This window comes from Cryptomeria japonica, chromosome 4 (genome assembly GCF_030272615.1).
Source record: "Cryptomeria japonica chromosome 4, Sugi_1.0, whole genome shotgun sequence".
Classification (NCBI taxonomy): Eukaryota; Viridiplantae; Streptophyta; class Pinopsida; order Cupressales; family Cupressaceae; genus Cryptomeria; species Cryptomeria japonica.
The window spans coordinates 256,034,925-256,107,013 of NC_081408.1; positions in this window are offsets into that span (position 1 = coordinate 256,034,925).

Below are 72,089 nucleotides of genomic sequence, written 5' to 3' on the forward strand. Positions count from 1 at the left end.
TTGGTGATGTTGTTGAGATTAGGGGCTCATGGTTTAGATGACCATTTTTAGGGTATTACATTTGCCTCTCTTTGAATTAATGTGTGAGCAACGCATTGGTTCAAAGAATAGTTGATGTCTAGGAGATGCCAGTTCTAAACTTGATTGATCACGAACTAGATGAAAAGCGAGGTGTTTAGCTTGATTCGAAGTGACGAAGCTGAATGAAGTCTGATTAAAGTGATACCGATCCCAAACTTGATTGAACTAGGAATGATAGAAAACAAAGATACCGAACTTGAACTTGATTGATCAAGAAGTAGATCTTACTAATCTAGAACTTGATTGATCTAGACATAGTGAGTGATGATAAAAATCGATCTTGAACTTGATTGATCAAGATAAGATGAAGATAAACTATCCAGCTTGATCCAAAGCAATGAATACTAAACACTTGCTTAGATTGAGTGGGATCAAAGAAACTCTTTAAACCCTTGCTTGAGTTTAAACGAATAATCAACTTGATGAAAAGCGATGAAACTGATTAATGTTAAGAGATTGATTCAGATAAAAGACAAATATCAGCTTGATATGAAGCGATGAAACTGATATGCCCCTAGAGATTGATTTGATTTAGATGATCGAGAGATCTCAACTTGATATAAAGCGACGAAGTTGAGATGCCCCTAGCGATGAGGATTTGATTGATTTTCTTTAGTTGAAAAAGATTTTTTGCTCATCTTTTGATGAAGATTTGAAAATTTTCCTCGACATTTGAATATGTGAGGTCATAAGGTCACAAGTATATCCTCTCGGGAACAAAATCAAAATATAGCGAGGGTTGTGCAGTGATTGTAGGCAATTTTTGAGCGATGATAAGTTGTTTTGAGCACAAATTAATTCTGAGGAATATTTGAAAAATTTGGCGTTGATTGATGAAATTGAGTGTAGAGTTGATCATAATGTGGATGTGTAAAATTGAAATTGAATTAGGATTTAGCATTGAAATTTGAGCGCAAGTAGAAAAAAGAATGAGCATTTGATGAAAAGAGCGCTAAGTGGTCCAAATTGTGAAATTGACTAGTAAAATGATCTCAAATTTCAATTTCAATCCCAAAAATGGAATCAGAACAGTCAAATTAGCTAAGGGTACAATTTTCATGTCCATTGGAGCAAGTTGAAAAATTAGGTTTTTGGCTATATATGGGACGAAAGTGTCATTGTCAAATCATTTTAACCCTCCAAGTTTGAAAATTCAAAAGGCCTTCTACAAAGAAAATGGTGGTCCCTATTCGTCAGCATCAATTCGAGCCTCAGAGAAGACATAATCAACCCTAAAACTATGAGCCAGTGGTAAGTGATTGATCTTAAGCCTCTTTATGTTTTCAAATTTAAATTTTTTTGTTCATTTTTTAAGTTTTTCGCATGTGTGGGGTCGGGTTTCACTTTTTATCATGCGAGACAGGTCTTATCTTGTAAGAGTAACTATTAAAATTTCTTTCATCATTTAGGGTCATTAGAATTATCGTTCAGGATGCACCCTCATATTGTACGACAGGTCTGTTAAAAGACCATTTTGTCGTGCAGGAGCTAATAGTATTTTGTTTGGGGTTGTTTTGTCATGCAAGAGCTAATCCTAGCTCATATGAGGTTCTGCTTCTCTGTGTTTTGTCATTCGAGAGACAGTGAGCATTTTTGAAGGTGTAAATGTGAAATTTTGATTTTGCATTTGACTTAGTTGGATTTGCGTGATGTTTTACTTCTCTTGTAGGCTCACTTGGAATGTTTTCTGATGCTTCGTTGTTGGGTTTTTTGTAGGTTTGATTACCTCTTGTGCTTTTTAGATGCATTTATCCTCCTATTATGGCATTAGTTCAACATTTATCTGAGGTTGAACAAGCTCATATTGACTTGTGCGGATTGACTCATCTATTGAGATTACCTGATACCTGTATGAACCATGGAATGCTCACGACATTGGTTGAGAGTTTTCATTCAAAGCAGAACACATTTCATCTGCCAGTGGGGGAGTTGACTATCACTCTTAAGGATGTATATAGGATCCTCTATATCCCTTTTGCAGGGGATAAGGTGGATTATGATTCAGGGCACCTTCCAGGATTATAGGCAGTGAGGCATGTCTTTAGTAATCCTGACATTTTGACTCATTCCATTAGTTGGGACATACTGATGAGTAGGTACGGTGAGGAGTATCCTCTGGCATGTGTTCTAGTAGGGTTCATAGGTTGTTTTCTGATGCCAGACAGAGGGTAGCAGGGTTTCCAGTACGGATGGGGTTGTATGCTAGAGAGATTGATAGAGACCCCTCAGAGACTTGGATGGGGTTCGTGTTTATTGGCCCACATGTATCGAGAGATGCATGAGATCATGTATAGAGATGGACAGAGCATGGCTGCTGGTGTATATTTTTTGTAGGTGTGGGCTTGGGAGCACCTTCTCATTTTTCGGCCCATAGTAGATGACAGTAGAGAGCTCGGGTAGCCGATTATATATAGGTATAATGGATACATTACGCAGCACCATCTGGGCAAGATAGAATTTTGGAGATGGCAGTTAGATGACCTGATAGCCATTGTATGGAGACTGTATAGAGGCTTGGAGCCATGGGATGACTAGCGGATGGTTCGCAGGGACCTTTTTATTATACGCCCACTGATCGAGAGATCACAGACTATTGTGGAGCAATTCATCATTTCTCGAGTGATGAGGCAGTATGGCCAGTCTCAAGGGATCTCATAGGAGTACACAACTTATGCATGTTATGCAGATGAGGAGAGATAGGGATGATCTCCGTGGTTGTCCTATGCTTTGGCGATGCAAGAGCTGACTAGTTTACATCACCTAAGGTGGGATTATATGGATGATGTAGCGAATGCAGGGGTATTGCCCTAGTATAGAGATTATTTGCAGCAACATCTGTTCCCTTGATTCATAGATCCGAGTGAGCAAGCTCCTCATATTGAGGATGTTGAGGATGATGTCCCCACACCAGCATAGGGATAGGGTCATAGGTAGGGACAGGCATAGAGAGCTGAGGCTCCACGACGGAGTGGTGGTGATCCTGGTGCTAGCAGCAGCAGGGTGGCAGCTGATGGTGGACAACAAAGGGGTGAGGGCGGATCCCTAGGGAAAGTAGGAGTGAGATTGGGCAAGACTGAGGAGGAACGAGCAGCTCTGAGACAGGTCCGGCAGTGGCGGGATGAGCAGGGTGGAGCTACAGGTGGAGATGGGGGTGGGGAGCCTGCGAGAGGGTAGGGGACTGACGCAGGGCGGTCAATGAGAGCACGTCTTGTAGTGCTGCAGTCACATTTGATAGTGGCTCAGACTCAGCTGGTGGAGCGAGACTGACAACTTGGCGAGGTGAGGGTCGAGAGTGATCGCTAGATCACATCATTGAGAGCAGAGTCGACAACAGAGATAGAGGCTTTATGATAGGAGGTCCTTCTCCAGAATAGTAGGGCAGCCTACTATGTGGCAGTATATAGTGTCCTAGTTCCTGTTGTGCAGCAGGTGATACCCTACTCACAGTATATGGCACGATCAAAGGGAGATCGGGTACCTTGTTAGGATCTCAGGCATCAAGCTCCTCCTCCTCCACCAGGCGATGAGGGAGAGGGTGCTAGCTACATTATTTCTTTTTGTAGCTCAAATATTTTTTGTAGACACACCCATTTTTTTGTAGCCTATACGATTCTTGCTCTGATGGGAGTTTGTATATGTCATTTGACAGCATTTTGTACTCTTATACTTGACATGATATATATACGAGATCCGATTTGACTTCATCATACTTGTGTTGATTCGCTTATGAGATGTCTTTTATATGCTTTATTCTATATGTATGTATTTCTCTTTAGCATGAATGTATGCAATGTAAATGGAATATGGATGTCTATTTTTCTTTCTTTTCATATGCAAATAAATGAATGTGAATGAGTAATGAGTAACACAAATTTTTCATGTTTTTTTTTTAATGCAATGAGATGAATGCAAATGAGTAATAATGAAATGTATGAATCTATATAAGATGTTTATGTATGCAGCTAACATCTCAAAACACAAGTACCCGATCAGAGAAATGATGAAAAGAGACCACTTAGTGAAGAAATGATGAAGCTTCCAGTGCTCATTCAAAATATAGGGAGATCATTGTTACCATACCGACATCACTCTAAATTCACAAGATGCAGAATGAAATGCAAGATGAGATGCAAAACAAGATGCAACCTAAACCTAGTCACTATATTTTGAAACTCTTAATTGTCATCATTGAGCATTTTACAATTATAGCAGGCAGAGTAGAGTTCCTTTCTTTTCATGTGCAATATTAATGATCTTGTCCGCAATGACCTTTTTTTCATTCAATTCCTTGGACACATTTCGTAGGGACTCGGATTGCATGATAAAGAAATTCCCTCAAAACGAACAAAGGAATGATGGGAACCTCCCTATAGCATTCAAATAAGCAGAGTCAACATATGTGAGGTGATTCCACCTTGATGTGAAGGCTCTTATCATAGACACCTAGCTAATTTAGATGTTTCCAGATCATTAGGATCATTCCTACAAGCAGAAAATAAGAAAATATTATGCCCCCAATCCTTGCTCCTCTTAGTCACAATAGACTTCCTCGAGTTACTCAGAGGGATAATAATTGAAAACCAATATAAAAGACAACTCGCAAAGAAATTTTTCATTCATAGCTCAAATTGTTTAGTGATTGTTTTCCGTTATGTTGTTTTGCTTGTTAACTCAGTGATAAAACTCTTCAGTAGTCAGGAGACAGGTGATTGACTCGGAGTGGATGACCAGGTTTCACTGATGTAAGATTGACTTGGTTGACACTACTTAGGACATGTAATGTGTTCTTATCGATTAACCTAAGACTATGACAATGATCGGTTTCAAGCCATGAGGGTTCCAATGAACCAGGATGTCACAAAAGTGACTGAAATATGTACAAGCGAAAGCAAAGATGCATGAAAGTGGGAATGCCAACATTGCATTGATAGATGGAGTGCTTGAGTACAAGAGGTTCCTGTTTTCCAGGTTTTCACCTACTTGGCAAAGATGCATATATTTTTTTACCAAGGTGCATGTTTACTAGGTTTTCACCAGGGCATTTTTTCTCTTTTTTCCTTTTTTTTTTTTTTTTTTTCTTTCCTTTTCTCTTTTTTTTGAATTTCTTCAGGACGTTTTTTTATTTTTAGGATTTTTTTTCAGGACTTTTTTAGATTTTTAGGATTTTTTCAGGACTTTTCCTAATTTTTATGATTTTTTTAAGGACTTTTCACTATATAAGCTGCGGGAGAAAAGAATATTTAGGTGAAGAATTTCTTCGGATGGATGGTGTTGATCGATTCGTGGAGTTGTTCTCCTTCCGATGTTAAGAGTTGATAAGCACTAGAGCTGAAAGCTACAGTAATGCTATAGGGACCCAGCTAGTTGCGTTCAAAATTCCCTTTGTTGTCTCGAAATTGTTGATTTTTAGGATTTTCTGTTAGAACTAAGTCACCAACCTAAAATTCTCAATGTCTAACTTTTTTGTTATATCCTCTTGACATTCTCTTTTGATACACTCTGAAATGATCAAACACCACTTGTCAATGCTCATCTAGCAATTCGAGCTCTTGCAATCTAGATATTCTATAGTCTTCAACAATAACAAGACCTTGCAAGGAAACTCTTAGAGCTGTTATTTCTACTTCAATAGGTAATACTGCTTTGGACCCATACACCAAAGAGAAAGGTGTAGCCTCGGTAGGTGTTTTGATACTTGTTCTATAAGGCCATAATACAGGATTGAGCTATAGATGCCAATCCTTCTCAGATTTGTTCATTGTTCTGTGCAAGATAGTCAGTAGGTTTTTGTTAGATGCCTCTGCTTATCCATTACCTTGAGGGTAATATATTGAGGACCAGTGTTGTTTGATTTTAAATTTCTCACAGAGTTCATCTAGATCTTTGTTCTTGAATTGTCCTCCATTGTCAGTTATAATGGATGAAGGTATACCATACCTACAGATGATATAATTAAGAATAAAGAGAGCTACTTGTTTTCTAGTTGCTTTGATGAGCAGAACCGCTTCTACCCACTTAGTAAAGTACTCAGTGGTAGTTATAATAAATTTGTGTCCATTAGATGATGCAGGATATATTTGGCCAATCAGATCAAACACCCATTGTTGAAATGGCCAGTGTGTCACAAAGGGTAGGAGATCTCTTGCAGGAGCATGGATAAGGTGCCCATGTAGTTGACACTTTTCATAGGTTTTAGAAAATTTTATAGCTTCTTTCTCCATGTCTGGCCAGTAGTAGCCAACCCTTAGTAGTTTTTTTGCTAAAGTTAGACCATTTGAATGGGATCCACAAACACCTTCATGAACCTCGGATAATGTGCGTTGCGACTCTTCGGTTTCTAGACATCCAAGCAAAGTATTATCTAAACCTCGCTTAAATAGGTCGTTAGCAATGATCTTCTCATTTCGGGAAAGATTAGTAGGGACAACTTGGTCACACAAGTAAGAGTAAATGTGGCTATAACGAGATGAGTCATGTCCAATAATAGAACATACAATCTGGGACTCAAGAGAATCATAGGCAGGGTAATGTAACTCTTCCACCAGGAATTCAAAGCAAAAATTAGACTCCTGTAGCTGTGGTATAGATGCCAAATTGGCCATTGCATCCGCTGCTCTATTTGCTATTCTAGGGATCTACTGAAATGATACGAAGGTAAAGTATTTCTTGAGATCATCCACCATTCTCTTATAAGGCATCATTTTCTCATCTCTTGTCTAATATAAGTCATTGATTTGGTTGATGATGAGTTGCGAATCTCCATAGATGTGTAATTCAACAATCTTCCATTTGACGGCTAGCTTGATCCCATTTACCAAAGCTTCATTTTTTGCAATGTTGTTCGTGTAAGGGAAGAGAATATTGTAAGCTTTTGGAATTGAGTATTTTTGGGGAGTAATAAAAAGTATCCCGGCACCAGAACCATGTTGAGTGAAAGACCCATCAAAGAACATCTTCCATGATTGTTCAGTAAGGTGCATGATTGAGTCATCTGGGAATTCTATAAGCAGAGGTTGACTATCTTTAAGTGGAGCCTCAACAAGTTGGTCTGCAATAACCTATCCTTTGATTGCTTTACATTCCACATATTCAATATCAAATTTTGTAAGGACCATGACCCATTTGGCCAGTCTTCCTGTAAGCATTGCTTTACTGAGAAGATATTTGAGTGGATCAATCTTAGCTACTAGCTTAATAGAGTGTGCCAGCATATAGTGCCTTAATTTTTATGATGCAAAGACCAATGCTAAGCATGCTTTCTCTATTATAGTGTAGTTCATTTCATACGACACTAATGTTCTGCTGATGTAATAGATAGCTCATTCCTTTTTATTGTCATCCTGTTGTGCCAGAAGCTCCCCTAGTGAAGTATCTATAGCTGATATGTACAGGATCAGTGGCTTACCTTGAATTGGTGGCATTAATATGGGTGGATTAGAAAAATATTCTTTGATTTTTTGTAAATGTTGTTCACAATCTTTATCCCAGTTGTATTGAATCCCTTTCCTTAATATATTCATGAAGGGTTGAGCTTTGTCTGCTAGCTGAGATATAAAATGCCTTATTGACTGAAGACGGCCTTGTAAACTTCTCATCTGACTGATATTCTTGGGTGGAGGCATTTCCATTATAGCTTGGACCTTTTCAGGGTCAACCTCAATTCCTTTTTTTAAAATTATGTAACCAAGCAATTTTCCTGATGTTACTCCAAATGCACTTTTTAGGATTTAATCGGAGCTTGAATCTTTCCATTCTATCTAGTATGAGGCCTAGCTCTTGAATATGCGTAGATCTCGTAATAGTCTTTACTAGGGTGTCATCAACATAATCTTCCATGTTTTTATGCATCATATCATGGAAGATAGTGGTTACTGCTCTTTGGTAAGTTTCTCCCACGTTCTTTAGACCAAACGACATAACATTCCAGCAGAAGGTTCCCCATGCACATGTGAAAGATGTCTTTTCTTGATCTTCAGGTGCTATCTTGATCTGATTGTAACCAAAGAATCTATCCATTAATGAATACATCTCATATCCAATAGTCATATCTACTATCATGCCAATGTTGGGCAATGGAAAATCGTCTTTCGGACATGCTTTGTTGAGATCCCTAAAGTCTGTGCAAACTCTAATAGATTTGTCCACTTTTCATACAGGTACTATATTTGATATCCATTTTGTGTAGTCTATAGCTTTGATAAATCTAGCTTTTAGTAACTTCTCTAGTTCAACCTTGACGAGCAGTGCCACATGGGGATGCATCTTACGGAGTTTTTGCTTGACTGGTTTAAATCCTGGTGTAATAGAAAGGTGATGCATGATGAGATCAGGATCTAGTCCTGGCATATCTGAGTATGTCCATGCAAAGTTGATCTTCTTTTCTAAAAAAAGGTTGCTGAAATCTTTTAACTCTTCTGCTGATAGTGATTGAGCTAAATGAATGATGTCTGGCATTTCTTGACTCCCAATGTTCATTGGCTGAGTTGGCTTGATCAATATGGAAGATCTCTCCTAGAAGTGACTTTGTAGTATATCAAGTATCTCACCTTCAGGTGCCTCAGAGAGGTTTTCACCCTTAGGTACGTCCTTTATTTTTTCTCTTTTAGATTCTAACACCGCTACAATGTGGTTTTCACCATCAGATCTTTTATTTTTATTTTTCTTGTTTTTGCGACTAAGATACTTGATATCCGCTTCAGTCATGTTTTCATTATGTTCGTTGGTGGAAGAGTACATGGGTTCAACTGCATTGAGATAATAGGCTAATGTATAGTCATTGGCAAAAGTAGGTAGATTCAAGGGTTGGTTATAAAGATTACAATCAATCAGTTCCATATGTATTAAGGATAAGATTGGAATAGGCTCAAGGGAGTTCACCGTACTATCATCATGGCTTCGAACTGACCATTCGAGTTCTAGAAGACTACCTTGCGTATGTGTCTCAAGACCAAGAAGAGTTACGACATGATTATCAAAATTCATGTTAGTATTAATTGGACCTAACCCAACCGACCTACTTCTAGCATTGTCACCTACTTCAGAATGGACTACATACCATGGTGTAATAGTAGACAGTATCTCATCATTCATGACAGAGTAGTCATAATGCATTGTTGAATAGTTGTTGTTATAAATAGAGCTCCTGTCTAAGTCATCAGAGTCATAGGATGAAGTTGTTGACTCATCTTCAAGTGGCTTAGTAAAGGTATATATAGTATCAACACCCACATCTTTGATGCTGCAAGTTTCTTCATGATTTGGTTCATTGATTACTTGTATTTGACACAATTGTGGACATAACTTTGATGGTTCTGTTAATCCTTGTCGTCTATTGCATTTAGATTCTTCTGGATTGATGATTGGTTCTGTTTCTGTAGCTTCTAATTCTTCTTTTGTAGTTTTGTACTTGATTTGTCCTATCTCATTAGGAGGGTTGGTAGGTGAAGGAATTTCTTGTGTCCGATCTTTCTCCAACTATCATTCATAGTCTTCTTGTCTTTTTAGTCTGATTTATTCTATTTCCTTTTGCATTCTTAGGTGGATCAGCTCTTGTGCATCATCTGTGATATCACTAGATTCTTCAAGGGTTTCTGTAGTAGATGTATCTGAGATGTGGTTTGGACCCCATTCATACTCATTTGAATCAGTTTCTAAATCATCTACTTGTTGTTTGCCAGTATATGTGACTGGAACTTTTAGTGGTGCAAACAAATCTCTGATCCTGTATACTTCGTCTCTCATATCCTTTGGGACTTCTACTTCCTATGGTATTATAGCTGATATAACTGGAACTTGATTACCATTTGTTTCCTCTCTCTGGGTGGGCAATTCTTTTTGTTCATCATCACACTCTTCCTAAGTTTGGTGAGTATTAATTTCTTGTGTTGTTAAAGGTGGTACCTTTTTCTTCCACTTACATTGATGGTGAGACGTGTGCTTATGTTTTGATTGATTTCTTGGATCATATCCCAACCTAGCTTTATCATTGACAGACTTAGTTTGTAATTGAATGGGTTCAATAATACCTTGTTGATGCTTGACTAGAGGACTAGCACCGGAATATCCCATGTGTTGAAGCATCTTATATCCTGGACCATATTTTGTCAAGGAAATCTCACAATGTCGTATTTCTTTGTTTGCACTATCTTCTTTGAAAAGTGATTTAAGGACATCATCCTCTTCTATTTCACTTGCAAGTAGAGGACTGTATAAAGAGACCATCATAAATGACTTTTGGAGTTGAAATTTGTGGCTTCATAACCTCTGATGGTTTTCCCGACTGTCTTGGTGATGGAGGAAGAGATGTTAGTGAGAGTATAGGCTCTATCTTGTAGCCATCCATGCCAGTGTTTATGATTTTCAATTTCTTTTGTAAATATTTTAGCAAAGATTCTGAACTTTCAGCTATGGAGGATGCTCTATTATGAGGAACAAAAGCATCAGCACTCTGTGTTAATGTATTGCAGGTATAGCTAGTATCGGCAAGAATATTGACTTCAACTCCATTATAAGGAAAATTCAGGCATTGATGATACGTAGATGGTACTACTTTCATTTCATGAATCCATGGCATACCCAGTAAGATTTTGTATGAAAGATGAAGATCCAGGACTTGAAAAATGACATCTCTTTCCACAGGTCCTACTCTGATTGGTAATAGTACCAGACCCTTAAAAGTTCTTTCTTCTTCATCATAAGCCTTGATTGTTATCTTCTTTGTTGGATCAATAACATTTTTAGAAAATCTCAGCTGTGTCAGTAGATTGTAGGTACAAATATTCAACCCAGTGCCTCCATCTATCAAAACATGTTTAATGCAGTGTTTATGGATCATGGCTTCAATGTGTAATGGCTGGTTATGCGGGTGACTCAGTGAGTTATCATATTCTTTAGAGAAAGTGAGGTAATGAGGTGAAGTCAAGTGACCTACTGTAGATTGAAACTGATCTATGTCTAAATCTTTAGGGACACTGGTAGTAAGTAAAGCTTTGTCCAGGACCTCTTTATGAGAAGAAGAGATCTTAAGCAGTTCTAAGATGGAGATTTGAGCATTGGTTCTCTTCAATTGTTCGACAATACTATAACCAGGAGAAGATGATGAAGCTGGTTGTTTTGATTTAGCCATGATTGTGTCTATTTGTCTATTTGGTAGATTTGATGTTGTTTAGTCAAAAGTTGAGGAACTAGCTCTTGGGAGAGTAATCTTCCTTTGAGCGTGAGTGACAACATTAGTAGTTTGTGTTTGATCTTGGTGATCTGGGACTATGATCACATTGCAATATTCAATTTGAGTAGATTCAATCATGTTGATCACATTATCGTTGTTAGTGTAGGTATAATTGACCCTAGCTCCTCCCTTGGATTTTGAGGAATCTTTTTGCTCATAAGTGGGTAAGGTATCTTTAAAGGCCTTATGATCAACATTAGTCGCGTGATTTCCAACAATGATCTTGCCTACGTCAATGAGATCTTGGATTTCATGTCAGAGTTTCATGCAGTTGTTTATGTTATGTCCCTTGTTTCGATGGTAGTCATGGTATTCATTTTCTCTCCACCATTTGGGTCTAATTTTTGGGTCATATGGTCTAAAATTGTCTGGCAATGTTATCAAATTATTTGCCAATAAAGTTTTAAAAGCCGATTCATATGATTCATCCAGAGTAGTAAAGTCACGCTTAGGCTTTGAAAGCCAAGGTTTTTCTTTAAATCATTCTCTTGTTTTCTTTGGGGGATTCTTTGTTGTAGTTTCAGCTACCTTGAGTGCTTGCATGCCACAGGCCAAGTTAAATATTGTGGATTTTTTTTTTGCTTGGATAGTATCTACCACTTCATCATTAATGACGTTCTTGTTGCTATCTTTTCCATATTTCCAATATTTACTCTTTTCTTTAGAGCTAGAACCTTGTTGTGTTTCCTTCCAAAGTGAGATATCCCCTTTCTTTATGAGCACATCTTCCATCCGAATAGCATTAGCTACCATTTTGTTAAATGATGGGTGTACTTGCATTTGTATACTATATTTCAGTTCTGGGACCAGGTTATTGACAAATATATCCATTTTCTTAGAGTTTGGGATAGGTCGTGGATATCTAGAGAACATCTTTCTCCAATGTTGGAGGAAAGTGAGAAAAGGCTCCCCTATTTTTTGTTTAGTATTGCAAAGATCTATCATAGTCACAGGATGTCGAATGTTGTATGAGTATTGTTGGAAAAATAGTTGGATTAGTTCTTCAAATTTTTTTATCCCTTTGGGTAGACTTGAGAACCATTCCATGGCTTGATCCCCTAAAATCCTTGGGAAAAGGCGCATGAGGTACGTTTGATCATGCATGAACTCCATACAAGCGGCACAAAACTCTCTGACATGATCTTGAGGATCTGAGGTACCATCATATTTGTAAAATTTTGGGATCTCAACTCGTGAAGGAAATGGAGACATGTAAAGGTTTTTGTCAAATGGGAATGGGCATATTGTGTCCAGAGAATATTGTTTTGGCGTTTTATCTTTGTCTTCTATTCTTGTGACCGCAGTTTGTAATTCTTGCATTTGTTTGCTTATTTTTCCCCATGGCATCTCTTCCTCTTTAGCGACGAGGACCTCCACATTATAACTAGTAGGGAGTTTGGTACCTTGCTTTGCTAATTCTAGGAAATAGTCTTCTTTTTCCCTAGCCATGATGACCTTCATCATTTTCTGGAACTCTTTATCATTCTGACATCTATGTACTTCAGCTTCAGGAGGTTCACCAAGCTCATATTCAGTTGATGAGGAATTGCTATCAGTGGCATGATTGCTGAAATCATCGTGAGTATCTCATTTACTAACTTCTCTTTCTTGCCTTTCTCCATACATGGTGGGAGATAGGGGCTGACCAAAGATTGGTAAATCGTAAACTGGTATTTGTGACGAGGACTGTTTACTTTGATAGGGGTTTTCTTTGAAGAATGGATTGTCATTTGATGAAAAGGGTGTTTCTTTTTCTTCTTCTATTTGCTTCGAGATCTTTTGGTTTGAACGGGTATTTGTAACCAACAAGACTGAGAGCGAGATGTGTTGCAGAAGTCAAGATCAAATTATAGCTAGTAGTTTGTTTAACGTAGTGATTGAGAGAAGTAACTAAGATCTGGTCTAGTTTCAAGAATGATCTATCCTGTGTAAGATGTTATCTAAGTTAACTTAGGTTTGATAAGATGTTTGTTTGAACTAGCTTAAAGATGATCAACAAAATCATGCAATGAAATGACAGAGGTACACTATCAAGGTTGTTTATGCTCAGGAGGATGATAACCAGTTTTAGGCTCATTGTAGACTATTTTGGATAGGTTTGATTGTTCTAGACTGGCAAAATTAGAGACTCGTATGATAGAATTTCTAAGATCGTATGATAGTATAACAACTTCAGGATGACAACAGTTTTGTTTTGTACGAGTTGTTGCCTAGCATCGTACGACAAATGGGTAGGTCCTGAATGACAAAGTATTCAGTGCAGTTTTGTCTCATGCAACATAGGATTTAGCTTTAAATGACAAACTGTTGGGTTTCGTACAATAGAGGATTGAGCTTAGGATGACAAATTAGTAGACTCGTACGACATAGGATATGGTGCAGGATGACAAATGATCAGGATCGTATGACTGTTAACAAGACAGAGACAAAAATTCTGAGTTTTTCAATGGCTGGGTATGACAACTAAGTATGACCAATTCTAAGATGGACTGATTTTTGACCAGGATAGACTAGTTTGTGACACAGATAGAGTTTTGATCACTGAGTTTGTTGATTTGTTTTCTCTAGTTTTAGTATTCCAGTTTTAGTTTGAGGGATGAAAACACAAAAAAAATGTAGTATGAATAGTAACTCCAATCACAACATGCAAACCCTATGGAAGTTGGCTTAGAGAAGAAAACCTTTTCTTGCTGACTTAGATACACACCCAATAGCTAATCAGAATACAGCCATTGAGTCTCATGCAATGGATTCTCAATGTCGTATTAGCCGACTCCAAATGCTAATGGGGTTACGATATGGAAAGTGTTTTGGGAGAGTTACTATCTCTCTTGCACAAAGATTATCAACCTTTCAGAGGTGAATCGGGTAGCTTCTAATTTTAATTGGATCTAGTAAGGGTTTTGTTCAGCGCATTGAGGTATAAACTCAATTAAGAGGTCTCCGAGCCTTGAAAACCAAGGTTCAATATACCCGAAGGTACTGAGGAGAGCTATTCCTGAGCATTGTCGTTGACTTGATTTTCATCAAATCACATTTATTTTATAGTGGTTTGGAGTACTTGGCATTTAGCCATTCCCACTTAGGTCATTCCCCTCACACCGACCGTAACGGCTTAAGGGTCTAGATTTCTAATTGTCTTAAAAAGACAAGAGCATACTCTCCTACCTCTTGGAATTTTCCAAAAAAACACAAAAGACAGATTTGTTCATTACCCAGATAGCAAGTTAGGTGCCTAAAAAAATTAAAGAATACACGATGTTTGATTGATTTCTCTTTAGGCAACCTTCAAAAACAACGCATCAGTAGTCATGTTGTTTTTATTCTTTGATAGGAGTATGTTTGATTGATAAATTCTTTGACAAGCGTCCTGCAAGAAACTGGTTAGGCTGTGAAAATACCAGGCAGACAAAAGACAATTCAGGGTTAGCGTTAGCATAATCTAAATTTAATTCAAGAAAAACCCCAAAAAGTGAAACTTGATTTTAATATAACAGAGGACAGAATCGTACGAAAATTCTCATAAAATGAAATGATGAAAGAACTTTTATCGTACAAGTCAGAAATTAGCATAGGACAACAGAGGATAAAATCAAATAACCAGAAACAGTATGTCGTACGAGTCCATACTCTGATTCGTACGATAAAATACAAGGTATAATATTATGTCATAAAATAAACTACAAGCTTCAATATAATTTCGTACGATGCAGTGAAACTACTCGTACGATATTTTGAAGAGCTTGTACGGACGAAACTTGCAGGATAAAAAGAATGATTCTGAGGCCAAAAAAGTAGTTTTCTGCCCCACGGTGGGTGCCAAACATGTGTGTGTGTGAAAAGTGGACCTGTATCTGTAAGCACAACACTTCAATCAAGTCATTACATGCATGGTTAGATAGATATAAATATGAATATGAAAACCATAACAAATCGAGCCATTGCCTTCTAAAAGATGTGAGTATAAGATTGCTCTTAGATTTGTATAAGCAATCCAGTGACTAGACTACACCAAGACGAAGGATTTAATCTATATGAGCATGATATTAAGATAGATGGATGCAAGATTAATCTAACATGATTTAAGAAATATGAATGAGCTAAATGATCTAAATATGCAATATATCAATGAACCTAGAGAAAAAATAGTATAATAACAATATATTCTCCAGGATTTTTTTTTGAATGAGATGAGAGCCTGAATTTATAGAAAATTCAGAAAGAAACGAAAGGCTGAGATCAAATGATGATGAGCGGTCAAGATTTTCCAAGAGAAAACACAATCCAGGTGAATTGATGTGATTGGATGCTTTTCTCAGTTTTAAAGGAAATTGAATTAAAATTAAGATAAAATCAATAGAAATTTGATTTATTCTCTATTTCATTCAATTTTAATATTTAATTGTTTTAATTGCTTTCCTTGAGATTATCTATCAATTTTTAATTTGTTTTTTTCAAGATTATCTCCAATTGATTTCTTTTCTCAATTTTTAATTCTTTTTTGTCAATTAATTCCCTTTTTGAAGATTTGTGCTCATAATTTCCAATTCCTCTTTCTTGATTTGTTTCCTTTTTTGAAGATTTGTGCTCATAATTTCCAATTCCTCTTTCTTGATTTGTTTCCTTTTTTGAAGATTTATGGAAAATTGATTTATTTAATTAAATATACAAAAATATTCAATAAAATAAATAAGATAATTGTTTAAAATGATTTACTTGGAATGATTTAATTAATTAAATAAATATTTAATTAATATTGGTTGATTAATTTTGCCATGTGACATTGATGATTAAATAATTAATTGTGTGCTCAAGTTTGATTTAATTGCCTTTGGTAAGGACCTTGGTAATGTTGTCAAGATTAGGGGCTCATGGTTTAGATGACCATTTTTAGGGTATTACAGTTGGGGCACTAGATCTAGGTACTAGTCCTTAGTTTGATGCTTGGTGGGTATCGTGTAGGCCTATTTCATTGAAAGATCCTCCAGTTTTGATCTCACCATAGAAAATTCAACATCAGAGGCTATGGGGAGGGAGAGGTGGGGATGGGATGGAGGAGGAGGATAGGTTGCAGCTATTGCAGCAACAACTGAGGAGGAGGAGGAGGAGGAGATAGGTGAGGAGGAGGTGGAGATAAGTGAGGAGGAGGGGGATGAGGAGGTAGACATCGGTGGAGACACCGAGTCTAGCTATTCAGATGAGGATGGGAGTGATGATTCTACTTCATTATTATCGAGTAGTGGAGGGGATGGTGATGATGATGGGAAGGACATTGATATGCCCGAGTTGGACGATGCTCCCACTATAGAGGGGGGTGAGGATGGCCGACATGATCAGGGTGGAGATGATGATCGACAAGTTTTGAGACCATGGATTAGGAGTTTAGAGGATGTATTGGATAGAGAGAGATATGCTAGAAGTTAGAGTGAAACTATACAGATCTTGAGAGCATAGGTCTGTAGTCTAGAGGATGTCCTAGAGAGAGAGAGAGATAGGATGATTGGGTTGGATTTTTGTAGGAGCACCAGGCATGGGTCTAGGAGAGGGATCATCTCTGGAGAGAGAACAATGAGGCTATGTGGAGAGCTAGGTTGATTTGAGATGTGTAGGAGTAGTATCCTGATCTAGATACGGGGTCTCAAGATGACCAACATATTCATTTGGCCTAGGAGTGGACATATTGGCGTTGTGAGTACAAGCAATTTATAGGACATATATTTTAGGGAGGAGATTGAGTAGATTGACTAGTCAAGATACTAGCACTACGGCTATCATGGGTCCACCTCGAGCATCATTGGGTCATCCTGGAGAAGGATATAGTAGGCAAGATCCACCTAGTGATAGGGGTAGTGTCGGTTGTGATAGTTATTTGATATCATTCGGGTGTTTGTTTTATACATTGACACATTATCATTTTTGAGTTATATATGATATGCAATTTTGGAAGAAGTTACATGCTTTATGTTCTATTTATGTTGCATGGTTTTATTATTCTTTTATGATGAAGTCTATATGATCTATATGATTTTACTAATATTTTCTATATGATCTATGATTCTATGATGCATGATGTAGTTCTATTTATAATTTATGATGTATGATGTGATGTGAAAATGATGTAATACAATGAATTATATGATAATCCAAACTAATATCACTTAATGCAAATGATTGTATGCAAATTTAAATGAACTATGGACTATTGAATCTTTATTATAATGCAAACCTAAATCAATGCAACTGATGAAATTGATATGTAAAGATAATGAATGTAGTGATCATATGTTTGAATGATTTGAATGTAAACACCTAAATGAAAATGCAACTAAACTAAATGAATGTAACCATGTGAATGAATGAGTCTTTTTTCTTGACAATATTCTAGAATTTATTTGGTTTTCCATTGGACTCTAGCAATGAAGCAGAACTATTAGTAAGATGAAAAGATTAGAAAGACATGATGAGAGAAATGATTTTAAATGATGGAATGATGAGAAAGAATAATTAGGTCGATCCACAAAAAGATATTGATAAAAGAATGATCTTGATTGATACAATCAACATGATGAGATTAGAAAATGAAATGATATGATTGATGATTAATGATGCTTTGTGTCTATATTCATAGTGCAACACATATTCATCACTTAGCCTTATTATGTAACAATGAAGCTATGTACATCAAGATATATGGAACCAAGATGTAAAGATATCACATTGTAAGAACAAACATGTAGCATACAAGGAGTGAACCCTCCATTTTGGGAATGATGCTAGGAGTCGAGGTATGTATGGAATTCAGATATTGAACACACTTATCATAGACACCCATAACACCATTTCCCTAGAACTTCATTGGTTCACACCGCAAACAACAAACAAATAAAAGGATCATGCCCATCATAGCTCCTCTAGTCACTTTTGAACATCCTTGAGTAGCATAGAAACATGATCTTCGCCAATTGATAAAAGATAAGAACCAAATTAGACAAAACTCAGAAGCTATACTAATTTTCCCTTAACTTTGACTATTTGATGTGATGGTTGATAATGTCTGATCTTAGAAAGTTTGGACCCCATTTAAGACTGACATGTCTAGTCTCAAGTCTATCCATCTTTGTTTAAGACAAGATAATAATCACTTGATATGGATAGTGATATGATTGATAAGACAGTTTGATCAGTTGATTGCAGATTTTGGTACGATAGTTTAATCCTTTGTGAACTTCATGTGAAGTGTTTGCTGGATATCAGCTAGGGTGTTTGATTCTTGCAAGACATTTTATTACAAGTTTTTGATGTTTTTCAATTTGTTTTGATGTTTATGGTTTTTTCAGGATCATATTTGAATGTTTTTGATATTTTAAGTTTTTTCAATGTTTTTGGATTTTTAATTTCTTCATGACCATTTTTTGAATGTTTTTGATATTTTATGTTTTTGAATTTTTGTTCGTTTTTTATTTGTTTGGATTTTCAAATTTTGCCAATGCTTTTTGTTCTTTTCCAAGACTTATTTTTTATTTTTAGGATTTTTATCAAGACATTATCTAATTTTTAGGATTTTTTCAAGACATTATCTGACTTTTAGAATTTTTCCAGCTATGCCCCTAGTATGTAGACCTATTATGACATGATGATCTATAGAATACACATGGAGACAATAAAATTTTGACATGACCTATGTTAATGCAGTATGCAAGATGAAGATGGATTTTCTATTTGAACAAGAATGATTGCCTGTGTCTTTGATTCTAAAATACACTAATTGAATTAAAGGTGCGAAACATTTTAGAGATAGGAGTTCAATCTTCTTAGAAGACCTTAGACCATCCAATTTAACACACTATGTAACCAAGATGTATAAATTGAGACGTAGAAAACTTCCCCACCGTTTATTGAGAATTTGATCTTCTTTTGCCCACATGTGTGCAATTGAATTTATCTAACTCTTATAACCATTAAAGACCCTTAGAATCATATGTGACTAGCTACATGAGTTATTATGACTTCAAAAGCATCCTGGATAGAGCCTCGCTGCCAGTCAGACATCTATAGCCCCAACAAGTTTATACACTGTAATCTCAAGAATATTGCTCCATTGCCAGTAGGTGTCCATAGCCCTGATGGATTTACTCGCACTTGTATGCGTGATATTTCAGTTATATATCTTTTCTCTTTTTCCTTGATATTTTGATATTGATTTGGCATAGCATCTTTTCTTTTCTTTTATTTCTTTGACTTGTAAGTAATGAAACCTACTTGGGTATCACAATTACAGTGACGTTGAAGTAGAATATTGGATTCTTCACTAGCCACATGACCAACTAGGTATTTGTAATGACTTAGAGCATTTGATTAATGTGTGAGATATAGTAATTGATAGATTTTGGATAACAAGTCTCAATAGTGAAACCTCTACACAACCATGGATAAAGTTCAATCACAAGGTGACATTGAAGATGAATGTCCTAAGGCTTCCTAAAAACTTCATGTACCAGTATCTAGGAAATGAGACTACCTTGGCTCCCTTTAGTGTAGACAAGTGAAATGACTTAGAAAATGGTCTTTGTTTTATTGATGCAACTATATGCGCAAGCGGAGATAATATACTATGAAGATTGCAAATGTGATGCATTTAGGAAAGAAACTATATGCAAGTGGAGAAAGTAAAGACTAAATTAACCTGGCCCTTAAATGTAATATATTTTAAGGTGCATGTTGTTCATAGGATCTGGGAGTTGATCTCCCTCCATTTTTGTTAGATTATAGGCTCCATTTCCAACCACTTGTGTTATCACAAAAGGACCTAACTAGTTAGGCTCAAATTTTCTTGGTTTTTTGTGTTTTTCTAGGGTCTTTTGATCCTCCTTAAGGACTATATCCCCTACTTCAAAGAAATGTGGTCTCGCTCTTTTGTTATAGCTTCATCTCATTATTTTTTGGTATCCTCATAAATGATACAGAGTGCTTCACCATTTTTCATCCAATAGTTCAAGTTCTTGCAAGCGCGTGACTCTGTAGTCTTCCTTTGATATGATGTGTTTCAAAGAGACTCTTAGCGATGGAAATTCTACCTCATTAAGAAAAATGGCTTCTGAACCATATACTAAAGAGTATGGTGTTGCACTAGTGGCTATGTGTACACCAGTTCGATAGGTCCAGAGTACTGGATTCAATTGAAGATGGCAGTCTCGTTCGCGGATTCATTGACAACTTTCTTTAAATTTTCAATAAAGTTTTGTTTGTTGCCTCGACTTGAGAATTGATTTGGGGATAGTATGGGGTTGCAAAGAATTGATAGATATGGAATTGCTCACAAAGTTATACAACCTCTTGGTTTTTAAAGGGACGCCCATTATTTGTCACAATACACATTGAGACTCCATATCTACAGATAATATAATTTAGGATAAATTTTTCTATCTGTTTGCCAGTGGTATAGGTCATAGGGATTTCCTCGACCCATTTTGTAAAATATTTAGTGGCAGTGATAATAAACTTGTGTCCATTAGAGGAGGTAGGGTTGATTTTCCCTACTAGATCAAGTCCCCACTATGAAAATATCCATGGTGATGTGATGGGTTGAAGATCTTGTGCAAGTGCATAAATTAGATCTACATGTATCTAGCACTGTCTTCATTTCTGATGAACATACTTGTAAGCATCATTTTCCATTGTTGGCCAGTAATATCCTATTCTCAAAATTTTCTTGGCTAGAGCTGGGTCACTGACATGGGCACCGTAGATTCTATCATGAACTTATTTTAGTGCTTGTTGTGCTTCTTCAGAATTAAGATATCTAAGCAAGGTGGTTTCCAAGCTTCTTCTGTACAATATGTCTGTAATAAGTGTGTATCTAGATGCTTTCCATAGGAGGGTCTCTCTCTAATTGGATGAAAGGTCTAGAGGCATGTACTAATCATGTAGATATGAGTAGACTTCTTGATACCAGGGGGATTCAGGTCCCACTATGACACAAACATATTCTAAAGTAGGTATTTCATATGAAGGTACCATCAACTACTCTACTTATGAAATAAAAATGAGTTCCATTATTCAATATATCAAAGAGAGATCCCATAGTTTCCATTGCATCAGTGACTCTATTTTGTACTTTGAGGATTTGCTCAAAAGAGATGTTGGAGAAATGTTGCTTGAGTTCTTCTACCAATTGTTTGTAGGATGTGATTTTGTCATCCTTGGTGATATAATCATCATTCACTTGGTTGATGATAATCTGAGAATCCCCATAGACTTGTAGTTATTTGATCTTCCATTGTATGACAATTTGAAGCCCTATTACTAGTGCTTCATATCTAGATATGTTATTAGTGCACGAGAAGCTTACGTTGAATGATTTGGGGATAGAATCACCTTGAGGGGTGATAAATAGGATTCTCATTCATGCTCCATGGTTGGTATGCCATCCATCAAAGTATAGTTTCCAAGTGCTAGATGCTATGATTGTGAAGGCAGATTCATCTGGGAAGTCTATTAGCATTGGATGATGGTCTTGCATTGGAGCCTTTGCCAATTGATCTATAATTATCTGCCCTTTGATGGCCTTCCTATCAATATACTCAATGTTTAACTCATTCAGGATCATCACCCATTTAGCTAACCTTCCAGTTAATGTAGCTCTTCTTAATAGATAATTGAGTGGATCAAACTTTGCAATGAGCTATATCTTATGACTGATCATATAGTGTCTGAGCTTCTAGGAAGCAAAAAACATTGCTAAAAATGCATATTCAATAGGAGTGTAAATCAACTCATATCCTACAAGGGTTCTACTGATATAGTAGATTGCTCTTTCTTTTCCTTGATCATCATGTTGTGCTAAGAGAGCACCCAAACTAGAGTTTGTGGCAGATATATACAACAATAGTGGTTTTCCATGGATTGGTGGCACTAACACTAGTGTAGTAAGTAGATAGTCTTTCAAAGATTGAAATTCCTCTTGGCATTGTTCTTACCATTTGAATGTTACACCTTTCTTCAAAAGGTGTTGGAAAGGGTAGCACTTATATGTCAATTGTGCTATGAAGTGTCTTATAGATTGTAGTCTCCCTTGCAGACTTCTCAATTGTTTGAGTGTTGTTGGTGTTGGTATTTCTAAGATGGCTTTCACCTTTGCATGATCTACTTTAATGCCTCTGCTTGACACAATGAAGCCCAAGAGATTTCCAGATGTAACGCCAAATGCAAACTTTTTAGGATTAAGCCTTACTTTGTATCGTTCTAATATATACAATATTTTAGCTAGAACTTCCAAGTGATCTTGTCTGGTTTGTGGCTGGGCCAAGATATCGTCAATGCAATCATCCATGATATCATGTATCATGTCATGGAAAAATGTTGTCATAGCTTGTTGATAGGCTGCACCTACATTCTTTAAATGAAATGGCATGACGTTCCAATAGTATATTCCCCAAGGACTTGCAAATATTATTTTTGCTTGGTCTTTTGGCGCAATCCTGATATGATTATAACCAAAGAAAATGTCCATGAGTGAAAGCATTTCATTTTTCATTGTAAGATCTATAATCATATCAATATTTGGAAGCAAAAAATCATCCTTGGGACAAGCCTTGTTTAGATCTCTGAAGTTAGTGCATATTTTGATGCCCCCAATGTGCTTGGTTACTAGTACTAGGTTGGAGATCCACTCTGCATAGTCTATGGGTCTTATGAAACTTACATCTAACAATGTTTGCAGTTCAATTTTGACTAGTAGGGATATTTGTGGATGCATCTTTCTTAACTTTTCCTTGTAGGGTTTTGTTCCTAGTAATAGTGGTAGATGGTGTAAAACCAATTCTGGGTCTAACCCTAGCATATCGACATAAAACCATGCAAAGTTGATAGGCCTTTGCTTGAAAAATTGAATAAATTTCTCTTTTCCAGGGGATTTTGGGATTCTGTTAGGTGAATTTTATGTACATTCTTGGAATCTCCTATGTTGATCTCTTTGGTTTCTTCCATTAGGAGTGTTGATTTCTCTTGGTCTATTGGAAGATCATCGAGTCTACCTTTGGTCATATTTCTTGTTTCTTCTTAGTCATCTAGATTAGAGGAAGAGCTTGCATCTCCAAAATATATTGTTCTATCCAGATCTATGGTGAATCATGCCTTGTGGTCATAAATGGAATCCATCTCTGGCACCCAAGAACTCTGCTATAGTGTTGTTGTTCTCAAACCAATCTAGATTTGGTTTCTCTTCTTTCCCCTAGTCTATTAAATATGGTTACATAAGGCATAGATCTCTTTCATCATACAAGTTTGGGCTTGTTTTTATCATGTAGACTTGATTATCAAATTGTCTTGTGAAGGAATTTGGGTCTATTCCTATATCTTCGTAAATAATGCCATCATCTACAGGTGGCAGATGATCATAATATCTATCCATATCTCCTATGCTACTGCTATGGAGAGATAGAAACTCATATTCATGTGAGTCAGTGATTGTTTTTACATAGGTGTATATTTCTAATATATCATCATATGGTTCCTCCTAAATTGGAGTTAGAGGGAACTCTACAGTATTGATGATGCATGGAATAATTGCATGACTTAATGATCTATCTTTATTTATTGACATGTTGATCAATGCTTGGATGACCGACTTTGGCCTTGTTACTGTGACATTTGTTGGTGCTATGTCAGCATCTATTGATGCATTTGAAGATGAGGATGAGGGCAACCAAGTGTTGATCTCATTTGGTGGTCTTATGCTTATGCATGAAGAAGTGATCCATGTGTTTCTTTTATTGTCAGGTTCTATGTATGTCTTTGTTATTAGGAATTATGATTTCACTGGTTGACTGTTGTGGTATTGTTGGTGGCCTGTTCATAATTACTAGAGTAGCTAATTTTTTAGGCCTTTTTACTGTGTGGATGTATCCCAAACCTTGGTGTTTTAGGTTGTCTATGGGTAAGATGGGTTCCATGATGCCTTGAGAATTTGGCCCCAATCCTATTATTTTATCATAGCCATGTCTTTGTAATATTGTAATTCCATTCCCATATAGGTCTAAGGGAAGTTTGATAACATGGTACTCTTCTTCATCCTTGTATATCCAGGTATCCATGTCTTTGTCTAGGGCATCATCTTGTATATCTTCTCATCTAACAAATGAGAAAGAGTTTCAATATCTAATAATATCTTTTCCTTTATCTTTCTTTTTGCAAGTAGATGAGGATCTCCCAAAATTTCTAGGAGACAGAGATAATGGTCTTGTTGATAATGGTCCAACAATAGAATATTCTCCACATCCCTCATCCTTTATTTAAAATGAAGGTGCAATGGGTATGTATGGTGTATAAATCTGTGTATCTGATAGTGCTAGGTATCCCAACTATGGAGTGATTGTAGATTCATGATTGATTGGGACTTGGTTTTCTGTACTTGCTCTTAAGTAGTTGCAGTGCTGAAAAGGATCTGGGTCTCCATGTATTGTTATTTCATTTCCATTGAATGGAAACTTGATGCATTGATGGAATGTGGAGGGTATGCCTTGTATGTCATGTATCCATGGATGACCCAATAGCATATTATATCCTATTTCCTTGTCTAATACTTGAAAAAATAACATTGGTAGTGACAGGTCCAACTTGTACTAGCAACATGACTATCTCTTTTGAAGGACATTCCTCATCATCATATGCCTTTATGTTGATCTTCTTTGTAGGGTCTATGTGAAAATAAGAACAACCTAGTGCTTGAAGAAATTTGAGGGTGCATATGTGCAGCCCTACTCCTCCATCAATCAACACCCTTCTGATCCTTTTCTTATGAATATATACTACTAGGTGTAAAGGACCATTGTGCATGATTCAGTCTATGGGAACATTTCTTTCTGTGAAAGAAACCAGAGATGAAGTAGCTATGTTTCCTACCATTTCTTGAAATGTAGTCTCATCCATATCTCTTGCAACAATTGAATCTTGGAGTGCCTTGTATAAGATTTTCATATGACTTGGTGATATATGAAGCAATTCAAGGAGAGAGATTTGTGCTGGTGTCTTCTTTAATTGATCAACAACATTGAAGTTTCTTGTTTGAGGAGGTGTATGAGAAGGTACTCCTTGTAGTGTAATCTTTGATCTGTGGGTCACAACGAAACAATCTTTGTTCTTAGGATTAACCTTGATAGTGGTCACTACTGCATGTCCTTCACTGAGTGTATTAATGGTGTAGTCATAATCAACCTTTGTGTAGTTGGTCGTGTTATCTTGCATTCTTGAACCATAAGCTTGACTTTGATTGTGATTAACAAATGGATCTTTGTAGATGTTATGGGTTTGTTTTATAGATCCTTTAGTGGCATCCACTGTGACATCCCCTTGGTCTATTAAATATTGAATGAGGTTATTTAGATTATAACAGTTAGATGTCTTGTGGCCTTTTGCTCGACGGTACTCACAAAAGTCATTGTCATTCCCCCATGCTGGTTTGAATAGACCTAGTTCATATTGCTATACCTCAGGAAATGTTATCACATTGATTTCCACAAGATTCTTCAATGTAGAGTCAATTGGCTCTCCCAAGGGTGTAAAATTTCTTTTTGGTGTGTTATTCCTTGGAGGTTTGAAGCTATTGGATTGTACTATATTTGTGTTGGTAGATGTTGCATTGTTAACCTGTGACTAATTCACATTTGGTGAAGTAGAACTTATTAGTCCTTGCAATGACATTGTTGGTTGAACTCTATTTACCATATGAGCATCTATCACTCCATCATTTGTGACATTTGTATTCCTAGACTAGAATTTAGGCTTATCTGCACTCTTCGTGTTGGATGTACCATTGTCTTTTCTATTTTTAAGGATGCCTTGTTCTAGCAATCCTTTCTCACATTTTAATCCCTTTTCAGTGATTTCTTTAAAGGTACTCAAACATTACATTTGTAAGGGATATTTCACTGGAGGTATGAGGCTTTCACTAAAAATATCTACTTGTTCTATTTATGGTATGTGGCTTGGAAACTGACAATATAGAGATCTCCGCCTTTGTGAAAATGTGGCAAAGGTCTCCCTTTCCTTTTGCTTCATAGAGCATAAGTCTATAAGAGTTACTAGGTTGTCAATATTGTTAGAGAAATTTTTAATGAACAACTCAACCAACTCTCCCCATGAGGTAATTCTTGGTGGTGATAAACTTATAAGGAACTAAGAGGGGGGGTGAATCAGTGCAAGAAAAAACAACAACACAAATTTGATCACCACTTTAAATAACTTAAAGCTTAATAAACATAAAATAAATATCACCACATAAGCTAACACCCAATATATTATGCACCACATAACACAAATATTTATACGTGGAAACCCAAAAGGGAAAAACCATGGTGGGAGTTAATACCCACAAGATTTACTATCTACAGAATAACAATCTTTGACCGGTTAAGGTCTTACAAACATGCCCAGTTAGGAGAAGACCCTATTAGGAGTCACCCAGTGAAGAGATTTCAATATCATCCTTGTTAAAATATTTTCCCTATTAGGAGAAACCTCGCTAGAGGATTTAGAGTCAAGTTAATGAGCTACCTTGTTAGGGGATTTACAATTTCAGGCCTATTAGGACCTACCCAATTAAGGGATTTTGACTACTACAACTGTTAGGAAACAATAGTTAAATGATCTGCATGTAGCACCTCTATGCCTAATAAGATTCTCTCTAGTTCCACTCAATACCTGAACATATCAATACAAAGCTTCTCAATTTACCACACAATCAAAAACTCAATATTTGCTCATGATCTCATACTTCATCTCATAACTCATCACATTTTTTATAAACATCAACTTAGCCGGATAATAACCTTAGAATAATTTCCTAGATTCAATGAATCTAGACAATCTTGAACTTCATACTTTACTTATGTCAGTCACTGACATAACAAACCGAAAGTAAAAAATAATCATTACTGTTTTAACTGATTTAAATCATTTTGTTCTACCAGTTGACTTTCCTTCAAGATAGACTGCTCTATTTATCAAAACTTGTTCATCCTGATTAATCTACCAATGCGGTGTTGAATATACCTATAAGTACCTATCTCCAACATTCCTGTAGAATGGTATCACCTAACTCTTCACTGACTGCTCATACTGGTTGCTTGAGTACAACTTTGTTCTTGTTTACTAATTGAAGTCCTATTTGTCAGTTCACTGATAAATTGTCTCCTCTACCGTTTATGCTTTACCGGTTGGCCTAAAAGACTTAAATGACTATCAAAACATAGTTATTATCAGTGACAACACAAAACAATTCATCATCCAACACATTACATCAAAACATCATCATCAAGCCAACGATCTCTAACATTCTCCCCTTTTGGCATTGATGGCAACACTTAGGAAATTTTTTGTTTGAGTGTGCAATACAAAAATTGACTCAACTTATGACACATACTCCCTCTTAGAAATTACAACATTTTACAAGACTTATCTACTACTCCCCATTATACAACAAAATTTTGACTACACCCAACAACATTTTACCATTACTACTACTTCTACTACTCCCCCTTTGACATCAATGGAAAAGGTAAGAAAATAAAATGAAAAAATAAATATAATTTACATCAAGGATTTGCATTACCATATATAGATAGAAAGAGTGCAACATGTTTTTTTTACAATGAAATTTTAGAAAATGCATCTCCAAAATGAGACTTTAACTGCTTCAAATCATTGTGCCAAGTTTCCAAAATAGTGTCGGTTATCTCAACATGTGTTCTGATCCGAAGTGCTAGCTCCTCCATGTCATCAATAATACTCATCTCAGGTGTAGCAAGGATAGCTCCTGTCTCTTTTTAGCCTCTCTGCAATATTTCAACTTTAGGTATCAATAGTTTTTGTAACTCCTGCAGTGACTTAGTCCTTTTGACCTATTTATTCTCATAAGCTTTGAGCTTATGTTGAAGTTCAACTACCAATCTACCAAAAGTTATTGCAAAATCATTTAGGGGGCTAAATGATTCACTTAGAACTTCAAGTTCCTTTTTAGCTTCCTATTTCTTTGTCATAAGATCATCACAAAATAATAAAAACTTTGCAACAATGGAAAGGATTTTACCTCCAGCTTCGAGTGCATATTTAATGTGATCTTTATTAACCATTAGAGCAACTTTATCTTTATCAATAGCTTTCATCAACCGCTCTACCCTTTTCTTTTTGTATTCCTTTTCCACATTCAGATCACCTGCATCTTCAAAACTTTTGATTTGTTCATCAGCAGATGCAACTAATTATCCTAGCTTATCAATTGGTGGGGGAAGGCTATTTGTGTCTGTCTCTGGTAACAGACTAGACAAAATATCAACAATACTTTGAATAGTTTGAGTCTCCTTTTGTTGTTCCTTTATTCTTTTCTTCTGGGCTCTAGATTGCATTGCAGATGCAATCTCCATTAGTTCTGTAGAACTCAACATGTCCATATTAATGGGTCCTTGTATACTTCATCCATCATCATCCTTATCATCATCAATTTTCTGTTTAGAAGTAAATGATAGGGGTGTCACTTTAGGTTTTAATTTTACTGGTTTCAATTCTTCCTCTTCTTTATTCTCTTTTGTCTTCTCATCTTCCTTCTCCTTGTCCATTAATGGTGGTGTTTGTGTATCAACTGTTTGAGTGATTACCGGTGGCTCTTGCTCAGTCTTCTTTTCTTCTCCTCTCTGTCATTCATGTTCATGTTGTTCAATCATTTCAACATCTTCATCTTGTATATCCTTAATGTGATCTTTCTTTTCCTCCTCAGTACCAGTTACCTTGACTGTTGTATCATCACATGGAATTATAACTGTTTCAGTTTGTACATTTACTAGTTTTGTCTTTTCATCTTCATCTACCGGTTGGTTTCCCATAATAAGCTCATCAAGTGTAAAGTCACTGATACCAACATTGTCTAGAAGATCTTTTTCTTTGATCTTTACCAGTTTCTCTTCCTCTTTAGGTATTAAACCCAATAGTTTCTTCAAAATCTACTCAGTTTCCATGTGTACTGATTGGGTCTCACCAATTAACAATCATGCCAATCTTTTCTTAGATCTAAAAGATGATTTATCCTTTGCAAGAATTTCATCTATCTCCTTCTTTGTGGCTTTAGGTTGCAAGTTTTTAAGAATAAATTTAGTAAATTCTCTATCTTGTTTTATGGTTGCCTACCATCTAGCATCAATCTTATTATACAAAGAATTTGGAATCTACCCTCGCAATTCAATTAGGGCTTTACTATATTTATTCATCATAAAAACAATTGCATCTTCTATCTCTCTTTTTTCATCTTCACCAAAATTGTCATAGAGTTTCTTCACACTAGATAATAAACCATACTCCTTAATATGCATTATTAAATTTTCAAAAGGTGTAAGTTTTGTTACCATTTTCTTTACAGTCTTGACAGTGGAAGTTCCAACAACCTTTCATCTCTTACCACTAGCTCTTAAAGCTTTCTTTTCACCTTCTGATTCGGTTTCTTCATCGTCAATAACTACCAGTTTCTTTGCTTGTTCCTTTTTCCTCTTTTCAGTCACTACCGATGCCTTAGGTACAGGGGGCTCAATGAATTTACCCTTTATCTTGAATGTATCTTGGAAAGCTTCTCCTTGTTTTCTTCAGTAGGTTCTTCTTTGTTAACATCTATAGGTTTCTCCTTCTTGACTTTTCCACTTCTTGTTTTCATACCAGTACTGGTACCGGTTGGGGCACTAGATGCTCTTTCTTGTTTAGCTTCATATTTTGTTCTTCCCTCTATAATCAACTCCTTGGTAAATCCTTTTTGCACAACAAATTCCTCCACTTATTTTCTTACCTTTCTAGCTATCACCGGTTTGTTCAACTCAAAGTGTACTTGTAGATATTTCTCTTTATAGGTTACAAACCTCTCAATAGTAGTATCTACTGTTAGGATTCCCATAGATACTAAGAGGGGGGGGTGAATCAGTATCTAACTGGTTGGTTGATTTTCTTAACTTAAAACATGTAAAGCATATGAATACTGTGTACCGGTAAACAAGAAATAATGCAATAAACAGAGATAACAACAACCACATGAAAAACACACCATAACATAGTAGTTTAACGAGGAAACCCAGTGTGGGAAAAACCTTAGTGGGATTTGTAACCCACAATATTCACTTACTGGACAATAAGAGAATATTACTACTACAATAGGGGCCTACACATGCAGGATGGCCAAGTACCTAGAGCTCACTGCTCAATTACAAAATGGGAAGTCTCACTGACTTACAAAATGGATTATATAAATCCAATGTCTTGTATTGCTTCAAAACAACATCTACTATGCTAGATCCAGTACCGGTTTATAGCTCTTCTTCATACATAAACCCTTAACCTATAATTCGCATAATAGGTCTACCTTATTTCACCTAATTACATTCCTCCATTGTTACCAAAATGTTCTACAATGATAGCCTATATATATGAGTCATTTTACAACTTGCCAAGTCGGCTTACAATGATTTTACAATAATTAACAAACTAAATTACAAACAAAATTCCTGTTGGCCTTTGTGCCGGTATGCTTCCTTTCACTACCAATGCCAATGGTCTGTGTGTCGGTGTAAAGTCTGACCTTGCTAGTGCTGGTGGATTGCCTTGCCGGTGTCATAGGATTGTAAGGTTGCCATCAATGAAAAAACCTTCAATCACCTACAATGTCTCATTGGAGTGTGCATTTTCCAACAATCTCCCCCTTTGGCATTGATGGAAACACTCATGAGAAAAATCCAAAAACTGTCATCCAAAAAGAATCTGTCGGTATTGTCTTACCAAAAATTGTGTACCAAAAGAATGTGTACTCCCCCTGAGTTGATGAGTCATTTACTGATTATTTTTCTCATTCCACTACTCCCCCTTTGGCATCAATGACAAAGGTTGTCAAAGTGTCAATTGAGTGTGGTTTCCAGCTTCATCCTTGTAACCGATTGGTTACAATCTAAAAAAGATCTGCCAAAACCAGATTTAGGCTTTCAATGAACTTTTTGTTGTCTTTTATTGCGGCCTCTGTCCTTTGAACTGTACCGGTGAGGTGTTGCATTTGCTCTGCTGATGTTTTCTGTCCTTGAATCAAAGCATCAGATATTTCTTTCCTTAAGGAGGCGAGGTAGTCCAATTTTGGACTTAGTCTTCATTTAAGATCTTTAGCTTTACCTTTTATTCTTTCTTTTTCTGTTTCCAACTTTAATAGTTCTTCCTCAAAACCTGTTATCTTCTGCTCAAAAACTAATAATGAATCAGATGAATTAATGAAATTGTCAGCTAGTTGATTTATTTCTTCCTATATCTTACTGATCTTCTGGTCTATATCTACTATCAAAAAGTTAGTTTTATATGTATCCTTGTACAAAGTTTTGAATTCCTTCAATGTACTACATAGTTCCGGTAGAAGTGTGTCAAATTTCCTTGTACACTTATTTATTTCTTCCTTGAAGAATTTGTGTTTTTCCTTCTCTAATCTCTCCTTGAATGTTTCCTCTTTTATTTGTTCAACTGTCATAGTATTTTCAGTAATATACTTAGACAAAGTGTCAAGTTGACTCAAAGAATCTTTATTATCTACATTACATTTAGGTGCTATCATTTTCAAAATTGGAATGGTATCATCTATTGCCTTGTATGCCTGTGAGCTACAATTTGTTGTCTTCTTTATGGAATCCAAAAGAACTTTTGTCACATTAGTTGGTTTGAATTCTGCATTTGAAGCGCCAACACTTTGTATCCCGTCGGTGGGAGCAATTTCCTTGCTTGTGGTGACCTCTGGTAGGTCAATTTGTGTTTCCATTTCTTTAAGCAAAGGTTTGGATTGCTCAGCTATTGTCGGTGGCACTGTCTCTGTGTGAACTTGTTATTTTGATGGAGCCTATTGCTTTGTCTATTGCTCAGCCTGTTGCTCAATGTTATCATTTGCTGGTTTACCTTTTGTACCATCTGTTACCGGTGACTCATTTTCCATATCTATTTTCCCAGTTGTATCCTTATCTACCATAATATTGACCTTTTGAGTATCAATGTCAATTGTATATAACACCTCAAAGTTGGGATTTGTGTCCTCTTGTGGTATGTCCATACTCTCACTAGTCGGTTGATTGTCAGTGGTAACTACCGGTGGAGTATCCAGAGGCGGTGGGGATAGATTATCTGTTATTTTTATGCTAGGTGGTCCACCAACCTTGCCTTTTCCCATATCCTTATCCTTCTAATATACTTTGATGGGTTTAGGGTTTCTATATTCTTCTTGGTTTTCCTTCTCTACAAGGAATATGTCCCATGCATTAGCAGTTTCCTCTGCTACCTCATTCACTCTACCAACCATAAGTGCTATATGTCGGTGTGCACTTGAGAATACTGATCAGTTAGCCTTAGAGATCAGATCATCTATCTCTTTTGGTGAGTTGACTGGGTATACAACAAGTAGTTTTTCAATTTTTATTTTCTTATCAAGCTCTACAACAGCTTGCCTTCTAGCTTCAAGCCTTTTAAATAGTTCTGCTGGTAATTCATCTACAACTTGCATTAGAAATTTCTTGTAAATTTCCAAGTGTAGGATTACATTGTTTTCAACTTTTTCTTTGTCATCAGCTGATAATGAATCATATAATTTATTGATGTTTTTCAGCTTTCCATCCTTTGTTATTTCATCTAGAAGTTTGTTAATTGGAGCAATGTTTTGTTGAGTCTCCTTCTTGGGTGTTAACTTCTTTTTCTTTGGAGTTATCTTCTTAGCCGGGGGCCTTACTGCCTGTTGTTTTTGTTTGGTTCTTCTAGGAGAAAGTGTAGATACCAGTGAAGGTTCTCTTTTCCTCACAACTCTTTTAAATGCAGCTAGCATATCACTTTCCAAAGAAGTTGCTATCGGTGAAAGGTGAGTTTCTAGCTATAGTTCTTCTAACTCATCTTCAATGATACCAATTTGCTTAAGTACATCTTCTTTGATAGATTTAGCTTGTCTAGATCCTCTTCTTATTATTGCTTCTACCTTCTTTACCCTTTTCTTAGATTGAATTTGATTCTCAATAGTCTCAGCACTGCCAAATACCTCTTCTTCAGGTTCCTTGGGTGTTTCCAGGAGGGCTTTTGCATTTGTTTCAATTATGTGGTCATGAGTTTCATAACCCATTTTAGTAACCCAAATGGTTCTTGGGATAACTGCCTCCATCAAAATCTCATCCTTCTTAATAACAAAATAGATTTCATCCTTATACTTATTTACAATTGCTTATGATAATCTGTCTTTGGTCTTCATCCGGGCCTTTAATGCCTGAAAGTACTCATTTATATTATTTTCTCTGTTATCTCCCATGTTATTTAGTAAATCAGGTAGTTGTTTGCCTACTAGTATATCAACACCAAGATTTTTATTACCGATAACGGACACTTGTTTTGTTATGTGCAACATTAAATAGACAAGTAGGTTTCCAAATCTAAATGTCCCCTTTTTGTCTTTCTTAATCTTTTAAAGATTTTCAATAATTTCATCTTTCAACCATTCACACACATCTACTTTTGCATTATCTTTGATCATATCATAGGCACTCTTTATGCATAGGCTAGAGATTGAATTTAACCTATTTGCATGTGTGGTTTTGTAGCCTAAGATCATGCTAATGAATATGACATTGATGTCGGTTACATCATTTACTCTTAAAGATATTTTATCAGATGTTGCACCTATTAGATTAATCACTAGGTCATTTGAGACCTTCTTTGTTTTATTAGGTCTATTACTGGTGGAGGGTAACCCTGTCACAACTTTTATTGCCTCTCTAGTGATTTTGTGAACTGAGTCTAACCAGAAGAATGCACCATGTACCCTGCTTATAACTATCCTTATAACTTCCTTAGGAAAATCTGGAATACGGAGAATTTCAGTGAATCCTAGGGTTTCAAAAATTTGGTGTTTAGGTTTCACATTACCAGAATCATCACAAATTACAGTCTTATACATACTCTTGATTTCCTCATCACTTAATTCTTCTATGTGACAATGAATGTACATCCTAGGGTCTTCTGCAAAAACTACTCCCTTGGGGATTTGAGAAAATGCACCAACATTATCATCCTTCTTAGCAATTTTGGGAACTAACTGAAATACGGGTCTAGGGCGTTTAATCACTTCGACTACAGTAGGGTTTTCTATGAATTCAGGAACATATGAAGAAGCCATGATTATAAATACCTTTATCTGCCTTAGGAATGATTTCTTGCTGAATTTCTTCACTTATTTGCTCGAAATGCCTTTGCTCAAGAATTTTCGCGCTCTTTGAATGTTTGAATTCTCGGTGAAATGAAATTGGAGCCAAAACACTGATTTATAATGTTAATTTTACCAACCACCACATTTAATGGTTGATAGTTAAGTTATCACTTAACTTATCTGCTGGTATAGAAGTAATTTCAACTTCTTACCATCAACCGAGGGAATTATAGCATGTTTCACATTTGATTGCCAAACCCTCAAGGAATTTTCTTTAGTTAGATGAAGAGTCTCCTGACAGTGGAGTGTTACTCTGTTCTGCCAGTGGAGGAGTATTCCTATCAACATTTAGTTCTGATTTCCTGATCCATTATTTTGAGAATTCCTGCTTTACTTCTTCAAATTTTCTTTACCTTTCAAACTAGGGTCTTTGTTATTTACCGGTGAGGACTTGCTTCTACAAAATTTAGCAATATTTCCAATCTTGTTATATGCATAACAAGTCACATTGTTTTTCTGAATAGCTTTCCCATATCCTATGCCCGTTTGTGTTCTGCTTTGATTAGATAAGTGTCCAAATGTTCCACAAACATAACATATTACATTCATTCTGCAATTTTCAGAATTATGACCAACTTTGTTGCATTTTGAACATTGACCGATGGGTGTATTGGTATTCTGATAATTTCTAGATCTACATTGATTTTCTCTTTGACCATACTTGTTACACTTAAAGCATTTGCCATTAAATTTATAAGCAGTAGGTTGTCTTACCAGTTTGCCATGATCCTGTGTGTTTGCAGTACTAGAGCTTTCACCAACTTCAAAGCCAATTCCACAAGTATCACCATTAGGTTTCTGATTCTTCAACAAGTCACCAAGTTCTTTTGAGTTTTTCTTGAGTTTTTCTTTGTGCTGATTTGCAATAACGAGTTCTCTTTCCAAGATTTCTTTATGTCTCATAAGTTCATTTGAATCATTTTGTGTATGCATTAGATCTGTCTTCAACAAATCATTTTCATAGCTAAGCCTTGTGTTCTCATTAGCAACATCACTTAGTCTTCTAGTCAAATCTTCTTCATTCTTCTTTCTATCTTCAATTTCCTTACAAAATCTCATAGTCATATCCTGCATCTCATTCTTTGTTGTCATGTTTTCTTGTTTCAGCTTGTTTATCAGATCACTAAGAGTTTCCTTTTCATCATTCTCATTTTGCATGTTTTCACAAAGTTCTCTTCTTTTGTTTCTTGCAATGGTAATATTTTCTTGAAGTGCTTGAATAATATCCTGTGCAGCCTTTAGATCATCTTCAAGTTTGATATTTTTCAACTTTTCTATATCATAGTCTGAGAGAGCTACTTCTAATTGCTTCATCAAGTTTTCCATCTCTACCGGTGTCAAGATCTTCCTCAAGTTGTTAGGCTTCTGAAAATAGAGGACCAAGCTCTGATACCAATTGTTAGGATTCCCATAGATACTGAGAGGGGGGGGGGTGAATCAGTATCTAACTGGTTGGCTGATTTTCTTAACTTAAAACATGTAAAGTATATGAATACTGTGTACCGGTAAACAAAAAATAATGAAATAAACAAAGGTAACAACAACCACATGAAAAACACACCATAACACAGTAGTTTAATGAGGAAACTTGGTGTGGGAAAAACCTTGGTGGGATTTGTGACCCACAATATTCACTTACTGGCCAATAAGAGAATATTACTACTACAATAGGGGCCTGCACATGCAGGAAGGCCAGGTGCCTATAGCTCACTACTCAATTACAAAATGGGAAGTCGCACTGACTTACAAAATGGATTATATAAATCCAATGTCTTGTATTGCTTCAAAATAGCATCTACTATGCCAGATCCAGTACTGATTTATAGCTCTCCTTCATACATAAACCCTTAACCTATAATTCACATAATAGGTCTACCTTATTTCACCTAATTACATTCCTCCATTGTTACCAAAATGTTCTACAATGATCTCTTATATATATGAGTTATTTTACAACTTTCCAAGTCGGCTTACAATGATTTTATAATAATTAACAAACTAAATTACAAACAAAATTCCTGTCGGCCTTTGTGCCAGTGGTCTATGTGCTGGTGTAAAGTCTGACCTTGCTAGTGCCAGTGTATTGCCTTGTCAATGTCATAGGATTGTAAGGTTGCCATCAATGACAAAACCTTTAATCACCTATAATGTCTCATTGGAGTGTGCATTTGCCAACATCTACCAGTTGTACTAGCAAGTGTTTTGTATATGCCACCAAAAGATCTAATTTGACTTCATATCCCATAGGAATCACCCAAGTTGTCTTGGGATTAGCTGCCTCCATTAAACATATGTCGGTATCTACCATGAAACAAATTATGTCCTCATATCTTCTCACAATTCTCTCTGATATTCTTTCTCTTGCATGCATCTTTTTTTGAAAATCTTTGAAATAGCCCCAAGAAATCTTACCAAAATCATTACCCAATAGCCTTATATTGTTCTTCATCTATAACAATGTCGGTGTGTCCTTAGACCATTGAACACCATCGATACCTAGAAAGTAATTCTGAAAATAGAAGAACAATCCAACAATCATTTGTCCAAACTTAAACTTCAGTCTTTAATCTTAATAGATTCAAGATTTAGCACCAACTAACTTATCAATGCCTTAGACAAATCATAATCAACATTTCATGTGCATTGATCACACCAAAGGTGTGACCCCTAGTTGATGTGGGTGCCAAGGTATGCACACCAAGGTGCTCGCCCTAGCCAAGGTGCACGCCATGGTGGGTGCCAAGGAGTCGAGGTGGGTGCACACCCAACACCTGGGCCTGGGAAGCCCCAATGCAATAAACCCCACCAAACACTTAGATGAAAAAAGGTGACCCAATGGTCATACAAAAAACCCCGCTTGGCGCTTTGACAAAAAATAGGGGGTGCTCCATTAATCCTGCTTCGAAGTGCACCAACAACCCCATTTTGGGGCTAGGAAGCCTCGACCCGAAAAACCCCCACTCAACACTAGGATAGAAAAAGGCACCCCAAGGGGTGCACCAGAAACCCCACTTCGGACCTAAGAAGCCCCAATGCCAAAAAACCCCACCAAACACTTGGGCCAAAAGGTGGCTTGAGGGTTGCCCCCGAAAACCTGACTATACACTTGATGGTTACAACAGGGATGTTGTTCATTTTGCTAGAATGATATATTTGGTAACCTATGACCATTAAAGAAAATTTAACTATGGGATCATCAATCTCATTAACAGTCATAACTCTTCCATTGGTCATCTTGGCAACATCATCCTTAGGAATTGATCTCAGTATTGGAAATTTATTGGTGGAACACAATCCAATTACTGCATAAATCACTTCTTTGGTGATCTTATATGGTCTATCAAGCCATATAAATTGGTCATGGACATGACTCAAAACATATCTTACATAATCATCTTCAAAATCATCAATAGAGTTTAGTTCATAGTGAAAACCTTTATCGGTAACCCTCCTATACTGTTCTTTCAATATTCCATTCCCATCACACATTACCTTATATTGATCAAATATAAAAAAAAATTCCAAGATCTTCCAACTTACTGTGAATGAATGACCTAACATCCTCTACATGCAAAACTCCATATGGTACACCGGATAGGGCTGTGACGAGATCAATTTCAATGGATTTAAAAGGGTGCCTCTTAAACTCTGGACGAGGCCTGACTTTAACATCTACTAAATGTGGTGTATCCATCTTCAGAGATTCAAATATAGAAACATATAATAGGATTTGTTGGATAAATATTTTTCAACGCTTCCACAACTAGGGTTTCGACACTGAAGTTGCACTTTCACCGATTACCGAGCATGGATCACTCCAAATATTCTCTCAATCTGATCAAATGTTTCTCACACAAGCTCTTCTCTAATTTTTTAACTCTTTAAGTGCTCTCAAGAATTCAAAGTGACAAATGATATTCAAAAGGTCCTTTTATTTGCTCATTACCTACTACATTAAATGATATTTCCAGTTGTATAAACAAACAAATCCTAAAACACTATTCAATATACTACCTGTTCTAAAAATGTATCAATTGTTGGTATTATGGATGTGTTGCATTGGTTTTGTCATTGATGTCAACACTTGAGAACACTTGTCAACACTTGGAGATCTTTGGTTATGTTCAACGACATGTTCAGTGACTTATGCACAGTCACCAGTATCTGGTTCACCGATAGGTTATATTGTTCACCGGCACAAAGGATGATCTGTTATCATCATCTGGAGATTACTTGGTTATGTCGAAGACATTGTTTGGACACTTGGTTGTTGTGATTTTATTATTGATACAATCGAGTTTGCATATTTGTTGTTACCAACAAATAAGTCTAGGTTATGGACCGGCAAGCATTATCTATTCCAGATCAACACGACACATTATGGAGATGATTTGTTATTATTGTAAATGCATTGAGCTGACATCATGCATCGCATATTGATTCATTTTTAATTGATTTTATTATAATATCTTAGTGACCTGACCTACACATTTGGTCCTAGGTTTTGGTATATATGTAAGATCTCATTTATGAGATTAGAGAGTAGAGAAAAAGAACTGTAATAAGGTATATGCGAATATAAAAAGAGATATACATGCAAACATCATTTAAAGATTCAAGGAAGGTATGAGGAAGAAAATCAGAGCTTAACCGGTATTGAATCTAACATATGAAGATGCTATTTTGAGTAGTACATTGTCATTGGATTTAACCATCCAATTGTAGTCAGTGTGACTACCATTTTGTGATTGAGCAGTGAGCTCTAGACAGTTGGCCTTTTTGCATGTGCAGACCTCATTTGTACACACATACTATCTGTAGTAGTATCATCTGATTGTGGGTAAGGTTTCCCATCATGGTTTTTCCCCTTATAGGGTTTCCACGTACAAATAACCATGTTATGTGTTGTGTATGTTATTTGTCTTTCTGTTTCATGCATTAAACTTTACCGGTACTGTTATTAATTGCTAAACTATCTATCAACATTAAAGTTTAGTTTACTGGTATTATGCACTAAGTTTGGTTAAGTTATATTTGGATTTAAATTAATAGGAAATTGATTCACCCCTCGCCCCCCTCTCAGTTGCCTCTAGGACCTAACAATTGGTATCAAAGCTTAGTCCTCTTTTTGTAGAAGTTTATTAACTTGAGGAGATCCTATGTCTACTAACTATTTTAGGAAGGATAGTCCAAAGCTTGATGGAACCAACTATGGTATATGGAAGATCAGAATGGAGACACATCTGAATTGCATTGGAAAGGACATATGGGATGTTACAAAGAATGGCTATGTTTCTCCTACTCAAGGTCAACCTAATCCACCAACCTTGGCTAAAGATGAAGAAAATGATTGCAAAGCAAGAGAAGCACTTTTGAGCACATTGTTAGATCAGAAAATCATGGGATTATCAGACCGATCTACTGCTAAAGCTATTTGGGACAAATTGGAGACATTGAATGAAGGTGATACCACTGTCAAAATTGGAAAACTGGAATGCTTCCGGGTCAGGTATAAAAATCTGAAAATGGAAGAAGATGAAAGGATTTCTACTTTTATGGAAATAGTTAATGAAATTGTTTTGGGTATACAATGTTGTGGAGGATCCTTAAGTGAAGATGAAATTGTTTCTAAAGTTTTAAGAGCTTTGCCACCGACATACAAAATGAAAGTAATTGCTATTAATGAATTGAGAACATTGCCTAATGCATCAGTATCTAGAGATACTTTGGTTAGAAAACTTTCAGCTTTTGAACTTGAGGAATTTGGTCCTATTGCTACAATTAAGATAGATTTAGCTTTCAAAGCTTCATCATCTACAACATCATCATCATCATCTAAAAAATCTGATTGGAAAACACTTTATGCTAGAGAACTTGAAGAAATCAAAAGAGAGAATGAAGAACTTGAAGAGCTTGAAGCACTATTTGCAAGGAAAATGCCTAAAGGTCTAGTTGGAAGTAAGTATGAAGGTAAAACACCATTTAAATGTTTTAACTACAATAAAATTGGTCATATGGCATCTAGGTGTCCTGATAGACATGCAAGATTGAAAGAATAAGCTAAAAGAATATACAAGCCTAACCCTAAATATCAAAGGTACAGATTTAAGAAGAATAGAGATAAATCATGTTACTATGCTGATGAAGGAGTTACTGATGATTCTGATGAGGAATGAATAGACAATGGATGGGCTTTTGTTGCAATAAAAGAAGATCAACTGACACCTACTGTTCAACCGATAGAGTAGGCCCTGGCAACTAAAATTGAAGAAAAGGATGAATGGATCATTGATTCTGGATGTTCACATCATATGACGGGTGATAAGAGTAAATTCTTAACTTTTTAGGAATACAATGGAGGTCTAGTAAGATTTGGAGATGACAAAGCTTGTTTGATCAAAGGAAAAGGAACTATATCTTTTGATGGTAAGAACAATACTGATAATGTTTACTATGTCGAAGGTTTGAAGCATAATCTTCTGAGTGTTGGTCAATTAGTTGAAAAGGGATTTCAATTATAATTCAAGAATGGTAAATGCAAAATCACGAATAGAACTGGTTTGGAAATTGCAACTGGTAATCAGACTAGAGGTAATATCATTCATTTGAATAACAATGAGAAGATATGCTTGATTGCACATATTGATGAAAGTTGGTTATGATATAAGAGACTGTCATGTAAATTTTGATTGCGTTGTGAAAATCAGTACAACTAAGGCAACAAGAGATTTAATTAAGATTGTTAAACCTCACAATCTGGTATGTAAAGAATGTCAATTTGGAAAGAAAGTTAAAGCATCTTTCAAGAGTATTCCAGAAAAAACCAATAATGTTCTTGACTTAATTCATACTGATTTATGTGGTCCAGGAAGAACTACAAGTTTACAAGGAGATAGATATTTTATGCTAATCATTGATGATTATTCTAGAATGTGTTGGGTTACTTTTCTCAGGGAGAAATCAGAAGCATTTGGGAAATTCAAACTATTCAAGGTCATGGTAGAGAATGAAATCAGTAAGAAAATCAAATGTTTGAGATCAGATCAAGGAGGTGAATTCACATCTAAGGAATTTAATACATTCTATGAAGTGAAAGGAATCAGAAGACAATTATCAGCACCTCAGACACCCCAGCAAAATGGAGTTGTGGAAAGGAAGAACAAAACTATCTTGGATGCAGCTAGAAGCATGATATCAGAAGCAAACCTACCTCATGTGTATTGGAGAGAAGCAGTCAATACAGTTGTTTATACATTCAACAGAGTTCACATCAAAGGTGAAACCGGTAAGACCCCTCATGAACTATGGTTTGGTAATACTCCTACTCTTAAATATTTCAGAATATTTGGAATCAAATGTTATATTAGGAGAGATGATTATATCAGAAAATTTGATCCTAGAAGTGATGGAGGAATATTTCTTGGTTATTCATCTAAGAGATAGGCATATAGATGTTTTAATAAGAGATTGTAGAAAATCATTGAAAGTGAAAATGTGAAGATTGATGAACAGTTTAGAAGGTCTATAGACTTTGAACCGACAGTTGAGATAATAAAAAATGAACCTACTATGAGTGCACCGGTACAGAATGTTGATCCAGTCACACCGACATCATTTGAGAATTCCACAGTGACTGAAGAATAGCAACAAGTGAATACACCCAGGTATGTAAGATGGAACACTCTGAAAGTCAGATGATTGGGAATAAGTATCAAGGTGTTATTACTAGAGGAAGACTGGCAAATGAAGAGGTATGTCTAATTTATGAAATTGAACCAGAAACTATTAATGAGGCATGTGAAGATAAACATTGGATTAAGGCTATGGAAGATGAATTGGAACAAATTGAAAAGAATAACACATGGACATTGGTTCCCCAACCTAAAAACAAAAATGTAATTGGAACTAAATGGGTATTCAGAAATAAACTTAATGAAGATGGTAAGGTAATCAGAAACAAAGCAAGATTAGTGTGTAAGGGATATTCATAGAAAGAAGGAATTGATTACAATGAAACCTTTTCACCGATAGCTAGAATAAAGGCAGTCAGATTATTCTTAGCTTTTGTAGTACACAAGAGCTATAAATTATATCAAATGGATCTTAAATGTGCATTTATGAATGGTGATCTTGAAGAGGAAGGTTACATTGAACAACCTGATAGATTTTCTTTGAGAGATGACAAAGATATGGTTTGCAGGTTAAGGAAAACATTATATGGATTGAAGCAAGCTCCTAGAGCTTGATATGCTAGATTGGACAAATATCTTTTGAAGCTTGGTTACACTAAACGTAATGCTGACAACAACTTATATTACAAAGTGACTAATGATGACATCTTGGTTATTGAATTTTTTGTTGATGATATCATTTTTGGAGGAAAAGATGGATTGTGTAAAGACTTTTCTAATAAGATGCAAGAAGAATTTGAAATGTCTATGATTGGGGAGATAAAATTCTTTTTAGGATTGCAGATTTCACAAACTGATAAAGGTATATTCATAAATTAATCAAAGTACTTGAAGGAATTACTTAAGAAATTTGGCATGGAAAACTCTAAAGCGGTAAGTACACCTATGACTACAACTGATAAACTATCATTGAAGGATGAATCAACACCTATTAATCCGACAAGATATAAGTCTATGATAGGAGGTTTATTGTATATGACACAAACAAGACATGATATTATGAATGCAGTATGTGTTGTTTCAATATTCTAGAGTAATTCTTAAGGAAAATCATGAATCAGAAGTGAAAAGGATTTTCTAGTATCTACAAGGCACAACAAATCTTGGTTTATGGTATCCTAAAGATGAAAATTTTGATTTATGTGAATACACAGATGCAAATTGGGCAAGAGATGTAGATGACAGAAAAAGCACCACCGGTGGAGCATTTTTTCTTAGCATCAGACTAATTTCATTGTTGAGCAAGAAACAAAGTTGTATATCTTTATCAATAGCAGAATCAGAATATGTTGCAACAACAACTAATTGTACATAGGTATTATGGATTAAGCAAATGTTGAAGGACATAAAGGTAAAATGCAAAGAACCTATAATCATTTACTGTGATAATATGGCAGCAATTGATATATCAAAGAATTCGATATTTCACTCTAAAACTAAACATGTTTCTATCAAATTCAATTTTATAAAAGAGAATGTTGAAGAAAAAGAAGTGAAATTGGTTTATGTGAATACTAAAGAGCAGATTGCAGATATCTTTACTAAGCCTTTGCCTAAGGAAACTTTTGAATATCTAACAGAGTAGCTTGGAGTTATACCCTCATTGGTAGAAACTTAGATAGTTGGAGCATGGCATCAGACCAATAGAATTAATAGAGAAATCTTTTTTCTGGCTTTGATGAAGGAGAGCTACTTCTCAGGGGGAGTAGATTGAATAAATGTGGTTATAACAATTGGTATTTGTAACAAGTTCTATGAACTGATTGTATTTGGTTTTGTATTGCTTCGGCATTTGATGTCAAAGGGGGAGAGATATCTATGGAAAAACACATTATCTTTTGGGGAGATATTATTCATTGGGGGAGAGATTGTTATTCTTTGTATCTGTATTATGATGATCTCTTTGGGAGATTGTTGGTTTTTGGTTTTTGGCATTTCTACTTTAGCACTTAGATAGTTTTTCCATCTTGTGTTGCCATCAATGCCAAAGGGGGAAATTGTTGGTATTATGGATGTGTTGCATTGGTTTTGGCATTGATGTCAACACTTGAGAATACTTGTCAACACTTGAAGATATTTGGTTATGTTCACCAACATGTTCAGTGACTTATGCACAGTCATTGGTATTTGGTTCACGGATAGGTTATATTGTTCACCGACACAAAGGATGATTTGTTATCATCTGGAGATTACTTGGTTATGTCGAAGAAATTGTTTGGACACTTGGTTTTGGTGATTTGATTATTGATACAATCGAGTTTGCATATTTGTTGTTACTGGCAAATAAGTCTAGGTTATGGACTGACAAGCATTATCTATTCCAGATCGGCATGACACGTTATGGAGATGATTTGTTATTATTGTAAATGCATCGCATATTGATTCATTTGTAATTGATTTTATTGTAATATCTTAGTGACCCAACCTACACATTTGGTCCTAGGTTTTGGTATATATGTAAGATCTCATTTATGAGATTAGAGAGTAGAGAAAAAGAATTGTAATAAGGTATATGAGAATATAAGAAGAGCTATACACACAGACATCATTTGAAGATTCAAGGAATGTATGAGGAAGACAATCAGTGCTTAACCAGTACTGAATCCAACATATGAAGATGCTATTTCGAGCAGTACATTATCATTGGATTTAACCATCCAATTGTAGTCAGTGTGACTCCCATTTTGTGATTGAGTAGTGAGCTCTTGGCAATTGGCCTTTCTGCATGTGCAGACCCCATTTGTACACACATACTATCTGTAGTAGTATCATCTGATTGTGGGTAAGGTTTCCCACTATGGTTTTTCCCCTTATAGGGTTTCCACGTACAAATAACTATGTTATGTGTTGTATGTTATTTGTCTTTCTATTTCATGCATTAAACTTTATTGGTACTATTATTAATTGCTAAACTATCTATCGACATTAAAGTTTGGTTTACCAGTATTATGTGCTAGGTTTGGTTAAGTTATATTTGGATTGAAATTAATAGGCAACTGATTCACCCCCCTCTTAGTTGCCTCCGGGACCTAACATCAATCTTACCAGTTACAATTCAAAATCACTACATAATATCAGAATGCATCAAAATATGTAGATTTGACTCACCACACATCACCGAGGGGCCTTTGAAATGATCTGACAAATAAGCTCCCCCTAAGCTTTACAGATAGCTTATTTAACCAATGAAGAGTTCTCCACACTAGGAGAAGAATTAGATTCTTCCAATGGTTTCTCATCGGTCTTCTTTCTCCAGATTTTGTTCATTTCAGCTCTAGTCTCCTCCACATCAACTTTCTTCTTCCCTTTTTGGTCAATAGATTTATTTACCGATTGATTAACCTTTGCTCTGCAAAACTTTGCAATATGTCCTAGTTGATGAAAATGATAACAAGCCATACCAGATTCTCTCCAAGGTCATGCATTTCCTCTACGAGTCCTTCTTCTGCAATTCATAGCAACATGTCCAAAATTATGACAGATTGTGCAAATCACATTCATTATCTTTTCCATCTCATAGGGGCTAGACCGATTAGCATAAAGACTTTTCCAATTAGGATTTCTCTGGTCATTGAAAGTTCTTTTCCAATCACTACCAGACCTCTGATTTATGTGAGGTGTCAGATTATTAACTCCATACCCACATTCAACAACTCTATGCCCATACATGCTACAAGTGTAACAATATCCATTAAAGGTTGTAGGTTTATATTCTTGATAGGCATTAGATCTATAACCATCAAAAGGACTAGATCTGCTTCTACAAACATTAGCAGTATGTCCTAGCTTATGACAAATGAAACATACAATTTATAGGATTTCTTACCAGTGTTTTTTTGAATCTTAGGTACATATTTATTTTCTTGCATGTTGTCCTTAATACTGGAAGACTCACCTTTCTTAAAAGTAGTGTAACCCAAGCCTTGTGTCTCACCTTTCATCCTCTGTGATTGAATCTGTTCATCAAGTATAGTAGTACTTTTGTTAAACTTTGCAAGTGTTTCATTAGCATCAGCAAGTTCTTTGGTTAGATCTTCATTCTTCTTCATAAGAGTCTCTCTAAGAGACATTGCCATATCAAGATCATCCTTTATCTCTTCTTTTTCTTATTTTTCTTCATGAAGATGAGCATACAGGGTACCAACTTCTTGATTCAACTTAAAGATCTCATGTTCTTTCTCTTTAATCTTTTCTTCAGCACTTGCCTCCTGCCTTCCAGCTCTTGACTCATCCTTATGGTTAGGACTCACAACTCTCTCCTCAAATTTTCTTTATCATCATTCATCTTTTCTATCTCATTAACCAATGCATCCATGTTTGCTTCCTCAGATGAACTACTTTCACTAAGTTCATACATTTTCTTAGCTAGCTCTCTTCTCTTTGCCAATGAAGCTTTGTACTTAACCCTCAATTCACCTAGGGCTTCTTCAGATTCTGCAAGCTGGCTAGACAAATCTCTATAACTCATTTCTTCCCCCATGTCGACCTTAGGGATCTTTCCCAAGCGTTTAAGACTTAAGGGAATTAGGCTCTAATACAAATTGATAAACTTATAAGGCATTGAGAGAGGGGGGGGGGTGAATCAGTGCAAGAAAAAACAACACAAATCTTATCACCACTTTAAATAACTTAAAGCTTAATAAACATAAAATAAATATCACCACATAAGCTAACACCCAATATATCATGCACCACATAACAAAAAGATTTATACATGGAAACCCAAAAGGGAAAAACCACGATGGGATTTAATACCCACAAGATTCACTATCTGCAGAATAGTAATCTTTGACCAGTTAAGGTCTTATAAACATGTTCGGTTAGGAGAAGACACTGTTAAGAGTCACTCAGTGAAGGGATTTCAATATTAGCCCTGTTAAAAGCTTTGCCCTATTAGCAAAAACCTCACTAGAGGATTTAGACTCAAGTTAATGAGCTACCCTATTAGGGAATTTACAATTTCAATCTTGTTAGGACCAACCCGGTTAAGGGATTTTGACTGCTGCAACTATTAGGAAACAACAATTAAATGGTCTGTATGTAGCACCTCTATGCCTAATAAGATCCACTTCAGTTCCACTCAATACATCAACAACACATCAATACAAAGCTTCTCAATTTACCGCACAATCAAAAACTCAATATTCGCTCATGATCTCATGCTTCATCTCATAACTCATCACAATGTTTATAAACATCAACTTAGCTAGCTAATAACCTTGGAACAATTTCCTAGATTCAATGAATCTAGATAATCTTGCACTTCACACTTATGTCGGCCACCGACATAACTATTGGTGTAAATAATTATTCATCTTGGATATTATTAAACCTTACTTAAGTTTACTTAGGAAATGCATTTCATAGTAGTTTGGGTATGAGACACTTGGGTGTTTGTGCCACATTGGGATAACATGTGTAGGAGAATTTCCACCTTTTATGGTGTTGATCTTATCTTGTTGTTACATTCCACCTCATGTATAACATTATATTATTTCTCCTACCTACCCACACCTATTTCCTACCTACCCTTATTTCTTATTGAGCCACATGTCATGTTTGTGTGCTCACATATCCATAAGCCTTTCCTATATAAGAAGGCTCATCTACATTATTTGTACGGGCAATCAATCTATATATTGTAATGATCTAGTTGATCATATTTTGTATCTTGATAGAATACAATTTATTCCTATCATCTATTTTGTCTCTCTTATTTGTGCTTTCCATTGCCTCTAGATCTTGGCAAAATCTCAAATGGTATCAGAGCTGGTCCATGTATCACATGGTATCAGAGTTGGTCCATGTCTCACAACAACAAACTAAAAGTAAAACGTAATCATTACCAGTTTAACCAATTTAAGTTATTTTGTTCTATCGGTTCACTATCCTTCAAGATTGACTACTCTATTTATCAAAACTTGTTCATCTTGATTAATGTGCCAATGCAGTGTTGAATATATCTACAAGTACCTATCTCCAACATTCCTATAGAACCACATCACCTAACTCTTCACTAATCGCTCATACCAGTTGCTTGAATACAACTTTGTTCCTATTTACAGGTTGAAGTCCTATTTATCAGTTCACTGATAAACCATCTCCTCTACCGATTATGCTTTATCGGTTGGCCTAAAAGATTTATATGACTATCAAAATATAGTTTCCATCAATGACAACACAAAACAAATCATCAACCAACTCATTACATCAAAACGTCATCATCAAGACAACAATCTCTAATTGGTGGTAGATGTGCAAACCACTCTAGTACAAACCCTCCAACACTCTTGGGAAAAAGTCATAAAATATATGTATCTTCATGGGCTACTTCAATGCATGATGTAAATAATTCTCTGATATAATCTCTTGGATCACCATTTCCTCTATACTTGTCAAACTTTGGTGTTTCAAAATGAGGAGGAAAATGTGGCATGTATAATGACCTATCAAAAGGATAAGGTATGAGATCTTCCATAGTGTAATTCTTTTTCTCTTTGTTTGACTGCATTGTTGCCATTTTCCTTTGTATATTTTGTACTTTCTAAACCAAAACCTTTGTTTGCATCAAGGGTACACTTTGTATATATGTATTAGTGAAATATGGTGAAGTTATTGTATAGATTGGTATCGTTGAAGATATTGTTTGATTGTGGAGTTGTGAGTTGAAACCTCCACTAGGTGTCATAAAGTAGGCAAATTGTGATCTTGTATTGGGTTGAGTGTACCCAAAGGGATTGGTATATCCTTGTTGTGTCCCTTGACCACTAAGAGTAGATCTTATAGATACTGTCATTGTCACTTGTGAAGTATTTGCCAATTGTGAACTGACCATGGGTGTTGTTTAGAATGTAGCAAATGTGGTTCTTGACATTTGTGTTGAAGCCATGGCAGCTTGTATTACATTTGATTGTGTTGATGTAGTTTGAGCAATACTTTGCATTGAATTTGATGTTATTGTTTTCAATGCATTTGGCATTTGTGTTGTATTTTGGTTTAGAGTTATCCTAGCTAGAAAGATTGCAAAAATATCAACATCCAAGGGTAACTTTGCTCCATTTTTGATAAAAATAGAGAGGTACCTATCTCTGTTGTTATTGATAAGAGAATTGAGTATTTTTAGTACTCGTGGGTCTTGTTGAGTATCCTCAATCTCTTCTTGTGTTAATCTAGTCTGTACCTTGTTAATTGTGGGTAGTTGATTTGTGTTTGTAGGTAACATAACACCCCCTCTTTATTGTGAATTTGAGGTTGTAGGTGGGCTCATATTCCAATTAGGATTATGATAGGGCTAACTATTCAGATCCATTTGGTGTTTTTCCTTTTGAGATTGTGTTAATGGAATGAATGTAACTTCAAAGTGATCTTGACTCTCTATGATGCACCTAAAATGAGTGTGAAGGACTTGGACAACTAATATGCAAGATTTTGATCTATTGACTATATCAAAACTTAAACTATCATGAGGACTCTCTACTACTAAGTAATTTGTTCTTTGATGGTAAGTCTGTAAAGTTGTCGAACAATTTCTTGTTCTCTTTATCTCTTGATTCCTCGTTCATCTTGCCTTTGAGATTTAGATTGACTTACGAACTTCGTTATCTAAGACAAATTCAACCTCTTCATACTGTGGGAGGTCTATTCTTAATTCCCAAGCAAGATTGTCCAAAACATAAATTATTTCCAATTGATCATTATCTGGTCCAAGGTTTGGTTGCTCAAATGGATAATCACCATCCCTTGGTAGACCCATGCAAATGAAATGCTCTTAAGACTTCTAATGGTGATAGACTATGACTGATGTAGGTATGAAAAATGCAAGAACTAAGATGATGGAGTTTGTTATAGCCTATTGAAGGGTACAAGATTTATTCTATCCTAGGAAGGATGTGAATGATGGCTTTGCAAGGACTATTTAGATGTGAATAGATAACCTTACTTCCTAAGTATGTGGTGAGGACTTGTGTAACATGAGGACGTGAGTTTTGACTATGCATGGATTAAATGCATGGGACCTAAGATCAGAAAAGGTAGCATATTCTCCATTTCTTAGAATGCAGAAATCTTGTTTGATTTGATGATGATGTTGATACTTGATATTGCAATGTTTTCTCTTGAGGTTCTTGACAAGACTTGATTGTTTTTTAACTTTGTTTTGGTTATGTTGTGAATGTTTGTGTTGGCAACAACAATGAAAGAAAACTTAGAGGGGGGGTGAATCAGTTTTCACCGGATATGACAATTTAAGAACAAATTCATATCTAAACAATTACATCAAGAACATAGATAAACACAATAACAACAACACACAAAGATAAAACAAGATTTTGACGTGGAAAACCTAGTTAAGGGAAAAACCATGATGGGAATCTACCCACAATAAGATGATACTCTATAGTAGTAGGTGAAAATATTACAATGGAGAATGCACATGCATTCATACACACTACCTAGATCTCACTCCTCAACAACAAGAAGGGATACAACCCTGAGGAAGGCTCATTGCCTTACAAAGATCAGACAACAATCCAGATTAAATGAACTGAAAAAATAACATCTCCAAATGCCTGGTGACAGTTCCAGTTAAACACATTTATCTTCTCTGCAACACTCTCTTCTCTACACTTCTCACCAAAAGATTAATTCTCTTGTTCAGACATACACTTCTCTTTGATAATACAAACACGGTACTAATATCCAAATTACATGAATATGAAACCTATTTATAAAAATCATCAACCTTGACTACAAGGTTGGCTCAACCCTTAAGACCTAATTCCATAATTACATCAAATGATACATAGATTAACCACCGGACCAATATAATTCTATGACAACATATCATGGACCCAAATCAAATCCATGAACATGCAATACCACTAGAAATATCGCCAAGATCATTCGCAAAATGTTATGTCACCGAAAAATATCACATAACATGAAGAACATCACTGGACCCATAAGATCCTTAATATTGTGCATAATGATCAATGCATACTAAAAAAACAAATAGGACACAATTAATAAACACTAACAAACACATTAGAACCATCCACAATAGCTGCACCAACACCACTTAATCAAATCTTCATCAATCAACACACTGATACTCAATAACGCTCAACAACAACAACTAGCACTAGAAAGATAACTTGCGGAGAACCAAATAATGAACCATCTTAATTGAAGATATGCATGAACACCCCAAACACTCTCCTAGATCCACAACTCAAGATATAATCATTTAAGAGCACAACCAGAACACTGCAACACTAAACACTAAAAAACCAATCCTCATACCAAAATCCATAACTTGATCAAATCTCCACATAGCATTATGAAATCAACACTGAATCAACTAGAGATACTTCATTAATGAAATCACAAATCCTCTTGCAGACTTCTTGATGCAGATTAACTTACCAAACCAACTGAAACAATCAAACTAACTCTCTACAATACCAGAACACAAGAACACAATAATATGTTGACATCAATGACAACAACATATCCTAGCAACAACAATATCCAACAATCTCACCCCTTTGGTATTGATGGCAACATATGAATGTGAAAAAAATCAATGCAAAGAAAGAAATCAACACCAGCAATCCCCCCTTAAGATCATACACACAAATCATCCAAGACAAGTATGTTTTTCACATGCTTATCTTCCCCTTTGACAACAATGCCAAAGACGCATACATATAATGTATCTCTCTCTTTAAGAAGGAAAATCTCTCCCCCTAAGGATAAATTCACAAACACACACACTGACTACTCCTACAGAGTAGGAACACCTTCTCATAAATTTGGATAAGAAGATAAGACTATGAAGTCCACCGGATTGATGCATCTCAATGCATCTAATTCTCATCAGGAGGGGCAAAGACCCCTAATTTATCTCTCAGATATACAAATGTATCCAATAGAAAAGGCTTAGTAAAGATATCTACAATCTGATCCTTTGTAGATACATACTCCAATTTGAATTCTTCCTCACTAACTTTCTCCCTGAATAAATGATACTTGATTGATATATGCTTTGTTTTAGAATGTAGTACTGGATTTTTGGAAATATTAATATCACATGAATGGTCACAATATATAACCGTAGGATCATCATAAACAAATCTAATGTCCTTAGCATTTGCTTCATCCAAAATACCCGAGTACAGTTGCTAGTAGCAACAATGTATTTAGCTTTTGCAGTAGATAGAGAAATAACATCTTGCTTCTTACTTGCCCAAGAAACCAACTCTTTCAAAAAAGAATGCTCCACTGGTAGTGCTTTTCCAATCATCAATATCACTTTCCCAATAAACATTAGTATAAGCACATAACATGAAATCATCATTCTTCGAATACCACAAACCATAGTCAACTATCCTCTTCTCTTAATATCCTCTTTACAATAGTAACTTGACTTTCTTTAGGATCAACTTGAAATCTTGCACAAAGACAAACAACATGCATAATATCTGGTCTAGTCTAAGTCAAGTATAGAAGTCCACCAACCATAGATCTATACAAGGTCTAATTAACTTTTAGAGATTCATCATGCTTAGACAACTTACATCTAGTCACCATAGGATTTCCAATAGGTTTGGAGTCATCTAGCTCAAACTTCTTCAACAATTCCTTCACATACTTAGATTGAGAAATGAAATTTCCTTTATCAGTTGTTGTAATAATTTGCAATCCTAATAACAATTTCATCTCACCTATCATAGACATCTCAAACTCTTTTTGCATATTATCAACAAACCTCATGTTCAAATCATCATCTCCTCCAAAAATTATGCCATCAACAAAAACTTCAACAATCAAAATGTTATCATTATCAACCTTAAAGCATGTACCTTTACAGAATCCCAACTTCATCAAATACTTTTCCAATCTAGCATACCAAGCTCTAAGGGCTTGTTTAAGTCCATACAGTGTTTTCTTCAGTCTGCATACCATGTATCTTTCCTCTGATAGTGAAAATCCATGTGGTTGCTCAATGTAGACTTCCTCTTCCAAATCACCATTCAAAAAGGCTTACTTCACATCCATCTGATATACCTTGAAATTATTATAAGCAGCATATGCAAGAAGTAATATAATAGCTTCAATTATAGCTACTGGAGCAAAAGTCTCCACATAATCAATACCTTCCTTACATACCAATCTTTCTTTGTTTCTAGCCACTACACCGACTTCATTCAATTTAAATTTGAATAGCCATTTTGTACCAATCGCATTCTTGTCTTTTGGTATCAGAACAAGTTCTCATGTATTTTTCTTCTCAATCTGATTCAACTCTTCTTCCATAGATTTCATCCAATTCTCATCTTTACAATCTTCAACAACATCTTTAGGTTCAATCTTGGAAATCAAACATATTTCTTTGGAAACAATCCTTCTCCTAGTCATCACACCTTTAGTTTAATCACCAATAATCTGATTTTATAAATGATTTAATCTCACATATCTCAGAGTCTTCTGATTATTCTGATTCTCAAGTTCTTGAACTTCTTCACTGCCAACAACAATATTTGGATTAACTGTCTCTATTGGATCATTCTACTTTAGGCTATTAGTATGCACTTTCTTTGAAATAACATCCTAATCATCAACCTCAAACTCATATCCACATGCTTTGATCTTCTTTCTATGATATTCACCAACCTTCACATTTGTACTTTTTACTATCTTTCTCAACCTCTTATTGTAACACTGTTAGGCCTTGCTCTTAGTAGAATAACCCAAGAAGTTTCCTTCATCACATCTTGCATAAAAATTTCCTATATCCTCATCTCTTTTGATATAACATTTTATATGACCAAAGCATAACCATAAGGAGTCTTATTGTAATATCAAACCATAGGAACATGACCAAAGCATAACTCATAAGGAGTCTTACTGAAATAACCTTTTATATGCACCTGGTTGAATGTATATTCTCCAAAAGGTCTGCAGAACATTCCCTTCAATCAACATAGTCCTAGCAGCACCCAAAATAGTTTTGTTCTTCCTTTTAACAACTATATTTTGTTGAGGGGTACTAGGAATAGATAACTGGCTTCTAATTCCATGTTTTTCACAAAATGAATCAAACTCATTGGATGTGAATTCTCCTCCTCTATCAAATATCAGACATTTCAATTTCAATCTTGTCTCTATCTACACCTTACCTTTGAATATCTTTAATTTCTCCAGTGCTTTTGATTTCTCCCTTTGAAAAGCAACCCACATCATTCTAGAATAGTCATCAATTAATAACATAAAGTATATGTCTCCCTGCATACTTCTCACTCTTGTAGGACTAGACAAATTAGTAAGAACAAGATCTAATAATCCACTAGATGTATATTTCTTACTCTTGAATGAAATTACTGTTTTCTTTCCCAATTGACATTCTTTACATATCAGATTAGAAGGTTTCACAATCTTAGGAAAATATCTAACAACTTGAGTAGAACTTATCTTAATCATGCAATCAAAATTAATATGGCACATCCTTATATGCCACAACCAACTTTCATCTATCTGAGCAAACAAGCAACTTTTCTCACCATAATTCAAATGAAAGATATAACCTTTAGTCTTAGTTCCTCATGCAATCTCTATACCGGAGGAATTTAGAATCTTGTATTAACCATTCTTGAATTGCAAATCATATCCCTTATCAACCATCTATCCAACACTCAAAAGATTATTCTTTAAACCTTCAACATATAAGAAATCATCAGTATTATGCTTACCATCAAGAGAAATAGAACCTCTACCATGAATTACACAAGCTTTATCATCTCCAAATATTACTATACCACCATCATACTTCTCCATATTCACAAATTTACTTTTATCACTTGTCATATGATGTGAACAACTGCTATCAATTACCCATTCATCTTTCTCTTCAATCTTAGCATCCAAAGCTTTCTCCTCAACAATGCAACTTGTAGAATCCACTGGTACCTAATTATCTTCCTTGACAGAAATAAATACAAAAGCATCTTCTAAATTCCCATTCTCAAACTCTTCATCTATTAGACCTTCATCAAAAGAATAATAACATTTCTTTTGATATATGTACTTTTGGTTGGGCTTATAGGGCTTATCATACTTGTTATGTGTCTCATAGCTATCATGCTTATCAAATTTATCATGCTTATCATACTTTGACATTATTTCAGGATACCTAGAAGCAAAAAGTCCTATCTTATTACAAGAGAAACATTTCAAAGGTAACTTTCCATCATACTTACCAGTTCCCTAAGGCAATCTTTGAGCAATAAGTGCTTCAATATCTTCCAACTCTCTCATTTCTCTTTCATATCTAGAAACCCTAGATGAGCTTTCTCCCGGATCATACTTCTGCTTCCCAGATACAAAGACTTTAAATGCAGTCTCAGATTTACCATGTGATTCTCCAAATTCACTCAACTTAAAGAAACAAGTTTACCAACCAACATGTCTCTTATCACAATGATCATAGTCCAGATCTCATCAATAGCAACAACTTTAGATTTGTAAGTAGGAGGCAAGGATCTCAATACTTTAGAAATAATCTCATCTTCTTCAAGAGTTCCATCGACACATCTGATGTTCATGACAAGTTCATTTACTTTAGCCATAAAGGATGATATGTTCTCATCTTCTCCTATCTTCAACATGTCAAACTTTCCTTTCAAACTTTGCATTTTAGCAACTTTGACATGTTTATCTCCTTCACACAAGGTCTCTAACTTTTTTCAGATCTCATGTGCAATCTACAATCCCATCACATTAGTCATCTCTGAATCGGTTAGGGCACTCAGCAATGCTTCTTTAGCTCTTATGTTGTGTTCAACATCCTTGATCTCATTTGCAGTAACCAGACCATTCTGAGGAATATTGTAGGTATTCTTTGTAATCTTCAAATAATCATCTCCAAGACACTTCAAGTGACACTCATTTAGTCCTTCCATACAATGTAATTGCTTCCATTAAATCTAAGAATCTCTTTCTTGAAAACATAGGTTGCCATCTTACATCTTCTCAAGTGGTCAAGCTTCTTTCGAAGGATCTAGCTTTGATACCAATTGTTGGCAACAACAATGAAAGAAAATTGAGAGGGGGGGCTAAATCAGTTTTCACTAGATATGACAATTTAAGCACAACTTCATATTTGAACAAATTCAACAAGAACAAAGATAAACACAATAACAATAACACACATAAAACCAAGATTTTGATGTGGAAAACCTGGTTAAGAGAAAAACTACAGTGGGAACCTACCTACAATAAGATGATACTCTATAGTAGAATATGAAAATATTACAATGGGGAATGCACATGCATTTAGGAATAGTGCCTAAAGCTCACTATTTGAATGCTTTGATACTGGGAGTAAACTGAGAAGGGGGGGGGTGTGAGTCCACTTACTAATAGAAATCATAACTATAGAATATCATAACCTTTGAACCAAAGCACAAAGAAACCAACACAAGGAAAGATAGAGCATGAAAGCATAGTACACACAACACCAATATTTTTGACATTGAAAACACAGTAAAGGGAAAAAATGCAGTGGGAAACCCTACCCACAATCAGATAATACTTTTGTATTAGTATGTGAAATAATTACAATGGAGATTGCACTTTCAATCAGGCCAAATGCCTAGAGCTCACTGCTCATGACAAAAATAAGTCTCATTGACTTACATAAACATTGGACTATAATCTAGAAAGAAATGAACCATGAAAGTAGCATCTACTAATGCTTGATATAGTTCCGGTTAAGCATAGATGTATGCCTTGCAATACAAAAACTTATCAAACCTTCATTGAATGATATAACCTTTTTCACACATAAACCACTCTCTGTTGATGCAGACGTAACCATCGACACATAGATTACATGAATAAGTTACCTATAAATTTAGATCATCAACCTTATTAACAAGGTCGGCTAAACCCTAAACCCATAAAACCATAATTAAAAAAATTAAATCACATGGTACCACCAAAATAATATTATGATTTACATTACATAGCATGGACCTAAATCAAATATCCAAACAATTACATCCGCCAAAAATTTCACTAAGACCAAAATCCAACATGCTTCACCAACTGATAGAAACCCTCAATGAAATAACATAAAGTTTAACCGGGTCCAAATGTAGTACCCTTACTTGTTTGAACTGATACTTTGTTCTTATTATTCTCAGTGGATACATTATCATTGGTTATTTAGAATTGTATAACATTGTTTCATGTTTTATCTGATTATGAGACATATGTTTTATTTGCAGTATTTATGTATTTATGTTTTATGGCATTATATGGTTCATTGCTATGTACTGACGCTTTACTTCATCTATGTACTGTGTGTTGTGTATCTGCGAGTGTATGGGATGCATGGGGACGATTTTCCTTCACTCATCTCGATGAGACAGGGAACGTCGCGATTCTCCTTCATCAGTGTGTATGTTGAAATTTCTATATATGTATATATGCATGTGTGGTCGGTGATGCAGGATGTTGTAGGTACAAGTACCGGGTAGGTACGGGGTATCGTCTCCACCTGGCTACACAGGTCTGAGCGTGCCTTATATTTTCTGATGGAAGTGAAGGAGATAGTAGTTGACCCTATTTTTAGTCAGTAACACTCGGGTGAGTGCCTTCAGTTAGTCATTCTGTCGATTGGTTTGGTCTTCATATTTTGTTGTTTGATCTTTATAAAAGTCGCTTGATGCTTGCTCAGTCTACGTATCCAGTGTTCCAATTTGTATATGTCATTGGTAAATGTTACATTTATTACGTCCATAAGAGTAGTTTTGGTAATTGGAGGAAAAAGAATCAAGTGATCTAGTGACTTAATATTGTTTATAAAGGACGAGTTAATATCTTAGTATGAGTCGATATGAATTTTATCAACTTGTTAGCTCGATAGTTGCAATTCAATCATTTGAATAAATGTAAGGACATAATATACTCGGAAGGCAATAGTCACTGATAAGTAGTTATTTGAGTTGAGATAAGGTGATCGTATTATCAGTAGTTTATATTGCCATCGGTTTACTGTGATATTGGATTATGCGTGTATATAATTAGAATTATAAATATGTCATGTTTGATAAACTTTTCGAATATATAATATATATTGTAAAGCGGAAAATCACGGTCGAACCCTAGTTGGTCTCCCCTCTTCTAACTCCGAGGAGAGAGAAGGGAGGTTCGCTAGGATTCGATGGGTTTTCACTTAGGGGGAAGACTTTACATTCAAAAGAGGGGTTGAAACTTATAAGATCCAATCCCACATAATGTAAGATTGGATGCTAAATGGATTTCAAGGGTTAGGAAAGCAAGGCTACCCTCTTTTGTAAAGAATGTTGTTAAGGAAATTAAGCTAGGAATGCATAGAAAGTGACAAAGATTCACTTATAAACTGAGTTTGGGTTATAGGATGAAGTTGCGGACCTGGAATTAGCAGTAGAATGTCGATACGGCGCTGTCCCGCAAATTTGAGAAAAAGTTGTCAAGACGATGGCGCTCGACGCCACGGTCCTCCGAAAAATCCGCGAAACGAAGTGGGATCGGTTTGTCTCTGCACAAGGATTCCAGATCTTCAATTTCAGCCGCGTACCTGCAACCTACACACAGAAAAGCGAAGACGATGGGGGGTTAGGGATTAGGGGTTTGCCTTTAGGTCAAACCCCGGTTTTGGAATTAACCAAGAAATGAGCAAGTGTTGTAAATGTAAATGACTGTAATGTAAAACAAGTACTAATACCTTGTTCTAAGGATGTTTGTATCCTTATGTGCAAAGGTTTAGATGTTGTATGTTGTAGTATGTAGCATGTAATAAGTGATCTCCTCTTCAATGGTTGAATCCTTGTCTTGAATGCAACACTTAGCCTTGAATGGAGACTTGGAATGATCAATTACTTGAAGGAATGCTTGAATGCTTGAGTATAGTTTCCATGCTTGTCCACCTATGTCCTTCTTACCCAAATGGGAGAAGAAAATGTAGTTTATATACTTGTCAATTAGGGCTAATAGACTGATTTTCCCGACCTTAGGCCGACCAGGGAAGTATATTTCCAAATTGCAATCAAAAAGACCCGATATCACTTAGGAAACCGGGCCCAAAATAGGACCCAGGGACCAGGGCGCTGGGCGCCCTGGTCCTGAGGGACCAGGGCGCTGGGCGCTCTGGTCCCACCTCCAGGACAGCGGGGTGCAAGGGGGTTCAGGCCAATGGTGCTTGAAAAATGCAGTTTTCAGTGTCGTGAGCAAGTTTTGGGGTCTCCATTCAGGTTGCGTGTTGCGTCGCCATCGTGAAGACCGAAATGCAGTCGAAATTGCAAGTGTCGCAATTTTAGGACGCTACATTTAGCCCCCACTTTAGCGGGAGTATGTATGCTCATACTTCCGGTAAAGTACAAGGAAACAACGTTGAAAGACTTTCACCACGTCAAGGAGGCAAGATACGCCAAGCCCCCAATGGACTAAGAATCTTACGACTTCGATTGACAAAGTAAAAGGGAAGATCATGAGGGAGAACCATGACTGTCAGTAGTCAGGTTCCCTCACTATGAGTCATGCAAGAAAGATATCAAAAATTTTCAAGGCAAGGCTAAATTTACCAAGAAATTTTCAAGTATCTTGAAAAGATATGAACGGGATGTATGCCCCCCTACATTAAAGCGATCGCACACGCCTCACCGGGGGTGATTGTTTTAACGTAGTGATACACATAAGAAATGAGAAAGGAAAAGGAGCACGTTATCGCAAAGATTTAGCCCCCAAGTATGAGATAAACCTAAGGATAATAAACACAAACACAAAGCACGAGGTGTCTTCGCTTTCCTCGGGGTCAGTATGCTGTATGATAAGTCATGTATATATCATATGTATGTATGCATAATTGTTCTTCATTCCCCAATCAAGGAAGGTCACCTAGAAGAAGGGAACACATGTGTCTTTTAAGTCAACATGAGAGAGACCAAAAGAGATCTCAATGCTTTGCATCGTCCTCAAGTAGACAACACTAAGGACGACAAATAGAAGAATGAGAATAACATATAGAAGAATTAACAAAAGAGAGGAGGAAAGAATCTGCTATGCTAATATAACTAGTCTAGCATGTCATCTACCCCCCGATCTTGCTGATCAATGTTTCGGGAAGGCAGGGAACATGCTAGAGGAGGAACATCCAACACAGCAGATGGAGCTATCACAAGATCCAAACAAGGGCTATGTTCATGTTCCAAGCCACATTGTTCTTGTCTAGGAGCTAGGATAAGTGCTTTAGAAAATTCATTAGATAAATGGTTATCAACATCAACAAGTTCATATTCACTGTCAGAAGCAAGAGGAGTAACATTTTCATCATGAATAACATTTTCATCTATATCATCATCAAGATTTATAAAAATAGGATCTTTAACTCGCGCAGGATCGAGACCATCATGCATCTTATGTTTAGGAGATTTAGGCTCAATATCCGGCTGAGGAGAAAATGGAATAATGCTTGTTGAAGGTGTTTTTGGAGATTGTAAAGTTTGAGAAGCAGCTGCTTGAGCCCTAAGACGACGCTTTCATCGGCGTTCCCGTGCAGAACGATTACGTCTAGTCTTAGTAGGAAGTGTAGAAGGTAGAGGAGGAGGAATGTTCTCATCCTTATCACTTGGGTGTTTAGGTTGTGGTCTCTTAGGCTGAATAATAGGAGAAGAAGAAGGTCTCTTCTCTCTATAAAAGGAGGGAGGAGGAACTGCTCCATATAAAGGAGGAATTTTTGGTTTAGGGAGAAGACCAAGTCCATCATGACGAGGAGGTATAGATCTACTCTTAGAAGATTTATTAGGCATAGACATAGTCACATCCATGGGGATGGGTTGGGAATATTCTTGGGGAAAGACATTAGTTTTGTCTTTCAAAGGAAGAATTTCCTTCTCAAGAATGATAGGAATGTCAAGTTTAGGTGTTCTAGGTTCACTTAGAGATAGGATCATATCTGTTTTCCACTTTTGATAAGATTTAAAGAGATGATCACTTCGCGGAGGAAGAGATTGGAATTGTTTGGGCCAAAAATAATCAATAGGAACATTAGAGGTTCTTTCGGCTGGTTTAAAGAGACTATGATTGACAGTAACAACTTCACCATTATGGGGAAATTTCAAACATTTATGAATAGGAGAAGCAATAGCTTTCATGGAAGATAGCCAAGGATAGCCAAGCTTCACACGAAATTGTTCGGAAGAAGGAATAATAGCAAAGTTCACATCAAGAGATTTATTATGGACCTCAATAGGCAATGTAATAGAACCAATTGCAGGAGAAGAAAATGCATCAAATAGTTTCACAATCACATCTGTTTTGTCATAGATTACTTGATTCAATTGCAAAGTAAAAAGAAATTCTTCAGTAATAACATTAACCATGCACGAAGGATCAATAAGCACTCCACGGCAAGGTGTATTCTTGACTTTTGCAACTATGTATAAAGGACCATCAGGTGCTCTAATGGTTTCACTAGAATCAAATGTGATGGAAGGTACTTTAGGGATTCCTTGCTGCTCTACAAAGTTAATCACATTCGGAGTCATAGACACAAGACCATCAGATGAGAAAGAGGAATCATTAGCCTCAATCGCATTAGAGGTATGAGAAGGCAATGGATCAGTGAAAATCTGAAGATTTTGGTTAGGAGGAGCTACAGATGTGTTGCCTTTATCATTCACTCCAGAAACAGAAATAGTATTATTATCAATCAAATCTTGAATTTTACCCTTTAAAGAAAAACATTTTTCAGTATCATGCCCAGGCTGACGATGAAAATGACAAAAAGCTTTGTGATCAAAATAAGGTGAAGTAATCTTTGCAGGATCAATTTGTCATATAGGAGGAAGAGTAAGCACATTTTGTCCCAATAACTTATTCATAATATCATGCAATGATTCATTCAAAGGAGTATACTTTCTTTCTTTCCTGAAAAATTTAGAAATAGGAGGCACACATGATGCTGCATTCACATTGTTGTTGATGATGTTTTCATTGAATTTGATGGAATCTCTGTTCGGTTTAAACTTCCCAAATGGTTGTTGATTGCTATCACCCTTATCACTCGGAGCCATAGGATGTGATTGTTCCATTTGACTCACAGTCAGTTGATAATTGTGAAGAGTGGCACACAACTGTTGGAAAGAAGTAAACTCAGAAAACAGAAGTTTGTCTCGAATATCTTTTTGCAAATTAGAAATAAAGATTCTTTGAATATCATTATCAGGCACTGGAAAAGAAATTTGAGCATACAAATGCTTATATCTACCAATGAAATCAGTCACTTTTTCTTTAACACCTTGTTTACAATGCATTAAATCAATCAAAGTAACTTTAGGACTTATATTGTTTTGAAATTGTTGAATGAAAGCATTTGCAAGTTGTTCGAAAGAAGTAATAGAATAAGAAGGCAATGAGCAATACCATTGTAGGGCTTTGTCTCTTAATGTTCTAGTGAACAGTTTTGCAAGCAACCTTTGGTCATAAGCAAAATCAGTACATATTGTTTGAAAAGTCTTAACATGTGTTAGAGGATCTCCTTTACCATTATAAAGCTCCAAATGCGGGATTTCAACATGTTTAGGAGGAATAGCTCGAACAATATCAAGAGAAAGTGGGCTCGCAACATCAAATGTGGGCACACTAAACTTAGATTGATTCATAGAGGCAATTTGTTACTTTAAAGAAGAGACAGTTTGTGCAAGATTATTAATGGTAGCTTCAGTCGAAGAATTCATATTAGGTGTGTTAGATTGAGATGGAGGTGTTATGTTATTGAAAGAGGGAAAAGAGTAAGGTGGTGGGACCCTATGATAGTCAACCATAGGGGATGATTGGATAGGAGGAACACTACAAGGAGGAATGGAATGGTTAAATGAATTGCCCCCTTGCGTCATGTTCATTTGTGAAGATGTAATAGGAACACTCATTGAAGGAATGTACGAAGAAGTCGGATTGAATGAAGGAAGAGGATTAATTGAAGAAGGAGGATTGCCCCCATGACTAGTGATCACAGGAGGAATGTCTTGTATAGAGGTAGCCATTATGTTTGATGTAAAGGTAGGTATACTAGCAATAGGAGTTGTCAAAGGAATAGAATGATTAACTTGTGTAGGAGGCTGTGTATAACCTAAGGATTCAGCACAACTCTTCATAGGCATCACATTCGAATCCACAATGTGTGCAATACCACGCAAAACATCAATTCCATTCTTATCACTTTGAAGCATACGTTTTAGACCCTCAATTAAAGGAAGAGCTTGACTATCGGGATACTCATGAGACATCCATTGGTGAAAATCGTCAAATTGGTTATCCAATTTCAAAAGTTGTTCAACGGAAATTTCATGGAGAGCTTCTTCATCATTAGGAGGATTAGAGGAATTACCCATGTCCTCGTTAAAAAGGCTACTCAAATTAGGTTCCATCTCCTCAGTAGTTAAACCTCGGAAAGACTTAATTCTATGGCTTCGTCTAACGGGAATAGTGTAAGTAGGGCTTGCTGTTGTAAAACTCATGCACTAGAGAGAGAGAAAAGATTTTGATCTTAGAGGTAGCAATTTTCAGTAAAAAAAACAGCCAATCTTCCAGATTTAAGCTGTTAAATGCAATCACAACAGTCTCCCGAAATTTCGGAAAAAATGTTCGGGACCGTGGCGCTCGGAGTGCAACACGGTCCTTGCAACTTTTTTCGAAATTTGCAGGGATGAAAGGTATGATGATTTTAGAGCTAATCTGAAAAAATTGAGGGATTTTACGATCTGTAGATAGGCCAAATTAAAGTTGCAATCTCAAAATTGAACCCTATCAAGATTGTCGAAAAATGCAAAATTTTGAATTTTGAAAAAGAGAGGGAAACTGAAATTTTGAATTTTATGATTTTAGAGGGAATGTCAAAAGCAGTGCAAGTTTTGAAATTTAAAAATTGATTCAATTTCATGCAAAATTCAATTTTGAAAGCGGAAATCGAGGTTGTTGTAATTAAGCACTTAATTTCAAAAGTCACAAATTGCAAGGATTTGAATAAAGCACTGAAATTTCTAATGAATGCAAACACAATTTTTAGATTTATGATAATAAAAACGCAATTTTGACACAAAATTTTAATTTCAATGATTTTTGAATGATTAGGAGCCTTAAACCAAGCAATCACAAGACCAACTTTGATTGTAATTTTGAAAGTGTTATAATTGACAAAATCAGCCAAAATTCTGGATTTTAGCAGGAAAATACAGCAAGATCTCACTCCCGAAATTTTGGAAAAAATGTCGGGGACGATGGCGCTCGGAGTGCAACACGGTCCTCGCAACTTTTTTCCAAATTTTCAGGGATGAAAGATATTGTGATTTTATTGTAGAATCCAAAGTTACAGCTGATTTGGAGATGTTTTGATCGGTCAAATTGTCAAACAAAGGTTGAATTAAGAGGGTTTCAAAAATTAGGGTTTTGACATTTAACCACTTAATTTTCAAAATTAAAGTACAGATATAAATTGATAATTTATAATAGAAAAGCAGATCTGAAGCAAGCATTAATAATTAAACATTTCGCAAGTTCAATGTTCAAAAAGAAAATTTAGGGTTTTTATGCAATCACCTCTAAAATTTTGCAAAAGATCAAACATGGAAATGTAATCAATTTTTTCAGATCTAAGCATGAAAAATCAGAAAGGATGTTCACGTCGGGTTCACCAAAATGTAAAGTGGAAAATCGCGGTTGAACCCTAGTTGGTCTCCCCTCTTCTAACTCCGAGGAGAGAGAAGGGAGGTTCGCTAGGATTCGATGGGTTTTCACTTAGGGGGAAGACTTTACATTCAAAAGAGGGGTTGAAACTTATAAGATCCAATCCCACACAATGTAAGATTGGATGCTAAATGGATTTCAAGGGTTAGGAAAGCAAGGCTACCCTCTTTTGTAAAGAATGTTGTTAAGGAAATTAAGCTAGGAATGCATAGAAAGTGACAAAGATTCGCTTATAAACTGAGTTCGGGTTATAGGATGAAGCTGCGGACCTGGAATTAGCAGTAGAATGTCGATACGGCGCTGTCCCGCAAATTTGAGAAAAAGTTGTCGAGACGATGGCGCCGGCGCCACGGTCCTCCGAAAAATCCGCGAAACGAAGTGGGATCGGTTCGTCTCTGCACAAGGATTCCAGATCTTCAATTTCAGCTGCGTACCTACAACCTACACACAGAAAAGTGAAGACGATGGGGGGTTAGGGATTAGGGGTTTGCCTTTAGGTCAAACCCCGGTTTTGGAATTAACCAAGAAATGAGCAAGTGCTGTAAATGTAAATGACTGTAATGTAAAACAAGTACTAATACCTTGTTCTAAGGATGTTTGTATCCTTATGTGCAAAGGTTTATATGTTGTATGTTGTAGTATGTAGCATGTAATAAGTGATCTCCTCTTCAATGGTTGAATCCTTGTCTTGAATGCAACACTTAGCCTTGAATGGAGACTTGGAATGATCAATTGCTTGAAGGAATGCTTGAATGCTTGAGTATAGTTTCCACGCTTGTCCACCTATGTCCTTCTTACCCAAATGGGAGAAGAAAACGTATTTTATATACTTGTCAATTAGGGTTGATAGACTGATTTTCCCGACCTTAGGCTGACCAGGGAAGTATATTTCCAAATTGCAATCAAAAAGACCCGATATCACTTAGGAAACCGGGCCCAAAATAGGACCCAGGGACCAGGGCGCTGGGCGCCATGGTCCTGAGGGACCAGGGTGCTGGGCGCTCTGGTCCCACCTCCAGGACAGCGGGGTGCAAGGGGGTTCAAGCCAATGGTGCTTGAAAAATGCAGTTTTCAGTGTCGTGAGCAAGTTTTGGGGTCTCCATTCAGGTTGCGTGTTGCGTCGCCATCATGAAGACTGAAATGTAGTCGAAATTGCAAGTGTCACAATTTTAGGACGCTACATATACATAATTCAATTATTTGAAAATATATACATATAAGAAAACGCCACTCGTTATAAATATTAGAAAACCAAAATACACATTTACAAATATGATTGCTAAGGAAGGATTAATATTTAAATAATTATATTAACAAAAGTCATTAATTAATTATTAAAATATAACAAAGGAATGGTATTAAAACGTAATAACAAAAGTTTATTAAAGAAAATAAATAAAAATTGTTTCGACCTTATAAAGGTGGCGGAGGTAAAGTTTTATTGTTTGGTCTATGGTGGTCGATGGTAATATCGACCACCCCCCTTAATATAGGGAGGGGTCGGTATTACCACCGACTACCCTCCTCCTTCACACACCACGTCTCCTCTTCCTCCATAACTCAGCAGAAAGCACGCAAGGTGAGGATTCCTACGGGTACACTGCAGTCAGCAAGTAGTGGAGGACACCTCTCGCAGTCTAAAATGATAACTATCACCTCTCCACGTTCAGTTTTCTCCACAAGCTCCAGTTCGTTGGCAACTAACAGCTGATGGACCGGTTTGAAAGGAGAATGAACTGGCACGCAAGGTGGAAACTAAACCATAATACTTAATGGACTCTAGACCTGGCAGATTGAATGCTCAAGTCGCTGTTTGCAAATGCATCAGTGAATGAAGTAATAAATTAACCTCTCCACCCAGCCGATAGATGTCATAATCGTTATCAAGGAGCGCTAAAAACTGAAGCTAACTAGAGATGGACTTCCTGCGTGGAGGAAGTAGAAGAGTTAGTAGAAAAAGAGTCTCAATTGATAGCTATCACTAAGCCAGATTTAGGGGAGCGATGGATGTTTTCTTTTAGTATAAAAAGGGGTGTGGGTAGAGAGCAAGGGGGAGGGCTTTTGGTGACATCCAAGGAAGGACGAAGGAACGTAGAGAGGAGAGTAGAGTTAGTGAGGATAGCGCATGTTTTTATAGTATCAAGTATGAGATGTTTTAGAAAGGATAGTAGTTGATAGAATCAAGAGAGAGTTGTTTGCCTGTTCTTTGATAGAGCTGGAAACATTGGTGAGAAGGATTGCAAGCAAGGTATATTTATCAGCAAGCGGGCGTCAAGGACTTGCAAATTGATCATCGCTTCAAGTAGGTCAAGAATTTCTTAGTTTTTAATCATTATTATTTGCAATCTCAGTTATATATCATGCTTATGAAATAGTTATGGTTATGTTTTAGTTATTCATTAGGGTTTGTTAAATAAAATCGTTTAGTAGTAGTTGTGATTACATTAGGACTAAAGAAGTGGAATAGTTTTAAGTTTAAATTTCTTAATGGAAGAAAGGTATGATTATGTTCAACACCTAGATATTAAGATTTATTTGACATAGCTCTAGGAGAGTTCTGAGAAGTAATAGTTTACCATTGATATGTTATAGAGATGGTACGAGCCAAACAAACAGCTCGCAAATCAGTAGCGGGTTATGCTCACTACCTAAAAGTCAAGAAAGATTCTTTGACTCCTGTCAAGCCCGTTGTGGATGACAACCCTGCTGAAGAGAACCCAGCTCCAGAAGGGAGCAAAGAAATAGAAAAAAGTCCTATTCAGAGCCCAACCAAAGAAGCTACCACTGAAAAAGGAAAAGAACCCAAGTCAGAGTGCTCACCTGAAAAGCCAATAGTTATAAGTTCTGACTCGTTGGAGGGGTATACCCCCTTGAGTGATAATGAGTCTGTGGGGTACTTTCCCCGAAGTGAAAGCAAATCTGAAGGATATACTCCTTTAGATCATGTTGATTCTGACGAGTGTACTTCTCCGTATTTTCTGGAAGAATGATGTAACACTCTTGTGTTAAAAAGATAAATAAATAAAAATAAAGGCATTTTTCTATGAAGAAATGTATTACGTTTTATTGTAAGATTTTTTTGATGAAATGAATATTTCTATTTTAATCTTCATTTATTTGTAAAAATGGAATTTATTAAGGTAACATACCTATAGATGTTAACAAGAGTAATAGAACTCTTAAACTTGTCATTAAGTGTAAAATTATGTGTTTTACCGACCATATTGTTCTCTGTGTCTTGACAATCATGTTTACGTTTTGCAAGTTAATTTTGTGATAGGTATTGGTACATAGGGTTATCTTGTTTTATATGGTGGTCGCAACTAAGTACAATATGTCATGTTGTCAATTTGTCTTGTGTTGTGACTTGGCCAGTATATTTAGACGTATAACCTTAAGGGAGTGAGCCACTATGAGTTGTTCGTGATGGCCAAACCTTAGGTTAGTAATTTTGTATCTTTCATTGAGATAGGTCAAGTTTGGGAATGGCTATCTGTGTCGCCATAGAGTTCTGTAAATAGAACTAACCCATAGTGTCCTAAGAGAGAGAGTGGCTTTCGAGCGGGAACTGTGCCGAAGAGGTGACAGGATAACCCATCGGAAGTTGGTTAAGAAAGTGAAAACCTAATATATGACTAGGGAAGGGTAGAATAAAAGTTAAATGAAATAATGTGCCTCGCACATAGGTGAGTGCTAGTATAGGGCTCATAATGTAGCGAGAAGGCCTGGAATGGCAAACTTACCACCTTGTCTTCATGAGAGGATTGGTAAGGTCCGCATGAGTCTTAGTTGGAATCGGAGGTTCGGGAGAGGTCACCAGGATAACCCAGGATGGGGGCCGGGACCTATGGAGGCTGTACCATGGTATCCACCGTAAGACATGCGATGACACTTTCTCCTTAGAGTCACTAGTGTTCTGTGAGTTGGGTCACATGAATGTAAGTGGAGTCTTGTAGTCCTTTTGTTCTTGTATCATTTTGCTTGCTTGAGGGTTATCTACTATCTCCAGCACGGTGGGGTGGTTCCTTTTCGGGATCACATGGTCGGGTGGTAGTGTCACTTCCCATCGGATGTTCTGTTACGTATCTTCGGGTGAGGAAGGACTTCGCTGATGATCTTGGATCATGATTCATGTACCGACTCTTCTTCCTATCCATCTTTCAGTTAAATACTAGAGGTTTTGAAAAGAAACTACATGTAACTTCCATTTTGTATCATTTTAGCTCATGATGTAATTTCTTTTTGAAAACATGTATTTTTTAATATTGAAAGCAAAGAAATATTGTAATATATGCTACTTCAATTACTGATTTTTGATGTATATAATATATGATTGCTTGAAGAAATTTAGATTCTTTCATTGCGGAAATTTTATCTTAAATATTTAATTTATGAAGTAATATTCGTTGGCAACCCTTAGGAAATTCAGGTGTAAAACTTCTGCTATGTTATTAGATGTACTAAGGTTTAATTTATGCAATTAAAAAAAATTTATTAACCCCTTAGTTGCATAGATTATGATGTTTTCCTTTAGGGTTCCTGACGGGGCATTACATTTGGTATCAGAGCTTAAGTTTCAACATTGGGTACTCTGGGTTTGTAGTGTGCCTATTCAACTTGTTTTTTTTATTTAGGTCCTAACATTTGTGTTTTTCCTTGTTATCCTTGTTATAAATCTGCATCTTTTCTCTTTTGTAGTACTCGGTCATGGCTAGGAGAGCTAGGGGAGGTGGCCAGATGGGTGGTCGCAATAGAGGTAGAGGTAGAGGAAGAGGTGGAGGACGAGGCCGTGATTCGGATCATCATAGTCCTTCACCGCCACCTACTCATGTTAGTGCTGAGCTAGAACAGTCTGTTCATCAGAACTTACCTCATGCGGAAGAGCAGGTTCCCGAAAGGGAAGAGCTGAGACAAATGTTTCAAGAGGTTCTTGCTAGGTTAGGCCCTAGGCCTGAGGTTGTTCAGCCAATGCCAGAAGAGAGAGAGAGGGAAAGATCACCTAGAAGGATAGGGGTTGCAAACAATGAAGATCCAGTTTCTTTGGGTCACATAAAGGACTTGATGAGGTCCAATCCTCCTTTCTTTAATGGTATGGGCACTGGTCTAGAGGTGGAGACTTGGCTTATCGGTCTGGATAGGTGTTTTGCTATGTTTCCATATAGTAGCAACACCAAGGCAAGATGTGCTATTATGCATCTCGAAAACTTTGCATCAATCTGGTGGAGACTAGAGGAGGAAATGATCGGTGTATGCATTAACACTGTGACATGGGAGCTGTTTCTAGAAAGATTCAGGGCACAGTTTCTCTCGCCCCAGTGGAAACAGACTAGAGCAGATGAGTTCCATGCACTGCGGCAGTATGGTATGACGGTAGACCAGTATGAGCACAGATTCTATGAGCTCAAGCAGTATGCTGGAATTGGTAATAATGAGGCTATGCTCGTACAACATTTCTTGAGGGGCTTGAATGATCGCATTAGTGGAGGTGTTAGGGTGTTCGAGCCAACCTCGGTAGAGACAGCTGTGGCAAAGGCCCGATTGGTAGAGCTAAACCTTAGCCGTGCTCTTGGTGGGCAAACAGGTGTGCAGATAGGGAGTGCTCCTTCTAGTGGGAATAGAGCTCGTGGTAATCAATTTTAGTCAGCTGCACCATTTAAGGCTCCGCAGGCACCTGCTAAGGGTGGACCACAGCAGTAGCAACCATCAAAATCAAAACAGTTCCAGAGCCAGAAAGGTGGCAATGCTCAATTTAGGAAAAACAGAAATTGGCAGAGGGGCAGACAGGGCCCTACAAGGGAATCCTCGCAAAGTGCATCTCATGCTCCTAGCCAGGGAAATTATCAGCAATCTAATGGTCCGACAAGTAATAGAGGAGCTTGCTTCTCTTGTGGGCAGTATGGTCATAGAGCTGCACAGTGTCCTCAACGTTTCCACAACACAGGTAGTCAACGGCCGGCAGCATCAGAGCCTACAGTGGGAGATGCGGGCAGATCTCACAGAGTGTTCGCAGCGGTGGATAACCGCCAGGCTGATCATCAAGGTATAGTAATAGAAGCAGCAGGTATGTTGCGTGGAATCCCTATCTCTGTACTTTTTGATTCTGGAGCTTCAGATTCTTTCATTTCTTCGTCTATTGTGGAGCGGTGTGGACTCACGTCTGCTAAGGAGATGAATAGGTGGCAAGTAGAGTTGGCAACAGGTGTCCGTGTTTCTATAGATGCCTTTATCCCCAGTTGCGAGTTGAATTTAGGAACCATAGTTACTTCAGTTGACCTTCGAGTCATTCCTTTGGCTTCTTATGGAGTTGTGTTGGGAATGGATTGGCTATCTTCTCATAATGCTCACGTAGATTGTCGCAAGAAGACAGTGGAGTATTTAGATGACCTTGGCAAGGAAGTGAAAATTGTTGGAGTTCAGAGACCAATATCCTTACGTATGATCTCTGCTATGCAACTTAAGCGGTGCATGCGTAGAGGGTGTCAGCTTTTTGCAGTTACTCTTGAGGACATGGATGAGTTAAAGAGTCGAGAAATTGCTCTTGATAGTCACCCTATTCTTCAAGAGTATGCTGATGTATTTCCATTAGATATTCCTGGTATGCCTCCAAAAAGAGACATAGATTTTCACATTGATTTGGTTCCTGGTGCAGAACCCATTTCAAGAGCTCCATATCGGATGACTACTCAGGAGTTAAGTGAATTGAAGTTACAACTAGAAGAGTTGTTAGCCAAGGGATTTATTCGTCCTAGTGTTTCTCCTTGGGGTACGCCTGTTATCTTTGTTAAGAAAAAGGATGGTTCTCTTCGGTTATGCATTGATTACCGATAGCTGAATAAGGTAACCATCCGAAATCGATATCCTTTGCCTCGTATTGATGATCTTTTTGATCAAGTAAAGGGAGCCAAGATATTCTCTAAGATTGACTTGAAATCTGGATATCACCAGTTGCGTATCTAGGATGCAGATATTCATAAGACAGCGTTTCGCACTCATTATGGTCACTATGAGTTCACAGTAGTACCAT